A 52,650-nucleotide genomic window follows, 5' to 3' on the forward strand; every position below is an offset into this window, starting at 1 on the left:
TGAAAAATGACATTTAAAAATATATATTTTTAAGTCCAGTCATTTCCTAATACAATTTCAGGTATTCTGATGAGCTTCTTCAAAGTACGCTTCAACTAGAGTGAAATCTCATTTCACTGTGAAAATAAGATGTTTTGGTAGCAAAATCTATTACTTTAGTATGTTCTATGTTTTCACTGTATTAAATAATTACTCTGGAATTCCCTCCTTAGTGACACTGCCCTGTAACAAGTGAGTGCAAGGCACCCTGAATGCAGACACTACTCCCAACAGTGAATCAGCTGCAGTGAAAGCAATGGCAAAATAAGGTTTTATGTTTTCACTGTAAATGCTGAGGGATAAAGGTGTCCCACAGTGTACCTCTAAAGCATGCTGGATTACTGCACTAATTCTTAACTGGCATTAAACTCCTAACCTAATGAAGGCTGCAATATTTGGTCCAATATATGTACGTATTTATATCTACATGCACACATATATAGCACCAGAGTACATAAACAATCCTGTATGTAAAAATCTAAATAAATACAGTAAAATAAATAAAACTAAAATCCTCTAAGCAATATTATCAAAATATTACTAGAGGTTTGTTACAGTGGGGATACTGTAACACGCCTATATCAAACCAGGAGTCCCGTGGAAAAGAAATATATATGGACGGATTCTTGATAGATGTTTCAGAGAGATGTTTATTTCTCCAGCCGCATGGCCGGGGCTCTGCCGAGGAACTGCTACAGTCACGGGACCCAAGGGTCCTTTGCCCGCGCAGGAAACCACAAACCAACCAATGGGGAACGAGACTGACCAGGGGCAGGGAAACCCCGTGTCTCCCCCCCCAGGGCCCCTCTCCCAGGGCTCCATGGCAGGGGGAGGGACCCCAACATCTCACCCGTTATATTTTAATAAAAGGAGAATGAAGACAACTGGATAAACATAACAAGAACAGTTTCAAAACAAAACAAGCCACCCTCCTGAGTCTTCAAATGTCCAAACAGATTCTGTGGAACATTTTAGGGCTGACAGAAGGGAGACAGGACTCTCTGAGCATGCTTTGTGGGGAAACTGAGGCAGGAGAGGGTTTAATTTCTTCCCTCCCCCTTTTCATCCCCCACTCGGCATTGGAAAGGGATTTTTGGGGAAACAATTGGCAAAGGCATGGCTTTGTGAGGGAAACCATGGATGAAAAGGCGGATTGGGAATACACTGGGGGTAATAGGACATAGGGTAAAGGGGAAAGGTGGGATTAGGAAAGGGAGACTGTAGGGGGAGTTTACAATGGGGATACTGTCTAACATGACTACGATTTTTTGCATATATACTGCCTTTTACAGAAACACCATCAGGCCCAGTGGCCTGTGATGCTTGTAACCCTTTTCTACCTTGTATAATTTTGAATTCCACCACCTCTCCATCTCCCAGGCTTGGGATGCATTTTTCAGGGTTATTCTTTTTAATTGCAATTCTATGCACGAATATGTCTTGCTGGTCGTTACACCCTGTTATAAAACCATAATTTTGCTTAACATTATACCATTTTACTATCCCTAAGATCTTAGCTACTATGGTCTTTTCCTTTTTCGAGTGGCTGCTGTTTTCTGTCTCGCTGCGTCTTTGCTCTCTCTTTCGGTCGCTCCCGTGTTGGAATTGTCGGGGCTGCTGGTGCCTGCGTGCTCTTCCCAGGGTTGCGTTTGGGGCCGCGTGGGCCGGGCCGGGCTGCGCTGCTCAGTTCTCTGTGTGTCACCTCCTCTGGTTGCAGCTTCAGGCACTGCATCTCGGCCATGCCCATGAGCGATGACCCCCCCGTGCCCTGCTCCAGCGCACGTTCCGGCTGGGCGCAGCTCCGCTCCACCACTGCCAGCTGCTGCCCGTGCGCCGCCCCTCTCGGTCGGGCGTTCACGGGGCTCGCTCCAGCACGTGCTGCTCGGGGCTGGGCGGGCACCGCCAGGTCCCGCCACTCCCGCTGCGCCTTGCTCCGCCACCGACACTGCGGCTCGCGTGGCTCCGCCCGCGCGCGGGAACTGCCTCACTGCTGCTCACAGAGCACTCGGTGCACGTGGCCTGGGTCACACAGTCCCTGAGCCAGGCTTCCCTTTGCTAGGACACAGCTGACATTGCTCAACAGTCTCGGTAATTAAATAATATTCACGAAAATATTCTTCCATCGGCATATATTTTGACTCAAATATTAACAGTGTCCAAACGGTCTTCCAAAAGCCCTTGGTAAGAATTAAATCCCAAGAAACATAGAAAAAGTTCTTAAACAACCATGCCAGGAAGTGTTTCAGTTCTTTCTGAGCTTGAATCAAGCAAAAATTTACAAATCGTTGTTCAAGAATCATTTTAAGATAAATGTCCATATGCTGCTCCGAGAGCCAAGAGTCTTCCCACGGTTCCTCCATAGTTTAGATATGGAATAGCAAAACAAAACCAAGAAGAGGAATCCAAAGTTTCCAGGGTTTACTCACACAAATCAGTCGCTTAGGGATCGGGGATCGTTCTGCTCACAATTCTCCACCATTTGTTACAGCGGGGATACTGTAACACGCCTATATCAAACCAGGAGTCCCGTGGAAAAGAAATATATATGGACGGATTCTTGATAGATGTTTCAGAGATGTTTATTTCTCCAGCCACATGGCCGGGGCTCTGCCGAGGAACTGTCACAGTCACGGGACCGAGGGTCCTTTGCCCGCGCAGGGAAACACAAACCAACCAATGGGGAACGAGACTGACCAGGGGCAGGGAAACCCCGTGTCTCCCCCCCAGGGCCCCTCTCCCAGGGCTACATGGCAGGGGGAGGGACCCCAAGAGAGGTTGTTTTTTAAAAAAAACACTCTTCTGAAGTGTTTTAATGTAAAAAAATCAATTCCATCTCATTCTAAATGTGGCATTAAGAATACAACTCTATGTTAATGTAACCCATTCAACACAAATCCACACATTGCAGCTTATTTCCTGCTGTCAGGATGCAATGCCTGTGCAGGGGAATGAGGGTGCAGTCATGCTTCAAGTGCTAAGGAAGTGATACCAGAATTCTGCACATTAACAGGTAGATGTCCAGGGTGGATTGTCATTTCCCAAAAACTTTTCAAATGACACTAGTGTGGTTTACTTTTTATTTTCAAATTTATGTTGAATTTTGACTTATGACAAGGATTGAAATATCAGTACACACTAATTATCTACACATTATCTAATCATAGGATCCAAAATTTTATTTAAATAGATTTTCTTTCTACAAAAATATAGTTACACATAATGCCCTTATTTCCTGTTATTAATTCAATGCACAATTCACTGAGAAGTTTTACAATCTTCCAAACAATACCTGTTTAAGTTTCAAGTTATTCAAATGGTAATTTGTAGGCACTTCTCATTTAAAAAAATATTTAACATAACTTATGCTACATTAAGGCTGAAACACACTTATATTAAGTTTGAGATCAATTTTCATTACATTAAGTTGTTCCTATGAAGTACTTTAAATACTTGCAATGAATGTTGACAACTTTTCCTTCAGTTCTGATTTCCCTACAAAATCGACCAGAGTTTTTAACGGAGTTGAATGTCACATCCTTAATATTTTTCAAAAATGTCTGTATTTTTATTTCTGGTGAAGCTTTTTATACCTTTATGCTTTAGTCCCTGAGGCAGGCTGTAATGCCTTATCAATTGTTTATAATAATATCTATTTAATGTTGCCAAGCTAAGGTGAGATTTTTATATGACATATTACTCACGAACATTTTATAGAAACTACTAACATTCTTTTCATATACCTTTTCATATAAAGACCTAAGAGTTATCTCTACTCTTTCCTAATACAGAGTATTAATAATTAAATGAATTTGGAATTGATCCTTTGACCCAGTCCTTTTTTTTTCTGTTGCAGTCAGCCTTGTTTTCAAACAATACATAACAAGTAACAGATCAAAAATGTATTTCTTTCAGTTTTCAGATGTCTTGATAAGTACCTGGAAAAAACCAAAATCTGTTATTTTCTAAAATCTTGCAGGAGCTTTGCCTAAGACATTAGTTTTTTCCCATCTTCCAGCTATGGCTAGGGTTTAAGGCTGTAGTAATTCTCCTTAGTGACTTCTGCTAAGTATTTTCTATTTACGGACTTATAGACATTCAAACATTTGGGAAAAACTTGGAAGAATTAAAAAATCACAGGTTCATCTGAAAATGTTGACATAATGTAATTAATATCCAAGATGGTGACTGAAAAAAAGCTTTGTTTGTCAAAATCCAAGTCCTAGCAACTACAGTTACAGCACTGCAAAACTGGAGAATCATCCCATTTGAGCATTTCCAGCACTTCCAATGAAGAAAATTTAACTTATCTCCTGAAAATAATTAATATAATTCTTCACTTGTGTGAGTTTTTCCACACAAAATTCCATTCAAAAGTAAATAAAATTAATGATTAACAATACTATATGATTGGAAAAACCAAAACTCATTTCATAATGAATAATAAAAATGCTTTTATTGACATGCTTACCTCACTCAGTATTGCCCAGACTGGAGAATCAGAACTGACTGATAAACGAATAGCCTGTATTCTTCCTATTGACCGATTAATGCTGCCTTCTGCAATGCCATTTTCAAAAGCCCCTAAATAAAAAAAACCCACAAGACCCATACGAACATTTATTAGAATGAAATACACTTCCAAGCAAACTTGTGAAAAGCTTAAATTACGAACTATAAATTAGATCCAGGAATATATTAAGGAAAAAAAAGTCTTTTGGAAAAGACTTGTGGGTTGAAGAAAGGACAAGGAGAGATCAATCAGTCACAAATTACTGTCATGAGCAAGCCAGACTTGACTTGGGAAAAAAAAAAATTATTTATTTGTAAGAGTAGGGTAATGAGAAATAAAACCAAATGTAAGAACACCTTTCCCCAACCCTTCCTTCTTCTTGGGCTAAACTTTACTCTTGATTTTCTCTACCTCCTTACCCCCAGGGGTGCAGGGGGGCAAGGAATGGGGTCATGGTCGTGGTCAGTTCATCATATATTGTCTCTGTTGCTCCTTCCTCTTCAGGGGAGGAAGGAGCATGGCATCTTCCCCTTCCTTCTTCACTGACCTTGGTGTCTGCAGAATTTTTTCTCTCATGTATTCTCCCTCCTCTCTCCAGCTGCAATTGCTGTTACACAGAGGTTTTATGCCCCCTTTTTAAAATATTTTATCCTGCAAGGCACTACTCCCGTTGCTGATGGATTCAGTCTTGGGCAGATGTAGGTCCATCCTGGAGCTGGCTGCCACTGGCTCCACTGGACATAAGGGGAAGCTTCTGGCAGCTTCTCACACCTGTAGTTCCCCCACCACCCCCACCCCTCCACCCCAGCTACCAAAATCTTGCCAGGAAAACCCTTTACAGGGACTGTAATTAGTTTTCCTTCTAATTAGATGTCTTGGCTTTTGCCACTGGTCATATTTAAACCAAAATAGGAGAGTCATTGGCAAACACCATACACTACGCAGTAATGCAAAGGGTTTCTTTTCCTTACTAGTTCACCTTGGAATGTTGAATTTATCACAGAGTTAATGAAATCCTTAAGGGCAGAAACACTTTATATGTAGGAACAAAATTTCTGGTTTTGAAGTCACAATAAACAATTTACCTATTTTTAGATATCCGTCTTTGGTTGCTGGGTAGTTAAATTTACTTCCATTATCAACCAATTCTTTTATTAGCATTTCCTGTGAAAAATAAAGCAATAAAATTTCAAGAAGTATTTTCTAGGGTATGACATTTTATGCTGAATATCATTCTGAAAATGAAATACGCTTGGAAATGAAAGACTTACATCAGCTGGCAACACTTCCACAGTAGTGTTAAACAGTTTATCACCGGGGTGCTCCACGTTTCCACTTCTGAACAAGTACCTGATGATAAAGGTGTATTATTGCAGGTATTTTATACTTTAGAAGAGTTCTAGGGAAGTAATTCTTTCCAGTTTTGAAGGAAAGTTTCAGATACATTTTCTTTATATATTTTTGGACTATAGAGAACAGAAATAGGCCTTGAAACTATAAACCAAAGCATAATAGAGTCTTTTTATTTTAAACAGAACAAATATTTAAATCATCTTTCTCTGGAACCACAAATGCAAGTTCCCCTTTTTTAGTGCTCAAGTTCCAAATAAATTACCTTCCCATGTTTAAATAGCTAAGGAAGATCTGCCCTCTGATCTGTTCCTATAATTGTCAGACTGAAGTGGCTTCTGGAAGGTGAATGGCAGCAAAAATTTCTGTTTCTACTAAGCCATATACTACATGCCAGGAGAATTCCCCTTTTTTATCAATACTGGTCAACTCAGGTGCTTCTAAACAATTTCCTTTATAGCCAATAAGCAAGAGCATTGGCGAAACAAGAATCCAATCAAAACCATTTAAGAATAAAAATCCCTGTTTGATTTTAAATTTCTGGCATTAATAGTTCTTAGGGGTTTAGAGCCAAAAAGAACTAAGAGAATTTCAAGCATCAAACTCTCTCCTCTGATATCAAATATTCAAAACCCACCAAATATTATAGGATTAACCATACACTTTCACAGACTAGTAATGTGACACGGCTGGGACCAGCCATTAGACAATACCATATGTAAGTTAGCTTCATCCATAGCAGCTTCCCAGTAACAGGAACATGCAAAACTGCAGGCTACCCAAGTTTCATAAAGCATAAACTAGTTGATTAATACAGAAAACCAGTGTTTATTGTAACAACTGTCATTCACTGCAGCTCACTAGGTGGAGATAGAGACTTGACATCACGCAAACAGCCTTCCTGTTGGCAACTACACAAATAAAGCTTTCACTGACTCCATTCATGAAATTAATGAGTTAAAAACAAATTCCTTTGAGAATTATCATCAGAGAGTGTAAAATATTTACCTGAAGAAATGAAAGGAAAAAAATTAAGAAGCTCTCTGATTACCAAGGAAGAAATGTATTTCAGGAGGGGAGTTCAAAAGGAAGATAAGATAAATAGCAAATAATGGATTTTTTGTCAGTAAAAAGGTTTATGAAAACAGTTGAGCACTGATAATTTCGAACAGACTCAAGCATTTCCAAAGTGGATATATGTAGGCTTCCATGTTCCATATCATGTAATACTTACTTTTCAACTTCTAGTGGATTTAAAAATGTGAACCTGATGTAGTCACCTGCCACTGGAGCTGAAGCCCAAAAACAGTCTTGTCCTTTATAAACTTTTTCCAAGGTATATTGGTGGTATATTCTTAGGCTTGTATCCAGTTTTGCAGGTGGATTATTATGTGCTTTAAGTAGCAGATTTTTTCTAAAATCTTTATCCTGTTGATAAAAAGAAATATAATTTCACTCATACAATGGAAAAAAAGTGCATTGATATCTATAATTACTATAGGAAGCTATTGCACAAAATAATCACCTCAGTGTCAAAAAATATACAATCTATTTTTAATAGATATAGAATATTAATTCCAGTGTAAGCACTGGGACTCAATTTTACAATTTGTAGACAGAGCTGTACTGATTGTTTCTTAACTGCCAAGATGTAAAAATAAAAATCCTCACAGGAGGCTATTTCATAGTTGTCTAGGATGCCTTCTGCCAGAACGTGTGATTCCTGGGCTCTGCTAAAGGCTACGTGAATCTCTAGACTGATCCAATTGAGAAATCTTGTCACTAGTCTAGATGGCACCATCAGGAGATTCCTGAAGTCTGGTTCATCATTGCTCTTGTCCTTATCAGATATGTGGTTTGCCCTCCAAACTCTCCCTAAAAATCTGTGGCCATCACATTGGGCACAACTTTGTCCTACCAATATACCTTCTTTCCTAATTGTCCCTCATATTGGGAATGCGACCTGCTCAGCCAAAACAAACCATCATGGAGCAGAGCATCTGAAACCTTGTATTGTGAGGAGGGTTCCTATATGCCATGAAATGCTCCTGTTCAGATGAGAGATTCAAAGGTGTTTGTGCAGGAGCAGTGTGCCCCACCTGCAGCTTAGATGCCAGATCAATATTCTCTACCAAATCTGTAAAACAACATACTTGGATATGGAAGTGCCATCTAATGCCAAAGATGTGGTCCTTGAAACTCCTTTGAGAAAAGTCAGAACACAAGCATATAATTTAATACAGCATTAATTTCTTATTCTTACTTTCAAATTCTGTATCTTCCCAGCCAATGATGAATAAACTCCCATATGCTGAAAGAGAGATGGTTTAGCACGGATACGTAACTTTGACTTCTCCTTTTCACAGTGTGTCTGGAAAGAAAGTAAAAGGGAGTGAAGGATTATTTAAATCAAGGAGAGACAAACTATGTTCCATAAGGCAATTTCATTATGTAGTTGAGGGTATCGGTCCAGATTTTTTATCCATATTTAAATGAGTAATCCTTAAATTAACAGTCACCTTATGTCACATACACTTTCTAGACCAAAACTCGTAATTCCACTCATGCTGTTACATAGATTTGAAGGCTCAACCACCAGTAATTCAGGGATTTCTGCACAGTATGCAATGAATCTCATCTCAGAGTGACAAAAATGGACTCAAATCTGAAACTGATTGATTTCTTAGCTGTTTCTGGCAAACTTTATTTCAACTCTTAGCCTTTCCATATCATTCTAATTAAACTATTTTGACCAAAACTGACCATCTTAAGATAGATTCTGGTTACATTTCAATCATCATAATTCTGCCTCTTTCTGTTGTGTTTGCAAGGCTTTTAATGTACTATAAGTTATGGATCTTTTATCACATAATTAGATAAAGCCCTTAAATACTGTATTTCAACCACAATTTTCTAGTTTACTACACCTGGGACATAATATATACCAAGGAATTAAATAACTAATATAATTTTGGAGTTTCTTGATCTTTGAATGATAGCAAACACTTCTTTAAATATAATTATTTTCTTTGTCTCTATAGTGCATCGTAGTTTGATACAATGACACAAACATGCCACAGTAATTAATGCAGCAATGAAGCATAATGGCAAGGAACAAAGCAAAGAACTAAAATGAGACTCCCTGGGTTGTACTCTTGGTGCTGCCACAGAATTATTATATGAGTTTGGAAGAACATTTAACTTTTCTGTATCCCAGATCTCATACCTTAAAATTTGAGAGGATAATGTGCTTACCTCTTCCATCAAGTGCTTTCAGTTCTATAAAAGAAAAATGTTACATTAACTATATTAATGCCTTCTAAAGCTGATTAAGTCTTCACTCAGCTGGCTTAAAACCACCAAAACTCATGAGGGATTTATGGTTTCCACAGGAGTACTAATTAAAAGTTCAAAATGCCCTGGAAAGCTATAAAAAAACCTAAGTATTTTTATTTTTGTCACAGCAGATGTTCAGCAAAACAATGTAAAACCACAATATATTGTGTGCAAATGGATTTACTGGCAGCTGTTTCTCTGAAAGGCACACTATACTTCAGTAAAGAAGAAATCATTTTGAGAAAATAAATTTGTGATCTTTCTACTGACAGGGTTTGCAATTCATCCCTGTAATAATTACAGGCTCTAGAATCTCTTGTTTTATGCTATGGCAGTGCTACCAATAGTAGTGCTGGCAGCAGCTGAGAATAATCGGTGGCATGGGGCTGGCGTGGTCATTTCTGCAGAAGCTGAGATAAGGCTGCTTGTTGAGTCCAAGGCTTCCACCCTTGCAGCCTGTAGTTCCCACTGCACGGTGATAGACACAGGCCACTGCATATGATCACAGAAACACGAAATGGTTGGGTTCAAAGACACCTGTAAGGATCATCTCGTTCTGACCCCCCTGCCGTGGACAGGGACTCCTTCCACTATACCAGGTTGCTCAGAGCCCCATCCAGCCTGGTCAGGAACACTGGATGCAGCATCTACACCTTTCCTGGGCAACCTGTGCCGGTGACTCACCACCCTAACCATAAAGAATGTTCTCCTTATACCCCATCTAAACATACCCTCTTTCAGTTTAGGACTGTAGCCCCTTGTATTGTCACAACACATAAAAAGACTTTCTCCCTCTTTCCCATAAGCCCCCTTTAGGTACTGGAAGGTGCTATACAGTCTCCCCTGGAGCCTTCTCCACTCTTTCAGCCTGTCTCCAGCCCTCTGATCATTTCTGTGGCCTCTGCACTTGTTCTAACAAGTCCTTGACTTTTTTTTGTACTGGGGACCCCAGAAGTGGATGATGGTTCACAGGAGGTAAACATCACAAAGTTTCTGAACCATGCAGAGATCTGATGGCTCTGATCATCACAAACTGTCTTCTGCAACATCTTAGTGAGCAGATGTAGCTGAACCTTGGTATGTTAATAGTCAGTCCAGGCTGAAAACTTGGACAAGGTTGAGAAATGGGCCCTTGGGAATCTCATAAGGTTTAACAAGTCCAAGTGCAAGGTGCTGCACCTGGGTCAGAGCAACCTCCAGTATCAATCCAGGCTGGAAGATGAGCACATGGAGAGCAGTCCTACCCAAAAGGACTTGGGGGTGCTGGCGGAGGAGAGGCTGGACATGACCCAGCCGTGAGCACTCAGGCCAGAAAGCCAAACATGTCCTCATCCAAAAGCCCTGTGGGCAGCAGGGGAGGGAGGGGATTCTGCCCCTCTGCTCCTCTCTGGTGAGACCCCACCTGCAGTGCTGCATCCAGCTCTGGGGGTCCAGCACAGGAAGGTCATGGACCTGTCTCGCTGAATCCAGAGGAGGCCACCAAGGTGATCAGAGGGCTGGAGTACCTCTCCTGTGAGGAAAGGCTGAGAGAATTGAGATTGTTCAGACTGGAGAAGAGAAGGCTTTGGGAATCACAGCCTTCCAGTACCTGAAGGGATCCTGCAAGGAAGACAGAGAGAGGCTTTTTACAAGAGCCTGGATTAACAGGACAGGAAGCAATGGATTCCAGCTAAAAGAGAGTAGGTTTAGATTAGCTATTAGGAGGAAGTTCTTTCCTGTGAGGATGGTGAGGCATAAAAACAGGTTGCCCAGAGAAGCTCTGGATGCCCCACCCCTGGAGATGTTCAAGGCCAGGTTGGATGGGGCTCTGAATAACCTGGTCTAGTGGAAGGTGTCCCTGCCCATGGCAGGGGATAGGAACAAGATGATCTTTAAGACCTTTCCAAACCAAACAATTCTATGATTCTACATAAACGCATGCCAAACATCCATAACCACAGGATGGCACACAGAGACCACAAACAAGTGCCCTGCTGGCCCTCCTGTGAAGCACAGTGTGTGATCACTTTGTGACACTCTTAGCTGGTTAGAAAGGAGAAAGTGTGAGGAGTTGTCAGCTTGCCTTCTCTGGTCCCTATCGGAAAGTTCACTGGTTTAACCTGTCAAACAGAGAAGGTAGAGCAGCTGGGATCCCCAGCCTTCTTCCATTCTCCATTTTCTGCATTCTCATGAATAGTCCCAGCAGGTCATGTCACTGGTCATTCCCACCCAAGGGCCATGTGAGACTGACTTGTCCAAGTAGGTTTTCACTACCCACAGCAACTGAAATTGCAAATGCAGAAGTGAAACTCAGTTGAAACTTGTGGACACCACTCCGCTTTGGCTTGGTCAGAGCAGACTTCAATGAGCTGCCTGCCTGACTTTCAGGAACACAGCTTCATTTTAGGTAGGAATCAGGTCTTAGAAGCTGGAACAGCCATTTAAAAAATAAAAGTAAAATATTCATCTATCAGATGGAAGTTGGCACATGTTAGATCTGGAACGGGTGATGCCAACATAATAGCATCTCGTTTTTAATCTGTTTTCACAGGCAGGCAAAAATGTACATTAGTTCCTTGAGGCTCACTCTAACTCCTGTGAGCTGGCCTAACCCACACAGCAGGATTTAAAAGCTTGCTCCTATCTGTATGAAGTGGGTATAGAGACACTGCAGTGCATTACTAAGTCTAAAACCAGGGACCTTCTGCTATCCCCAGAAGTCACTTATGCTACAGGGTAAAACTTGAAGCTTGCTTGTTCTGCTCCCCTTAATCTCCTGCTCTGCACAACTCCTGTCTCTTCTTGCTCCTTTATCAACACAAAAGTAACACATGCAAATCCTGGAGCAGGAACTGGCTATGCTAGTTAAAACTCCTGAACCCTAAAACCCAAGAAGGAGCAGAAACTCTGGTCAGTCCAAAGTAAGTCCAGTTTGAGAGATTTATATTCCACTTTTTGAAAATAAATTTTGTCACTGAGAGTGTTTGAATATTACTTATGTTCATAAATTCACAGTTATACTTACTGAATCCTTTTCTGGATTGCACACTTTAACCCAGAGCAGGTGGTCTATAAGCCAGTCTATGGGCTTATCCTTATAGAACATGAGAAAAAATTCCACTATGAGTGGCAAGTCTTCTGATTTAAACAATTTTCCTGAAAGTAAGACAAGAAGTTATATTTTTATTGCAATGCAAAAATCATCAATTTTATGTTTAAATGTAATTTATTTAAATAAACGTTTAAGTATCATACCAGCCTTGCACACATAAATGTAATTATGATATTTAATGAAAAATTTCACATAGAATCTGTCTTTGAAGAGTTGCTGATCATCCAGCCCCATGATATGGGATGCATAGTCTCCTCCACAATGAAAAGGAAGCAATTATTTTTTTTTTTTTATAGATTGTTCAAATTCCATTCTTGAAAAGACAACTACACATTACAGGGGCACATAGTTCCCTGAGGTGGAACAATTTCCTCATTATGGGAACCCAACTCTAGATTCTATGCTGAAGAGAATCTGTATTAAAAAGACAGTTTTAAAGAGAACAAAAAGTAAAGTACTTTCAGTGGGATGTTCCCTGAAGAACCGAGGAAGTTTTGATATGCAAGTCCTTCCATGCTTTGAGATGTAATTCTGAATGAGACCTTGTTGGGGTTTTAGGAGCTCTCCTGGTTTTTTGGTTTTTTTCTGTTAAAGGAATTTTCCCCCATACATGTTGCTAGGGGAACAAATGGCTGGGTACTTAAGAAAAACAAAAGAGCTGGCTGCTCTTTTTGTTTCGCCTGGGTGTGCGGGCAGTCTGTCTCAGCGTTCGGACAGAGAGGGAGGCTGCTTTGGCAGCTTTTCCTTCTGCCGGAGAAACCCCAGGATCCCAAGGCCACCTTCCCTGCCCCGCCGGGAGCCGGGCTGTGGTCCCCCTGCCCCGCTGCTGCTTCGAGCCTTCGCTGCATTGTAGCCTTGCTCGCCCTGCTTGCCCAGAGCTCCGGGGGTTCCCCGTTTGGATACACCTCGTCTGCCACCTGGGATTTGTGCTCGTCCCTGCCATTCCAGCCTGCTGTTCCCAAGGGTCCGGCCGGACACCGGGATCAGCTCCCCAGCGGTTTGTGAAGCCTTTGTTCCATCCCTTCCCAGGATCCCAGGGCACCAGAGCAGCCGCGTGCTCCCCGAGCTCGCTCCAGAGCGCCCCCTGCAGCCACGGGGGAACCATCACACCTGCCCTGCTCACCGGGAGCTGCCAGCGCCCCTGCCGGCTGCTAGCGGAACTTCACCCAAGGGGAAAGGGCCAGACAGCCGAGATGGCTGGGACTGGGTTTGTGATTGCTGTTACTGCCATAGTTATTGTTGTTTGTTTATATATAGATTATAATAGTAAAGAACTGTTATTCCTATTTCCCACATCTTTGCCTAAAAGCCCCTTGATTTCAAAATTATAACTCAGAGGGAAAGGGGGTCACATCTGCCATTCCAAGGGAGGCTTCTGCCTTCCTTAGCAGACACCTGTCTTCCAAACCAAGACAGACCTTTTTGATCTACACAGCTCCAAATCCAGTTGATCCTGCTGAGGTCTTAATACTTACCAATAAATCCAAGCTGGGAGAACTCGAGAACCATCCAATCTTGGGACTGTTGAGCAGCAAAGCTTTTTATACTTTCAATATAATCAGGTGTGGCTATAATATCATCTTCCAGCTGCGGGGGAAGAAATGCAACAGAGAAAAAGAGAAGGCAAGCAGTGATTTTATTGCTTGCAGAGCGGGTTGTAACATTGCCACATGCGAGTGAAAACTGTGTTGTGCTTGACTGCTGTACTGCATGTACTGAAGCTGTGCCAAACTACAGTGGATTGCTCTCTAGCTTCTACATATATCTCTGGCTTAGTATCTATCACTCATTAAATAATTATCTACAGGAGTGACCATAATGCCATGGGTGCTTCTCCCTTTTTTGATGAAGGAGGACTCACTGCCTTAAAGAGATCTCACTTAGAAGAAAACATTAAACAAGAAGACAAGAGGTTAAGCAAGACAACAATAAACAGATTGTACTTAGGTTGTATAAGCATTGATAAGCAACAGGGGCAAACTGTCTGAAAGGAAAGGTGCCTAAAGCAGATGGTTAAAAGCTCTGGTAGCCTCGGCAGACTTTGTCATTCATACAAAGTGACTGAGATGGACTGTGGATGATCACTGAGATGCCAGTAGACAGCAAGTTGTCCCAGGGAATACTGGTAATGAAGGGGTGTGCTGTGTGAATCACACTGACAGACAGGAATACACAGAGCTTTCAAGGTGTCGTAAAGGCTGGCACAGAGTACAATAGTAGAGCCAGCTAAAGGGTACCTGGAAAAGGAGACTGACATCCATCAAGGAAATGGGAAAGGCCTTGGCTTCATTTTTGCCTGGCTCTCAGAGAAGAACTGGGCATCTGAAAAGCCAGAAGCTGTTCCTGCTACTAAAGCTGAGGATTATGAATCCAGACAAGGCGGTTCAAGGCAATGACACAAGAGAAATAATTAAGGAACAAATAATTCATGGTTTGAATTCAGTATGGGTGTGAAAACACAGGAAGAAGAGGCTAAGACTTCAGGAGAATACTGCTGGGGTGTAATGTAATTATACAGTAATTTATTCTAACTTCCCTGGCCCTGCTGCATGTTTGGTGGTGCTGGAACGAGCTTCAGAAAGCTAAATAGCTATAAAGTTAATCCTTTGAGGAAAAAACCAACCAAACAAAACATGATTTCCTGCTGGTTTTGTGTCTTCAACTGACTCAGCACAGAGTCATCATCAAGAGCTTGAGAGATCAGGCCCACAGGTTTTAGATGAATTCAGGCATCACTGCAAGTATAGGGCTGGCTGACAAGAAATATGTTGGCAACAGTGAACCCAGGAGTAAATAGAATGAAGTTAGAAAGATGAGATTAAGAGATCTGTTTTGACTCTGTCAGCTTTTGCTGATGGTAAGATAAAAAATAGACAGACATAGACAAACTGATCAAGATGAATGCTTCTTAACAGATTCTGAGATCTGGGGATTGAGCTGAGTTGACAATTATGCAGAAGAGAACAACAAACTACCCCCTTCGTCCCCCTTAATTTTATCTTGCATAAAATTAAATGATCTTAGAGGATTAGCCAGGAGCAAGATGTAAAGGGAGAAGAGCAAAGAATCAGAAGGTTTTAGAGAACCCTTAAAGAGAAATTGAGGGGCACCAAAAAAGGATGAAAAGCAGACTGGAGTATCTCAAAAACCTAGGGAGGCCACCATATCGAGAAACACCATAGAAAAGTATCCAAGACTAGTGAAGATTAAAAGCACAGAGGCTGTGATGCAAAGTGATTGTGAATGTGGTTATGAACAGAAAGTAATTTTGAATAGTGAAAAGTCTGAAATGGTCTTTCCTGAAGTTGACAGTGATTATGAGAGGATGTAGTTTGATATCTCATGTAGCACAAGCCATTAAAAGTTATTTATTTAACCCTGTAATTTGTGTTCAACTAAAGCACATCTTCTTGGAGAACATATCCCATTGCTTAGAGATTCCAGTATCAGGTTTTTTTCGGTACGTTATAAAAGATTTTATTATCCTGAATGTTTAATACTTTGCACCCAAATTCTAATTTGATTTTTTTTTCTGCCTTCAGCTTACAGCCACTTGTTTTCTCATATGCTCTTATCTAGCAAAGGAGGTTATGCAGTGGCTGCACACAGCTGGATCAGGAAGTTTAAGATATGAACTGTCTAGTCATCTTGCCCCATTGCCATGGGAAGACCAGCAAAACACATGATCACAGCTAACTTCCCTTCACTCATCAGTGCTTTTGAATGAAAAAAGAGACATCGGCAAGAGACTACAGCAAGACTATGAAAATTTCCTACATGGTAGGTTACAAATGGGTTTCCATTCATTTTTCTTATGCAGGTTATCTGTCTAAGAGAAGTAAAAATGAAGCAGTAACAAAAAAGTGGAAGAATACTGTGAAAGTTCAGGCATTAGACAGGAAAGTTCTTCCTTTCTGAATTTTATTAGAATATTTTTACATTTTGACTCACTGACAATGAATATGTGGAGACTGTGAAACTCCTTTTAGGAGCTCTACCAAAAAGCAGGCCTAACCTAGAGTCTAGTGAGGGGAAGAAAAAAAATCCATTTAAAGAGTCCTAGTGAACTCACTGAGATATTGCTCAGGCTTTAAATCCATTAGAGAAATGCTGCTGGCAATGTGTATTACTAGTATATATATATATATATATAATATCTATAAATACACAAAGCTTTCCCAGCATCCATATGAGGTGATAACAAAAGCATAGCAGTAGTTCAGTTAACTACTACACATTAAGTTAGAACTTGATAACAGATTTTAACTGAAGAAACTGAGATTTATTTAATGGTTTATTTTTGCTTCATCTCAGTGCTAATAGAAAACACTTAAAAACTGTGTTTCTTTCAGATTTGAAATGTTTGATTCCTTCAGTGAACAAAGTCTACATGGACAGAAATAACAAATGCACATCCTCACTATTAGGCTGGGATTGGATTGCTTGCTTTTATGGCTATGTTATGATCCCATAACTGTAAGTGCTTCAAGGGTCTCTGGTGGATGCTAGGCGGTTTAGTGGAAACAAGGACCTCAAAATTCTCTCAGCTTTTTATTGATGAAGAAAACTTCACACACACACACAAAAAAAAAAAAAGGAGAAGAGAAGAGAAGAGAAGAGAAGAGAAGAGAAGAGAAGAGAAGAGAAGAGAAGAGAAGAGAAGAGAAGAGAAGAGAAGAGAAGAGAAGAGAAGAGAAGAGAAGAGAAGAGAAGAGAAGAGAAGAGATGCTTTAAGTAGAAAAGTTGATCAGTGGGTAAGGTTCATCCCCAGTGTAAGCCTGTTAGCTTCAATGGACTTCACAAAACTACTTGCTTAAATCCTGGTTCAGCAGTATCCTAGAACAAGTGTTTAGTTTATTCAGCAAAGATATTGTGTGACTCATAACATCAACTATTCTGTAGACATCAAGACTAATTATGTATGCTTATCTTCTTTCAAGGTTTGAGAGTTAGTATCAGCCACCCAATCAATACTATTCCTGACTAAACTTAATAAAATCTAAGCTAGCTCAAGTTTTGCTTAAGATTACTGTAGTAAATCTTTGTACCAGGCTAAGGAAAAGTAGTTTTAAGTTATTTTCTTTCCTTTAATGCAAGAATTCTAAATAGAGGGAGGACATAACTAAGTTTATGGCAGCAAGTGTTCGTTCTTTTCACCTGCACTCTACAGAGTAGTTTTTGGGCAGACCAGAATCTGTGCTACAGGAGCAGATGCAGGCTGGACATAGAAATGAAGAATAGGATATAGTAGGAACAGTATGAGGAATGGTATGAGGAAAGTATAGTTTCTTTTTGAGGAAAGTCTGAAAACAAACATAACTCCCACCAGACCACCACAATCCAGGCTTTGTTCTTAATAACACAGTTCAGTCCTTATATAATGTCTCATTATATATCAAGATAAGAAAACACATGTTCTCAAATTCCTTTAGAAATACAAATACGTAAGTCATTGGGGTGCAAATATGAATGCTTGGAGAACTTTGTAACAGGAAGGGACATCAAGTGTCTGGCAGCATCTTAATGTTTCACTTCACTGGGTTTCCTATGCCTTAATGCTCTAGTGCACTCAGTAAACTTGGATAATGTTCTTAAAAATATACAAAAGCCACAGGAAAACACTTCATTTTCCATTAAACCATAACTGTTCAAAAGACAGCAGTTTTGTTTGTCCACCTGCCTCCAGAGCACCTATGCCACATTTGAGAACAGAGGATGGGGACTCTTAAGTAGCCCAGCTCAAATGTTTTTGTGTTGAATCCTGAGAAAAACTGTAGGAGATGCCAGGTCCTGCAGTCTTCTGCTTCCAGGAATCCTGTGATGTCCTTATGGAATACAGACTCTGAGGCAAAAATGCTCTTCTGAGCTTTTTAAAAAACTGTTCACGTTAATGAGCTATGTGAAATTTTATAGACCGGTTTCATGATTGAACAGGTCTTACAAATTTTGGAATCTCTGGTGGTGATTATGATCTTTATGGAGTGCAAATTAGCACAAATCTAGAATGATGGTTAAAGCTAACCTTAAACACATGGGGATCTTCTTCTCAAAATCATCTGGAGAATTAAGGATCTGTACCAACTTGTAGTTAACATTATCTCAAGTATCATTCTACTTGTGTTTCCCTGTCTGAAAGATTTCAGTTCATTATCATCTGGGCTATAATGTGGAGCTATCACCACTGTTTTTCCTGGCTGCGGTAAGTAAAAAGATATTAAACCCTGACTTTCTTAACCTAATCAAATAAGGGCTTCATGCTTCAATTGCCTTACTATTCAACCTCACAAATGAGAGGAAAGTAGAGATGGTTTTAATCAAATAGAACCTGGCTGCAAGATATATATAAATACAGAAATATGTGGATGCTTGTGAAGAGCACGAGCAAAATACACAGATGTCAAAGACTGCTGGTTTTATTGAGGCCTTCAAAACAAATTAAAATTGCCAAAGCTAATCATCAGTACAGAGGTATTGCTGCTACTTAATGATAATATGGACGTACCTGTAAATAAAATGTTCCCTTAGGTTGAGCATATAGCATTAAAAAGCTATAATCCAAATTCTGTTTAGTTCTCCATCTAAACATAAGCAGCAAATTCTGATAAGCTTTTTGAGGGGGTTGCAAGGGTTATTTCTATAATAAGAGAACTTCTAATGCTCTGCATTTTTTGTCTCTACAATAAAATTGTAAGGTTGAATATTCTAACCCATTGTTAAGTGCAAAAGCATTCCTCTACAATCAGCGTAAACATTTGTAAATAATTTGATTTTCCTATAAAAGTTAACATTAAATAAACAAAAAATTTTCATCTCTGTCAATGGAGCTTGAAACAAAATGTCTAACAAGTTGTTCATGTCAAATGACTTAAAAGATTCTACTCATTTTATGAAGAGTAGAGGCAAACACACATGGATTATTTAAAGATGAAAAAGTAAGTGGTTTTACATATGTACAGCACAAAACCAGGTTGATAAACTTAATTTTCGGGTTTAAATATAAACACATATTTTGGACATCTCTCATTTTACCAGAGGATGAAGTTGATGTTTGATAATCAACACTGAAAGACTAGAGAGTAATTTATCAGTATTTAATTAACATAAAAGTGTAACTGATCCAAATTATAAGTATGTAAACTTGTTTATGGTCTATGGTATAAACACATAAGGTTTATCTATAAAGCCAATATACATACACACATATTTATAAATATACTAGCTGATTTCCTCCGGCCTAAACTCTCAGTACTGCAACTCTCTTGCTGCATTGTTAGAGTGGCTTCTGATAAATTAGTTATTGTTGGTTGAAAGAAAATTACTTTCCTCCAATAAATAATTGTTTTTTAGCTTATAATCCCTGTCTTAGTGAATTTGGGGCACATGAGTGAATGAAATCAACATTTAGGATCTATCAACAGTAGATAAAAAGTCGATGATCACCAAAAGTTAGGTCATTAATTAAACCCACAGTAGCTGTCAGTAGCTAGAGGGCCACATGGGGTTTCCTCTGTGTGTTCACAGTGCCTCTCCCTTATGAGTCACATTAAAGATTTTTCTATTTTTTCCTTTATGACCAGATGAAATAGCTTATTGCCTGTTGGCATTATCCATGTGGTTTAAAACCTGTTGGATGCCTAGAGTCAAGACCCAAAGGAGATGCCTTGGCTCTCATCCTGAAGCTGATGTGCAGCATAGCTTTTCTCAAGATCCCCCTGTAAATTTTTTTTACAAATACAATTGAGGTCCTTTAGCTCTGAAATGCAAAAACATCATCAGCTCAAATAATGCTGACTTTTTCTGAATTTTCCATTTTACACTCTAAGTAAAAGTTCTTAGGTTTTATATAGCCATCTTACCTTACTCTGTCCTCAGAATCTCCAAGTGTTTTCTTCAGGTTGGAAAGATCTGGGTAATAAGAAGCAGGAGGAGAAATAACCTCTAGGACTCCAGACTGGACTTCTCTGGGGAAGCTGAGAAGAGAATCTTAGTGAGACCCTATCCCTCAAAAAGACTTTTGAGGGCAACCACAGACAGCAGCTCCCCGAAGTTAGGTCTGCTCCTCCAGAAGTGGAATTCACAACTCTAGCAAAGAAACTGACGGCCAATTTGGAACCAAGAAGGAGTCTTTAACAACCATTAGAACAAACAGGTCAAGAACTCATCCAAGTCTCAGAAAACACTGGAGAGAAGTGTGTCCCAGAAATCCTGCCCCTCCTGCATCTGTAGATGCTTACTAACAATCCTGAGATAGTTGCCAAAATGCAGCAGTAATTCACAACCAAATCTACTACCTAGAACAACACACAACTGTTCCCCCTTGCATGAAAGCTCCCAGTTTCCTTACCCTAGCTCCAACTCTAATTCTACTTTCTAAGCAAAATTATACTGTCACAGAGCAGGAGTTTAAAATGGGGAGTCTGGGTCTAGTGTCTGCTCCAAGGATTAAATTTTCCATTTAAAGAGACATTGAAAAAATGTGTAACCTACTTTGGGAGCTAAACCTTGAAGTCAAATCTCTTCCTTCCTCCAAAAAACCCACAAAACAACCAGCTAAAAAAACCAAACAAAAAACCACCAACCAACCAAACAAAAACCTCAACAAAGACAAACAAACAGACAAACAAAAATTTTAAAACCCTAACACAAAACAGGTAGAGTAGAGCTTTCAAAACTGAGTTTCCCATTTCCTATGATTAGTAAAAATACATAACACTAAAAGTTAAACACATCAGAGTACCAGCATTATGGAAAAAAAAAAAATCAATCTTACTGTGTGACCCTGACAAAGCAAATACTCTGCAGAACTTTTTCAAAAGCCAAAAAGAAATAAAATTATCTGAGTGCTTAAATTGCTGTAGGGATTGTACCTTGGCAGTGCCAAGCACTGCCTCTTCCCCTTGTCCTTGCCACAGTACTCCCAGCTGAGCTAAACCCTCTGGAGGCAGGAAATGATGAATATTACTTAGCTAACAGCCTCAGTGTGAGGAGTCTTCTGGGGGAAACCCACACACAAAATACAGAGGGAAACCCTTGAGTGAAGGAGGATGTGCAGAAACCCTCAAATGAGGAGGAAAAGGTCAACTCCCCCAGGGATCTTGTTCAAGAAAAATAAGAGCAAGCAGAACTGCAGGGCTGTGTAGTCAGTGGGGACCTAATACATGTAGTCTCAGGTGCATGAATTTCATCATTAATTATGTGGGGAAAAAACTTAGGCACAAGTAAATATTTATCAGAGATTTAAGCTGAGACCTTGACTGGTTAGTTAAAGCACATTTATCAAATAAGAAATGAAAAATAAATTGATATACATCCTTCTGTTCTGAATTTCATGGTGTGTTATGGCACACATACTGAGAGTGCACCTTTGCCTCATTACTGAGCAGTTCCATTTCAGTGTTGAAATGTTCTGATTCTTTCCACAAAAGCTCAAAATGTGTTCACACTGGTGGTTGAGTGTTACACTCTGTGGGACTTACCTGGTTTTAACACTTTCTGAAACCCTCTTAACATACTCTACATCCACCTAAAGAAAAGAAGGGAGAGTTTCATTAAAAGTCACCCATTCTTGTATTAAACAACACTTTATAGGGAATATTTATACGCAAACACTTAATTTTTATTCTCTAATTTTTTTCCTTCCAAACAAACGTGGTATGTTACAGCAGCATTTCTACTAAAGAACAGTATGGACTTTTCAAGCCAATGAAACTGTCAATGTAGTTCACTTTTGCTTCCAACTATCTCCAGCTGCCAATTCTGCACTTCGTTATTCACTGCTTTTGGAGAAGGCCAGGCTATTTTCTGGCTAAAAATCTGTTCGGCTATGCCAGTAAAGCACAAGCCATGTAACTGTCAGTAAAAAGAGCTGTTTCGGGTTAATCATCCAAAAATCACAAAAGAGGCCTAGGGCTGATGAGAAAAATCACCTAAGCAAAATATTCTAAAGCCAGTAATACTTAAAATTTTTATTTCATTTCTTCCTAATATAACAAACTTACAACTCTTTGTTTGGAAATTTTGAGTACATTCATTACTGCTGTTTCAAAAAAAGTAACAGTTTTAGTGTGCAAAACATATCTGTTAACTACATTAAGAGTGCAAAGTTTTATGGATGTGATTTCTAAAGCAACACAATAACTGTCTTAGGAGTTCAGATTTTTTCTTTAAATAAACAAATAATTGTTACCAATTACATATTTAATTTGCAGTAAGTAAAAAAAAAAAAAAAGTGAAGAACTGTGCTAAGAAAAATAATACCCAGAACTTAAAACTCAGTCTCAGTCAATAAGTTACTCAAGCTTAACCCATGGTGTAAACATTTACCTTGTTCTTTTAAAACTTTGTGGGAAAAAGGAAAGTGTGGATTCATGACCAGTGAACACACATGTCCTCCTCTCATAAAAAAATGTTCTTATCACCTCTCATAGCAGCATGGTTATCTGCTCCAATTTACTGCATGGCTGAAAAAATGGAAGCTGTGAGAACATGACTTTTGGGTTGGGTAAAAAGGGAGAGTAATTCTTACAATGGCAGTTTAATCCTTAATTGGCTGATATGGACTATTACTACAACCACAGCTCCTGTTTGTTCAAAGTGTCACATTAGGATTCTCCAGAGTGGGAAACTATTCACAAGTTAACCCTTAAAAACTCACAAAATTCTCTGAAGCCCTGTAATAAGAAGTTTACCTGAATGGCAGCCAGGGCCAGCTCATCACTGCCAGGGCTCTTCATTGGGAAATACCAACTGCCAAGTAAGTTCAGCTCCTAAAAACTATGCTGAAGAGGAACTACAGCCAATACAACTGGTCCTCTGTACTCGTGATCCAAACAGAAAAGTGGAAGTTATGGCCAAACTTATTAAAGTGAACTATACTCTGTTTGACACTTTTACACCTGCAAAAGTGATGACTAAACCATAAAAAAAGCAAACTGTAACTGTTAATGAATACATGTATAAATTTAACATTGTCTATGAAAGGAAAAAGAAACATGAAAAATAAATATGAAGTCTGAATAATTGCAGTCTTTTTACCTTCTAGAAGCTTGACTAGCTAATTCCCTTCTGTAGCTTTTTTTCTGATGTAATCAAGATATTTTTGAGTGAGAAAAAAATGTATTTATCCCTAATATCTTACCTTGAGTATTATTTACTTTCCCAAGCATGTTCAAGGCTCTGAACAGTTTTCTTTTGCATGGGAAATGCCAAAACACATGCAGAAGGCTCCAATATATCAAGATGCTTTGCAAGATACATGTTATCAAACCAGCAGATAAATAAATTGAACATTTGTTAGACTAAGTTTATGTTCTTCAGGTTCTATAGCACTTTTCTGTGGAGAACTTACATTTCATTCTGGAAGCAGAAAACCTTACATTCAGAGATAAATAATGAGTTCATATGGTTTTGTTGGAAAATCTGACCCAATGACTCTGTTGGTAAATGTAATATGACTTTTTACCCTCAATCATCTGCATTACAGTTTTTTTTTTTCCACAAACGAACATTGAGGCACTAACTGCTCACCATCTCCTCTAGCCCTGAAGAAATCCCTCCCAAAGGCCAAGTTAACAGTATTTTGCAGCCTCTCCTCCACTATTACACTTAGACATAAATCTCCATTTTGTCTATCAGCATTCTGCACCTTTCCACGCAAACTTACCTCTGCTATAAAGATGATTATTATGCAGTCCTTCTTTTGCTCTTCAGAAAGTTTGTACAGTAGGGAATGCAATGTATCAATCAGGTAATTTTGTTTTTCCCTTTTCACCGTAGGAATACCCATCACCAGGGAGACTGCAAAGAGAGAATGCCGCAAGCCACGTAATTTTAAGGGAAATTGAAATTACATTTTAATTTTTATTTGATGTGACCACAAAACTTGGCAACAGTCAATATTTCCTTAGCACTGTGACAGCATTTGCTCTACTACCTGGAAGGAGAGATACCTCCAGCTATGTTTAGTTTAGAGACACCTGTGTCTGTGTTATAAACACCAGGTCTACATTTGAGAACTTAGAGATGCCACTACCTCTGGCAAACACGTAGGTGTTTGCTGCTGAGATTCAAAAGTGAGTATTGCAAAATAAGTGCTTGCTCTTGCTTTGGAGATCTATGTAGGAAGGGTTAAACCAACATTGCTCTAGTGAGCAGGTTCTCACAGGAAGCGAATGCTGTGTATCTCAGAAAGAAATCCAATTCAAAAATCCTTCTGAGCAATTTAATTGATCAGTGATCAATGATTTTCATAGCATCAATAAGAAGAAAAGAACTAAGATGTTGTTGTTATTAAAAATAAAGGAACTGAAATTGTCCCTGGCAAAGACTTCACTAGTAGCAAATGACTCCACTGTGCTGTATTGTATCATTAGACCATAAGCAGGATGTCTCTTTTTTCATTAGTATGGGCATTACTTAAATCAGTGGCCAAACATAGCTCAGTAAACGTGTGGAATCTTAGTCCTTGCAGATGATTTCCATTCTCCAAAATCTCAGAAGGCTGGTGAGGAAGCAACAGTTTGAAATAAAACAGTAGGTGCAGTTAGTGACTTGCTTCTCACTTTAACTTCCATGCCGGTCTCAGCTCAGAAACACCAAAGTGCCAATGTTCCCTCCCAGGCCTGCTAAACCACTGGGGTTTGTTTCATTTTATACACTGAAGGCCATCCTGTACTTATTAAACTGCAATCTTGCTATTGTGATTTTCCTGTACAAATAAAAGAAGATTAAACATAGAGTATTTTTTCATTAGTGACACTGATCTATGGGCACTGCAGTGAGAACTACAACACTAGATCACATTGCTACAACTACACCTATTAATGAGAAGTCTGTAGAAAGTTATCCATTGTCATAAGCATGGTTCAGGGCTTGGGGGTTTTTTTTAGTTAAATCAAAAATCATTGCCAAAGTTTCTTCATATAAAATCATCCTAAAGAAAAGTAAAAATTTCAACAAAATACAAAACTCAGCAAAATGGTTGACTAGTTTCTTCTTTGCTTACTATTTTTGCATGTTTCTTTTACCTGTCACATGACAGTTCGAACAATGCATTTAAAATCTGTATTATAGTTCACTGGACTTCATTATGATTTCTACAGGTGTCAGCTGATTTCTCATGTGGATGAAAAAGCTATATTGAAGACATATTAATATCCTTTAAATGATCACATCACCTTTCCCTTTGCTTCTCACATTGGCAAACTGAATGCATTGTAAATTTGCCTTGGCTTCCTCATCCATAACAATTTTGTGTGGAAAAAAATGTTAGCTACTGCATCTTAGCCATATGAATATATGATTAAAACAAAAAAATAGTCTTGTTTTTCAATTAAGATTATTTTTTGTTGATATTTCAAAAGGTTTTCAGAATACTTTGAGATAAAGACTTGAAATAGGGGTGGGCATTTTTAAAGTACTTTTGCTATTGCTATTGAAATTCATTCAGCTTGACAACATTAGGAAGTTAAGGGAGAAAATACATTCCAAACCTTTGAGTATGCTTCATTGCTAGAAATTAATATAAATAAAAACATATAGAAAATCGAAGCCAAACTTTGTTTCCTACCTCCAGTTCTCTGTTGCCCAAAAATAACATTTGGGAAAATTGCATCTTCATATTCTCTAAGGTGAGGGAGATAGTAGTACACATTTGTAAGATGCATGGGGAGTTTGCTGGGGAAGTTTAATTCTTTCCACTTCATATCACCTTAAAGACACAACAAACACAGAGGTACACATGAAGTAAAAAGCCAGCAGAGCAGCCTATTGCTTCACCTGTTTTGCTCAACTGAACACTGGCAGGTTACCACACACAATTCAATCAGAAATATTCCTCAGAATTGTGATTATACATTATATATATTACATTATAAGCTTGAACATCCTGGGAGCACCATCTGTATTTCCCTGTGTCTACACACTTGCAGGATTGAGTCATCTTAAAACACAGTAAGAAGTTATTTTAAAGGCAGCAGTAAAAAACTGTTCAGTTTGGGGGTTTTTTTACATAGTTGGCAAACAATTTTTAAATGAAAAGAAGCACAGATTCTGATTAATAACCTTCTTAACTACTTAATAAACTTAAATGCTTTCCCCAAAAAGTAACACATGGTGGTTTTCACAGCTTGAGCAAAAGTTCTCAGTTTATAAAAAGTCCTATGGTAAAAAGAACGACCATATACAGGCCTTTAAAAACTGTTCAAGAAACAAAAGGCTATAGCAGTTAAGAGAAAAGTAGGGATTTTGTTTTCTTTACTACTTTAAAATAAAGATGAAAACAACAGAATGTTTACTGACTGGGATGGAAAGTTACTTTTTCCAAGAAATGCATCTAAGGTAACTCCCAAAATTTAGCACCCTTCAAAGTTACATACAAGTATCACAAAAACCATCATCAGCTTTATTCACTCAGCTTAGACCAAGGAAGGCAGAGGCTTACTGAATGGGCAGTATTTTAAGTTTTTAATCTTTCAAAAGATATTCCCACTGAAAATTAGGACTAAAAAGAGATTCCCTACCTTACAGAAAACAGTTTAAAAAACCCCCAAACAAACATACATGTATGTTATAAACGCATATCATAATACTGGCTTCTCACAAGTATTAAGGTGAATATTATATAATGTTAGAAATGCTGTGTGGATGTAGTTTTCTTTCTTTTTAGCAAGAATTTAGCAAGTGTGAGCGGGTAAGATAACCTCCAAGCAAACAGAGGATGAGGCCAAAGTGGCTATCACCCCTCTGCCCGGGGGGCAAAGAGGCCCAAAGCTGCTATCAACCCTGACTGTCTGGGGAAATTAAGAGGCCCACTCTACTATCAACTCTCACCTAGCGAGCCCAACCCCAAGAATCAAAAGAAATAAAACCACAAGGCAGAAGAATACGCATGCTCTAAAAAGGCGGAACCAAGCAGTGGCCATGCAGAACAGCTCTGGGAAAAGTTTGAATATGCATAGAGAACAGACAGTAAAAATGGTGTAAAAAAGGACTAACATCGAGCATCAGGTGTGCTCTTGGCAGAGCACCAAGGCACCCGGCCGTTACCTCTTTGCTTTATTTTATGTGTTTCTTATTGTCTTTTTATTAAACTTTTAAATTCTCAGAGGAGAATGAACCTCATTTTTCACATGTATATATATGCCCACACATTTGTGTATGAGAGAGAGACCCACAAGTCTTTCCATACTGTTAAGCCATTACATATACTGGGATTTTGCTGCATAGAAACCTTTTTTTTTAACCACCTTCACAACTTTGCAAGGACTTTCCTTCTTTATTTGGAAGTAGTACCTATCAAGTATTGGCAAGGGAGTTTAGTTCCATTGACTACAATAAACTTTTTTATTTTGGTTGCATAATGAAACATGGCTGAAATGGGAAGCAGAAGGGTAAGTAAAAATAAAAGGAAAACTATTCAATGATTAAAAAAAATTTCTGCCTTAAATCCTGTGAACTGACAGGTTTAATACTCTCTGAAATTTAGGTGGCTCCAGTAAGAATCAAAAGGAGGGGCAAGGGAAACTTGCACTCTCCTTTATTGCTGTTTTGTGCATTAGGCAGTAACTCTTTGCCCACGGTATGTGGGGCTACTGGGGGCTGACAACATGACTCTACTCTAAAGCTGCTAAGGCCACCACCCTGCCAATGCTCAGCCCTTTGTTTATACACGTCTGAACAGTCCCAATGAATTAATATTGGATAAACAGACAAAAACTGACAGGAAAGAACAGGAGAAGAAACAATTCTGACTATACTAAGAAGAAATGCACCTTGTTCCTTCTTCGCCTGTAATAGTCCTGGTTAATTCCCTGTTTTAATCGGATTATCAGCCTGCTGTGCTGAATGAAAATAAGTATTGTTAAATGGTAGTTTTCAGTCGCACCCAGACTCTTTCTGAAGTTGGGGTATACTGTGAAATGCCTCCAGCACAGATGCCACTTCTAGTTTTCCTTCTCTCCCCAGGGAAGTAGCTCTGCCAATCTCAACAGGAAGGAAGGCAGATCCAGCACAACCACATCATTTATCTTAGGTGACAAAATCAAACTGTCAATCTATGGCATGTAACTACAGTGTGCAGATAGATAGAGATGTACAACAGTCTGTAAGGCAAGGTAACTAGTAAGTTGAGTTAAACAATGGGAAGAAGCCAGGTCACTAAACTTCACATATTGGTGTCCTTAAAAAAAAAAAAGCAAAAAAAAAAAGCAGAGATTACCCCTACAAACCTGTGTGGTTTTTTGTCATGTTCATTCTTCTTGCAACTATATGTTTAATTTCATCTAGGGCACTGTTCAGTTCGTGTGATCTTTTTTTATTTTCCTTTTCAGCATACAATAGTCTCTGCTGAAGTTCCAGCAACTGGTGTTGGTACATATCTAAGTCATTTCCTGCAATAAGAACATAATTTCTTTTCTAAAAGGTGATTTGTATGATGGAATGAAGTTAAAGAATATGAGATTGCCCAGAAAATGACATCACCAAAGCACATAAAAAATAATGAAATTTATTTAGGAGAAGAAAAAGTCTGGAAGAGTATTAAAAAGGTAGAGATTAGAGAGCACAGCTGGGTAAAGGTAAATTGAGGACAAAACCAAGAATACGAAATTCATAATAAGGAAAAAGTCAGTGAAAGGCTGTGTGTTGCAGGGGAAGGTGCTACATTTTTCACCAAATAACAAATATCAATGACCCTTTTCACACTGAAAAGTATAATTATGTAATGGCTTGTCTTGTGTATCAAACACTATTAAGAATAAAACAGAGATGTTAAAAGCATCCAGTCTTCATCTATGAGTTACAAAGTGTCTGGAGTATGTTAAGAACTATTACTAAAGATGGCTGTTAATGTAAAGCAATACTTCAGTAACATCAACCCTTCGCAACAGAGAGTAAAGAAAGTAGATGGGGACTTCTGCTTCATTTTGGTCTTGCTGTGGTTTAGTTGGTTGGGTTTGGGTTGTTTTTTTTTTTAGTTAAATGCTGTTACTTAGAGACTTCTTCCATTCTATTTGTGGACTGTGCTGAGTCTTATCCGTGGCAGCTCTCGTTTTCTAGGACCCACCATTGTCTCTCTGGAAAAGTGAATTCCCAGGGATTCTAACCTGTAAAAGACACTACAAGCAAAATTCAGAGGTAACACAAATTTGTGAGGATTTGCAGAGGTGTTTCAAACTGGAATTAATTTGCATTTTGGATAAGCAGGTGGTTTTATTTGCATAAAACACAAGTCCTTAATTTAGTCGTGAACTGTGTGATTGGAAGACTGAAGTTTAAAACATCTAGGAAGAGGGTGGCTAGAAAAAAGAAGGAAACGTGGTCTGTATTATCATTATTTACCTCATTAAAATTTTAAAGTATATTTAGTAAAATGCCTATAAAACGAATGCTTCCTAAAATTTTTTGACACTCTTAAAAATGTTTTGACTTGCAAGAAAGGTGTTAGTATCTATGAGCATTTTACACTATGTAGCTATGAACATAAATTTAGCACTGCTGAAGGAAGGGGAAATCTGTGTTATTTCAGCTGCATGCAACAAGACATTTCTACTTGATTGAAATAGGCTTCCCTAAAAAAATTGGAGAATAAAATTAAAAGAAAACAAAAACAAATGGAAGGTCAAAACAGATGAAGAGTCTATCTTTAAACAATATAAAATAGATAAAATAGATTAAAATAGATTTCAAATTTTAAAAATCTGTCACAAGGCATCAGGCTAGAGCTAGAACCCCAAACAAGCTCAATTTTTGGGATACCTAAGGAAGATCCTTTTCATCAGCTACCATGTAGGAATACACTTTTTTGTTTATGCTTTTCTTTTGTAGCTGTGTTTCCAATGCCATAATCCAATCTTTAGGATTTTTTCCTTCAGAATGTATACGAATAAAATGAAAACAGAAGGTTTAAGCTGATTTAGGTGACTGACAGATAATCATCACACCATTTTCATAGCAAGAAAGTGATTCCAGATAGAACATCAATACATGTAAACATAGTGGAGATTTATCTTGCAATTCCAAGACAAATTCAGAAGTATAAGCTAAAGATACAGTCATGGGTGTGAGTTTTTTTTAAAATTCCAATTTATAGAAGGAATTAGTAAAGAAATTGCAAACAAATTACAACATCATAGTCCCTCTCTTCACAATCCTCTCAGCTATGTAGTGTCAGTGTGACTCAAAATTACCAATGCCACCACTGGGCTGACATTTTGGCAAGCACCAAGTAATGGCAGTTGTATTTGCTTACTTACAGGTGAGCCTACCAAAATATCACAGGTGCCTCTTGGAAATAAAATGTCAACACTCAACTATCACTGAGTGCACCCAAAGAAGCTGGCATTTGTAATCTGCTTTATCTATTTCTTCAGGCCAGAAAAGGGAAACTACATTTTTAAGTCTTTCAGAATTGAACCCTCTGTTCAGTCAGCAGAACAAGATTGATAGCTCAGGAAGCAAGGGTTTGACACAAGGAACATAATATTCACTCACCCTTAGTGAAGAATGAATTTGTTATAAAAATATATAGTTTGAAATAGAACATTAAATGTTCTAAATTTTACTAGAGCACATGTAAATAAGCAACATTAACTATTACTAAACCTTTGGCAAAAAAAGTGTGTTTAGAAAGCAATATGAAGCTAAACACACTAAATATTTCAACAGTCATTAAGTTTAAATGGATTGTGTGTGTGTATGTGTGAAATGTTCTTTCAGCTTCTAATGATCCACAGAGAACTAAAACAGCTGCTTGCAACAGATTGCTTAGAAAGATACAGGGCATTTTTACAAATACTGTGCTTTCTGATAAGGAGGGCCAGGGAGACGGAGCTTTGGGTACAGCATGAAACATTCTTTGTGCCCAGCAACAGCCTGACTTGGCAATGCCTTGTTTAACAATGGTTCCATCAGCAGTGAGGAGTGTCAGAATAAAACCAGAAAAGAGAGAGATGAGGACATACAGCAAAACTACAAAAAGCAAATGAAGGTAAAGGAGGCCCTGCAGAGAGGCCCCAACAAATCAGAGCTGAGCAATCACCTACCATAGGAAGTTCAGCAAGAGCAAGTGCCAGATTCTGTACCTGGGATGGGGCAACCCTGGATGTACAGACAGACTGGGGAATGAGAGGCTGGAGAGCAGCACTGTGCAAAGGGACCTGGGGGTCCTGGCTGATGGAAAGTTGAATGTGAGTCAGTGATGCCCTGGCAGCCAGGAGGGCCGGCTGTGTGCTGGGGGCATCAGGCACAGCATCGCCAGCTGGGCAAGAGAGGGGACTGTCCTGCTCTGCTCTGCACTGGGGCAGCCTCACCTCCAGTGCTGGGGGCAGTTTTGGGTGCCACAATATAAAGAAAACATTAAAGCCATTAGAGAGGGTCCAAAGGAGGGGTCTGGAGGGAAAGCCATATGAGGAGTGGCTGAGGTCACTTGGTCTGTTCAGCCTGAGAAGAGAAGACTGAGGAGAGACCTCATTGTGGTCTACAGCTTCCTCATGAGGGGAAGTGGAGGAGCAGTGGAGGGGCAGGCACTGATCTCTTCTCTGTGGTGACCAGTGACGGGACCCAAGGGAATTGCATGAAGTTGTGTCAGGGGAGATTTAGGTTGGATATCAGGAAAAGGTTCTTCACTCAGAGGGTGGTTGAGCAGGTTGAACAGGCTCCCCAGGGCAGTGGTCACATCACTAAACCTGGCAGAGTTCAAGAAGCTTTTGAACAACACTCTTGGGCACATGGTGTGACTCTGTGCAAGGCCAGGATTTGGACTCGATGATTCTTGTGGGTCCCTTCCAACTAAGCATATTCTGGGTTTCTATGTAAAGGCTGCTTCTCCCCTTGGTGAGCTGCAGATGAATCACTCTTCTGGGCTAAGAATGGTTTGCTGAATTTCCCTTCTAGGAAAGTCAGTGGGGCTACACTGGCTACAAGCTATGAGAGCAAAAAAAGACCCAGCCACCTCCCAGACACAGTGATAGCACTCAAAGCTTTTTCAGTGAATTTTCGGCTCTACTGTAGCTTTCCTCTGACTGTTAACTACACATTGGCATATATACCTATGGATACTATAATTCTAAGATAACAACATTTTAAATGGTTTTAAATGCGCTCTTGTGTTATCTCCTAATAGATACATTATATATATAACTTTCTGCACTGCATATTCAAACAGTTTAGAAACAATACTAATCTCTAAAGCAAATACTCATTCTAAAAGCCAACTGATTATTTCTCTTAGCTCCACACACATATACTTCCTCTATGATCATAAATGCTTCCAGTCTCACTAATGATTTCTGGCAATATCTAAGAGCTGTGGAACAATTCATCACTATCTTGTCCGAACACTCAAACAGAAAAGAAAATAAGAGGAGAATTTGGAGTGGCAGAAAGGAGGGAAGAAAATACTTCAAAGTCTAGCAGTGAATCTTGTTCCCATTTCTTGATTACAAGCTACCTTGTTTATCATACCTAAAGACTGTTTCTTTTAGAAACTGAAATTTCGTTAATGGCCTCCTTAAAAGAAAACTATATAAGCACACTAACTGCAAAAGATCTTGTCATACTCTGTGCCTGGAACCACTGCTCAAGTTAATGAGGCATATTAAACCACTGAGGCATGCATTGCACTAATAACTGGCAGTTTATTATCTCCCCGTAACTGATCTGAGAGACCTTTCTGAATCTTGTTACATGCTTTGCATGGTCAGGTTTTGTGCTCTCCAAGTAAGGAAGGAAAAAAAATTCCCCAAACAATGCCTCTGTCTCAGGTCAGAACAGCGAGTTCTTAGGCAAACACTTAAATTCAACAATGTGCATTACCTTTAACTATTTTGTTGAGAGTCTTACAGCACAGTATTATTTGTGTCTTCCAAAATGTTTGAGACATCTATTCGCCTTTGACAGTGTCTACATCAGGAGCTACAAGGCAGTGGAGGGACTTTGCATTAACCCAGTGACATCAAAGAAAACGCTGTGCCAGCAATTTGGGGCAGGGGAGATAGGGTTCCTCTATTACCATACAGGGCATACTGGGAAGAGAATCAGAATACTTCCAGTATTAAACCAAACACACACCTTACAGAATTAAAGGCAGATCGAAGTCAGTAACTGGATTTTAAAAACTCACACCATTGTCTAATGAACATGGACTCAGTCTTGGGTTTGGCATAGAATACTTTTTACTGAACGATTTACATACCGTATCTAACTGAAAATAAATAAGCAAACTTGCTTCAAAGAAAATACAATTTAACTCTAATAATATTTTCTTCAGTGTAGGCAAACAGTCCTCATTTTAGACTCAAGTCTTTCCCTATATTAGAATGTAGTTAAAAGTGATCTTAAAACAGTCAGAGCATCACCATATACGAAAGCAATATTATTAAAATAAGTGAAAAAATACAGAAATTGAATGGATATTGCATGGTGTTTGCCCATAATTGATATACTTCGGTTTTAAGGTAGTACTCATTCACTTCAAGCAATGGCTATTGCTTTGTTCTGGTTGGTATTTTAAATATTTTACTTCTCTTCCTGAGGTAGCAACAACTACTAAATTACACATACATTTAATTAAATGCCTAGCCACTAACTAGGGTATTTCTAGGCAAAACTCTGTTCCTCAAGACTCAGTGTATAACACTAGGAAAGCATGAAGGTCGTATGTTTACACTTAAGTACAGGTTATGACAAGACACTGTACAGCAAACAAAGAGAGGTCTGAAATGCTCCCTTATCCCTTTCTCTACAAAACGCAACAATAACTGGCCTCTTTTTTGTACCACAAGATATATGGCTAAGTTCCTCTACTCTTTAGGCACTCTCCTGCCTGAAGTAACAGTAAGAATCAGCACACTCTTCAGTTAGTAAATTACACACTTAGAATCCAGTAAAACTACACGGCTTTTCTGAGTCTTGGATACGAAATTTGATATAAAATTTTGCATCAGTAAATACCAAGCTTTAAGTGGACCATTCGAGGCTGTTGTATGTTGGCTTTGTTTTGTTTTGGTTTTTTTTTTAATGCCAAAATGCAGAACTACACAAAGAAACTGAGTAAGCTATTGATGGACTGGAAAAACTCTTTCCTTATCACTCAGTGCATTTCAGCCACATCCCAACTGCATGTTGGGGCAAAACCTGAATGTGCAATAACCTCTGTTTGCTCTCAGTGTCACTGGAAGGAAATGTACACATGAAGGGAAGACATAGCCTACCAGTCAGCTGGGACAGCTGGGAAAAATGGTGATTAAACACAGTCTAGCAGTCCAAGAGAAGACAGGAAGATTGGCTTCTGCATGTTCAGAAATCAGGATAAGCTGTATTGGCTGAAGTGAGAGCAGTGTAATTCAAGACTTCCTTATCAAATCTGTCAATTTGCCACTATTGAATTGAAGCTTTGAGCCAGAGTATGCCAGTTGGGACTGGACAGGAAACCTGCAAAGAACTCCATCACAAACAACAGAATCTCCTGGGGACCTGCACTTGGCTGCACAGCTGAAACAAAGAATCACACCATAGGCAGAAGATGACTGGAAATACAAGAAATGTATAATCATGCTGTCTGGGCTAGCATGTACATTACTGTATTTCAACTGGGAAAAAAAATACTTTCATCAGAAATACCTCTTTAACCCTTTGCAATGATGAAAATTCCCCCCCTCCCCCCAATTTGTGGGACAAATTAAAAATGTAGATACCAAAAAAATCGGTGATCCTTACATATACTTCTGTGAATGTAATCATATGAACAGTTTCTCTCTTGTTCATTCCACCTCAAAGGAATAACTAAAGAAATTCAGGTTTCACAATGATCCTTATGACAGCATATTTTCAGCATCAATTTCTCCTAACTTCCAAGCAAAGCTTACTTTTAATTTACTTGGACAAAGTATCCTATAAATTTAGGTGAAGAAGGCAGCAACATGTTACAAATCAATTCAAAGGGATTTAATCTTGTAACTCTTGAGAGCATCATGAAGAAGCACATAAGAGATGGTCTGATTTACCTCGTTGCTGTGAGTTACGAAAAATTCACTGTTATTCAGCAAAGACACCAAAATTTCTTTTTATTCAGGAATACTGTTTCCTCTGAAGAAACTTTATGTAAATTCATAACAAGTTCATAATGTGTTTTTGCCTTCTGTTTTTCAAGTGGGGGAAAAAATTGCTACCTCCTTAGATTTACTTTATTATTTTTATATCCTGTGATTTTTAAAATGGATTAGTATTTACATGGAAAACAATAGCTAAAACTGTGTGAGAAAATCACTACATATATTGTAAATTGTATACTATTCCTCAGAACTACAAATCTATATGAAGAGTGTCTTTATGAGAGCAAACAATTTTGGTCAGATGAATTAACGTGAATTGTAACTCAGTTTCACAAGTAGAAACATCTGCATCATCCTAACAACTTCCTTTCCTATGCTCAGACACAAACTTTTGCTTCAGATGGGTTTGGCTTGGGGCCTGGGGAGGGATTCACAGCAACACCATGCAGGATGTGGAACAGGAATTGCTGCAGCAGCCCAGCTGATTGCTCACTAACAGCAGCCTATGTTCACAAGCACTCCAGAAGATGCTGAAGGAATCACCACACAACTTTAAACACAGCATTAGCTTTTGCTGAAGATCTGATCATTACCAGTTGTCTTCACAATTACTTTTATCTCTTTTTTTTTTTTCCTGGCCGCAAAAATATCAGCATATTTAGTATGAAACCTTTGCTTATATTTATAAAGCAATGGAAAAAGTGACTATAAAAACATCTTCCTAACCATAGTTAAAATATACACAGTCTTATCCACAATAACTGAAATCTAGTGACTGTGGTAGATTCTGATCTTTTATTTTTAAGTGAATGAGTGAGGAGCGTCTTCCCTGCTATGCCAGTTTGAGTTACGTGTACTCAATTTTAGTCTCACAACTCCAAGTCAATACTCAGGCTACACATAATAGTCAGAAGCAGCACCAAAGAGCCAACTACTTACTGCTGTCATTGACAGCAAATACATTTCAACTCAAATCTCTCAAGCTACCTTTATTGTAAGGCATTGAAAGGTCACTGGCTTAAGCTATTGATTTTTATTTGCACAGAAATCAGGAGAGAGCCAATATCCGATTTAAACTTCGAATATTCAAAGGCTGAAAGGCTCTGAGACTGTGGACAAACAAAAGAGGGCTATTATGTACTTTTTATGTTATAGAAGTAGTTAAGACCACTAGTCTTGAGCTCGGGTGCCCTGTCCTACTTGTACAAAGATTATTTACTATCCCAAAATCACTGCTATCCAAGAAACAATTAACTAAACAGAAACCTGAGGTAATACTTCAGACTCCTGCTGCTTAGTGTGATAGACTGTAGCCAAAAATCAAGAGCAGTCTAAACATTTCAATGGGCAGAGCAGAGAAGTTAACAAAAGTAAGAGGAGATTTAACAAATGTGTGGAAGAAAATGAGCCAGAAAACATTTGATAAATGAGGGAAAGAGATGGGAGCTGACAAGCTGCAACAGTACTTGACCTTACAGTAACTGGTGGGCTAAGTGAAAAGGGCATTAGAAAAGAAAACACACATGGTAGTTTGAGATGCACCAAAAGTAGAAATTCCTGTAGTGCTCTAAGCATGGCAATGGAGAGTAAATTCAGCAGTGCAGAAAGAAAAAACAGAGGTTTAACAACATCTAAGCAGAGATACCTGCCTGTTTTCAGAACAGAAGATTAAGTTCAAACCACTTTCTTAAACAAATACCCTGTGACAACAACAGAGCATTAGTGGGTTTGTTCCCAATGAGTCTCTCTCTGTGGAAAAAGGTAACAACCTTTGTTGTTGTTACCTATGGCTGGCTATTCTTAAGGTTTTCGGGATGGGTAGAAGGCTTGTCTTCTAACACCCCTTGAGAGCAAAGACTATATTTTCAGTAAAATAAACATAATACAAAGTCATTCACCATGTACTGCTACTTTCTCCTTTAGTTAGTAATATTAACTATTTTATTTACACATTTGTGAGATTTACCAAGCTTCAGAGGGTCTCTGAAGAGTACATATTCACATATGCAATAATTAAAAGTTTGCTAAAAAAACAGGTGCTAATAATAATAGTAATTAGGAAAATTATACCATCTGAGAGGAATTAGTTACTCAGTTTGCTGTGGAGGAGGAGGAAACTGTGGAAAGAGAAGTTAAGACAACACATATATACCACAAAACACATTATTCCTCTTCCCCAAAACAAACAAACAAAACACAAACAAATAAAATCCCAAAGCAAAACAGCCCATCATGGAATGTCATCAGAGAAATGTCAAAAAGAAAGGGAAGTGAAAATGGAATGTCAGTAATGAGAAGTCCCAAAACATGAGCCACCAGACAACACGATGGTAACTGCAGATTGGATAAATGCTTTCATTCTGACATCTCTCGGACCTTAGTCTCCTAAGACACACCCTTCATTTTTCCTTCTCCACTCCTAACAGGAGTGCCACTGAAGAAAACATGAAGTGTGGTAAGGTAAACAACCATATAGCTGACCAAAAATGCTAAAAGGCAGGAGGATCAGCACACTATTCAATATGCCATTGTGGGGCCGAGATCTCTACCACCACTTCTATTTGTTACAGGAACAATTAATATAAACAAATTATCTGCTAGCTGGACTTGTGTTCACCCCAGAAATTATTAACTGGTTTATTCTCATTCTTCTGCACTTATAAAACCAAACCTATTGTAAAGGTGTATATAGGAAGCACTCGAAGATCCACTCTCTCTCCCTTACCCCAAACCAACTACTCCCTCACCTGTAACAAGCCAAGTCTCAGAGATACTGTTTGGAGACACCTTCTCATTTCCTTTTGGAAAATACCATCAGTTTTATCTTTCCCATATTGGCTCAGAGAATCTTAGACATGGCTTTATGTAGATCTATCTGGCATGTACCACCTACATAACCTATTAAAAAGACAGTGTGCCATTTTAAAGTTTAGAAATAAAATATAAAAATTCAGGTAGTTTTCTCTGCATTCTGGTCCTGAAAATACGCACAGGAAAAAGTGACTGTACATTAAGGAACAAATACAGTTGTAGGATGGATAACACTACTTTATCCTCCCTGACATTAAAATCAAAACCACTTTAGAAGTGACAGCCACAGCAAACACATTTAGATTTTTCTTTCCATCTTAATGCAAGATGCTTGTTAGAAAAAGAGTAAGAAGAAAAGGAGAAAAAAAGTTAGGAAAAAAAGTTTAAAAGAAACTTTTATTATTTCTTAAATGTAGGGTTGTATTCTTAATAGGACAAGTACGGCCCAAGGATCCAATCCTGTAAGCTGTTTCGCAAGATTGTGCTTGGGTGCAGTTAAGCCATGACCCCGGGGGAACAGGGGAGACCCGCAACCTCAGCCTTACACGCGGCCGAGCCTCGGGGCCACACAGGTTCGCCATTTGCCCAGCAAGCCCGGAGAGCCGACCGGGTCCGGAGCTCCGGGAGGGGATGGGGCGACCCGACGAGCTCCCCGCCGCAGCCCCGGCCGTGCCCTGCCCGGACTCGCCGCCGCACGGCGGGACGGAGCCGCACGACGGCCGGGACGGCCCCACTGCCCCGCTGCCTCCGGCGCGGCTGCAGGGGGGCAGACCCAGGCGGGCGCAGCGGGGCGGGAGCCAGCGCCTCGCTGCCCCGACGGCACGGCAAGAGGGGCACAGCAGGTGCCACCGCGCCACTCGCCCTTCGCGCCCCGGACGGACGGGACGGGGCGTCCCCGCCGCCCACTCTCACCTCGGCTCCCCGGCCACGCCGCGTACCACAGCAGGGGGAAGGCGGCGCAGAGGCACAGCGCCGGCAGGACCTGCACGAGCCGCAGCCGCATCTCTCGCGGGCGCTGCCCGCACGACCCCCACGCCACCGCCGCCACCGCTTTCGCCCCGGCAACGCGTGTTCGCGCCCTGCCGCCCTGCCCTGCCCACCCCCTACGCCGAGGGCCGGGGCACGTCCTACCGCGCTGCTCTCCGGGCGGGGCCGCCGAGCTCTCCCGCTGCACATCGGCGTTCCCCGAGGAGCGGGTGCCAGTCGGTAGGGACACGCAAAGTGCGGCGGGAGCATCCGCTCCTCCCTCCGCCCGTCTTTCTCCCCGGAGACACCGGCCTCGTGAACGAGTGCCCACGCCAATTGCCCGCCGTAAAGCCCCAGGCAGAGCCCTCCCCTGCCCTCAGCCTTCCCGACGCTCGGACCCACACTGAAAAACCTCTTGACTGCGGCAAGAGGCTATGTTTTCACGGCAAAAACGTCTCACGACGGACAGTTCGGCAGGTGCTGTTTAACCCAAGTCATAACACTGAAAGTAGTAAGATGAATGTGTCTTTACAAACACGTGCTGTGAATCTGCGTATAAATAGGGCCAGAGACTTGTAGATAAGGAAGTAACGGGAGAAACGATCAGTTTCAGAAAATGTTAGGGACTACTGCTCAGCCAAGGTCGTGCTAAATTCCCAAACTTTAGAAAGAAAAAGAATAAAAACTTAATAGAACTATCTTATGCAAGGCGGGGGTGAGGGGGGGGGGGGCGGATATGCATGTTGAGGGGGACATGTAGATGGAGAGTCTGGAAGTCTGTACCTTCCAAGTACCTCAACCAATGGGGATAGGAAGAGGGTGATGTGGCTGGGAAAATTAGGATAATAAGGGGGCCATGTCCTCCCAACAATTTGAGAGATCCCATGGGAAATGGCCTCTCCTTTTGTTTATTAATAAAGTTACAAGGACTCCTCTATCTCCTTTTTGGACATAAACCTCTGGTGATGTGAATTTTTTCTGCACAACATTGTAATGGTTAACATTATTTTGCTCATTTCAAACCAGTGGGGCATTTGTTTGCATATTGCTTATAAGATTGTATCAGGAAGCCAAGCTGTAGTGTACAATTAATACATGCGTTTAGCACAGTCATAGAACCAGGTAAATAAACTAAGCTTTTCAGTTTACCTTTAAAGAGGAAGGAGGGCAAGCAGCTGCAAAATCTAACCTGAGGGAAGTCTAATGGTACACTGGTACCTCTACACTGGTAGAGGTACTATACTTCAGCCACTGTACCTTGCTTCACACATGTGCCTTTCCATTTGGGCATGCACACCTGTTTGCCTTTTTAGGTCTTCAGCAATCCATAAGAAAACAAAAAATTAGCTGCAGTTTAGAATACATCTTCTACAACATAGTTTATAAAGGGAACGGATACCTTATTTACCAGGGCTCCTGGAACCACTTACAGCAACACAGTTCTAATAGAACCACCTACGTTTTATATGGAAAAATGTTCCTCCTTCTCATACCTGATTAGCATGTATTTAGTGGCTTTTGCTTTGACATGTCCTCTACCTGCTCACAAATCTACCTTTCATTCTACACCTATGATAAAGAACATATGGTTTCCTGTTCTGTGTTGCAAACACGCAAAAGACAGTTTCAGTAATCAGACTGGACTTGGGTAGCTCATAAAAGCAGTAAGTTGTTTGCTACCTAAACTGTTATCTACTTCCTTAATGTATTACTAGCATATATAATTCATTACCTTGTTAACCCAGAGGACATAGTATTTTAGATAATTTGTTTTCTAAAAATATGCTTTTGTTATTCATACAATATCTCTTCCTTCCTTTTCTCTATTTGCTTACTTATCTCATTTTGTATCAAACCCCCAAATCATTTGTGATGGTGTGGTACAAAGCAATCCCAAACCCTACAACAGTGGTGTCCAGACACAAGTGTGCTGGAGTCCTAATGTCAGTGCTGCCTTTATGTGTCACTCTTTATACTACCAACAGTACTACTATGTCCTTTTTTGGAAATCTTAGACCTCACAAATTGTATATTGCTTCTCTGGCAAGGTTAGTGTGACCTTTTTGTGTTTGAATTACGACGTGGATGGGTTTACATCTCTGTTTACTAACTACTTTGAATTAAAAATGTTATTATTCATTAAAAATGCAGGAGATTGACAGTAGCCTGTGTCAGTATACACATGAACTAAAAATCTCAGTGTGGCTCCATAAATCACTGTGAAGCCTTGAATTAGACCTCACAATTCCTGTCCTGTACTCATCTGTTATAAACTTCCCTCTACCTTCTGTTTCTCTGCCTTTGAAATTTTTTACTGAGAAATGTTTAAGCTACACTTTGAATATGCATTTATAATTGGCTAATAAGATGCAATGCAATCACTACTCAATCCTCTTCTCCTACTGCCTCTCCATCACCATTTCCCTCTCCCGATTAATAAACTAAAAGCTTAGGGCACTAATTTTGATGGAGGGTCAATGTAGACTTTGGCATATTTGCAATAAAATAGAGATTTAGAACTAAGAGGAACAAATGAGCATTAAATATGTCCCAAGTCAAGAATAAAATGTCTGTTGGTTGGTGTTCTATCTGTTACAAAGCCAAAGTGAACATGTAAATGATGTAGTCAAGCAGGAGGGCTGCTGAAGATAAGATTAACAGAAATCTAACACGTTTAATTTTAGCTTATGTTCCGAGCGAGTAAGAAGGAAAAGAAAGACAAGACCATCACATATTTCCAGAAACTAGTAACAAACTGACACAGTGTGCGGGGAACGTCTGTGGAGACGGCCACTGACTGCATCTGATGTTATTTATAAAGGCAGCAGATACAGTTACTCAACCAGGCTGAGTTGTGGTGACCATTTACTTAATGCTTACTTCATAGCTCATTAGCTTAGAATGAGGTAGTGCATTAAGTGTTCCTCAAAAAAAAAATTAAAAATCTCATGACACTGTCATGAGCTTCCATTGCACTTGGACCTACTTGCAAATAGGCTGCTTTATCTGCTTCATGCTTTCATGGTATCTCCCTCCCAGGGCTCTCTTCATATGTTATTTCACATGCTCAAGGGCTGTGTACAACTGGAATAAGTTGTGCTGGGTTTTTTGGGGAGTGTAAATTGTTTCAGAGCAGTTTTACCTCCCATCAGCAGACTTTCAGCATTTTTGGCAAACTGATCATCTTTAAAAAAACTAAAGAAGAACAAGTTGCTGAGTAACCTGTAATACTTAACACTAAGCAAGTTATTCAGTGGACTGGTTCTCCTTACCTGCAAGAGAGAGTTCCTAGGCTTGTCCTTGTGCTTTGTAACTGAATGTCTCCTTTTGCTCAGATGTTTGCTCCACATATTTTTACTGTTTTCACACATCTGTGTGTAAGCAAGGGTAGAGATAAGAAACATTAAAATAAATATTTGACAAAATGCAGGCTCCTGAGTGAGCCAAGCAGTGGATTATTTTGTATGTTCTTCATCTGCAAGGGTATATGAACAAAGAATAACTACCAATAATAATACGTAATAGCTGCTGCCATGTAAAGTTTTCTGATTACAGAGAGATCCAACTGCTACTGCTGGTTATTTACCCTGCTGTCACCCAAGAAATGGGATTTTAAAAGGTAAACAGGTCACCATCTTTACGTCAACCAAAGTCTCTGTGAAGGTAAGATTTGAAGGCAACTACTGAACCCAAAAAGAGGAAGGTAGAATTTTTTTTAAGCTACTGCATGGTATTTTTGGCTGTCTTAATATAATTTATAAATAACCTGAACATGATGATACAGAAGTATTTTGCATGATTCAAGTGATAACATTTGTATAAAATCAAACATGCTTGCTGTTTTGCAGTTTATAAAAAGCTGTGAAAAAACCTGTCAAAAAAAATGCTATAATATTTTGAAATAATTAAATTGGTTACAGATTTTACTTTAAAATACAGATTTAAAGTGAAGAAAACATCATACGAGCAAAAAAAAGTGTAAGACTAAAACTTGCATCTTTTAAACTCACATTGCAGAAGTGCTTAATTTAAAGCAAGACCTTGAAATCTGTCAAGCTTACCTCAACAAATCTAATTATATCACAGAGAAGTGTTGTGCAATGTAGTGTCAACACCAGATACTCTGCACTTCAGTCCTGGAGACTGGAAGCAAAGAGAACTGAGAAAACAATAATCCTGTACTGTGTGTATGTATTGTTATAGTAAACCACAATAGGAAGTGGAACAAATTCCAAAACATGTAGCAGAAGTTACTTTGGTTCTTGACATTCCACACAAAAAAGTAATTTCTGTTTCAGTGTTGCAGTGTGTGAAATTAATGTATGCTGTTCCTGTGTTTTAGATTGGCCTGTTGGCCTCCGCCCCTTTGTACCTTATCTGGTCCCCATCTAAAAAGTTCCCTATTCCTGGTTCTCCTAGTAGTTTCTGTTCTCCTGCCTGCCCCTCTCTCTTCCCCGTTGGTTGTTGCACCCTTCTCCCTCCCTTACCCCACCTCCTGGCCCTCGGCCCATTGGTTCTGGTTTCTCCCTGCCCCTAGGAACCCCGATAAAAAGTTGTACCCCTGCTCTCCATTTGGTCTTTTGTTGTTTGCGTGGGGGTTCTCCACACGTGGAATAAACCCTCATAGCTGGAACCTATACAAAAAACCCTTCTCATTTCTTTTCCACTGATCGCCGCATAGTGGATGTGTGAGTGAGTAGCTGCACCACCTCGAGTGTGTGTCTGTGCCTTCGTTTGGCCCCAGTGCCAAAGCGACTTCCCCCCCCGGCTGGGGATGCTTTTGGAAGGTCACGGCATTTCACCATTTCGCTCCGCCCGCGGCATTTGGCACCCAAAGCAGGGACCGTTGCAAAGGGGTCCCTAAAAGCGTCCCCAGTAGCTTTAGCTGCTGGGCTGTAAGTCGCTTTTAGTACTTCCAATACCCGAAGACAGTTTTGAATTTTATCAAGGCTGCTCCGAGGGTCGACCGACAACCTTCCTGCCGTGAAGACTGGTTGGATCAGCAGACCACCCCGAGAGCTTCTTTTGACGCCAGATTCGTAAGTTCCAGTGGGTCACCCTTATTCTCTTTATTATTTTAGTTTCCTCTTGGGTGTTGGGAAGTGTTTTGGGGAAAATGGGTGCTAAATTAACCCATTCCCAGCGAGAAGTTCAACTCCAAGTTGAGGGTGCCCTTACGGGAAAAATTTTACATTATTCGAAGGGGGATCTTATCCGTTTTGTTCACTGGATTTTTAAGTTTCTTCCTCAAGTTTACATTTCAGTTTGGAAATTTTTTCCGTTGGTTGTTTTAATTTACGCTGCAGTTAAAAAATTGAGGAATTGTTCACTTGGTGATGGGAATGTTTCTTCTCCTCCTGTTGCAAATTCTTCACCTCTTTCCTCTCCCCATGCTCCCCTACTCACTTCCCCTCCACAAGAGGGATTGAGAGGTGGATCCCATCAGTTGATGCAGAGTTGCCATCGTCTCTCTGCCCCCTCTCCGTCCCTTTTGCCCCCTTCTCGAGATGGGACTGATCACCCCGTCTCAGACTCTCCCTCAGCCCTTTTGCCTATGCCCCCAATGTCTGATTTTGTCTCCCCCAGTTGCCTCACAAGATGGCGCTGGCAATGTGGCCAGCCATGCCATATTGTCTCCCTCAAATCCCGGTTTTCCCATGCCCGCCAACACGCTTGGTCCCTCTCCTGCTCCGCCCCTTGCGTCATTGGGTGTGTCTTCATTGGGCCCTCCCTCATCGTCGTTGGGTGTGCCCATGTCGGTCCCCACCCATTCCATTGGGAACCCCGCCCCTGGGAAACTACACCCTTCTGGTTCCCACGCCATCGGGACTGGAAGTGGGTGTAGACATGACTGGAAGTCGTCCATCTTGGGTTCTGCTAAATGGCATCAGCTGCTCCGAACCCTAGTTGCCAATGCGTCCCCTTCTTCTGAAGAGGAAGAGAGGGATCTCTCAGATGTCGAGGATCGCTGGGCTGGGGCGAAGAGACAAGCCGTGAGAGATGGGGACTGGGAACTAGCTGCTAAAATCAGTGTCTTTCCAGTCACATACTGCAGAGGGAGGAACCCCAGATGGGAGCCTATCCCATATGCAAAACTCAAAGAATTGTGCAAAGCAGCCAAAGATCATGGGTGTGGGTCCTCTTACTTAAAAAATTTATTAGCAGCCACCTTCTCTGCGCTCGCTCTAGTCCCGCACGACCTTAAAAACATTATGTCATGCCTCCTTTCTTCAGCTGAGTATATGTTGTGGGAAAGGACATGGAAAAAGCAATTAAGGGACCTCTTCCACATATATCAGAGGGATGCTAATCAGGTACCTCTAACCTCCAACCATTTATGCGGAGAGGGGAATTATGAAAAGCCTCAAGACCAGGCTCAAGATATTCCAGAGCCAGTCTTGGAAGACATTAAAAGAGCGGCAGAGAAGGCACTGCTTCTTACCCCTACCGATTCCGCTCCATCTCAAAACTTCTCTAACATCAAGCAAGCTATTGATGAGTCTTTCATAAAATTCATTGATAGACTTAAAGAATTGGTAGAGAGACAAATTGAAAACAGAGAAGCACAAAAAGAACTCTTATGTGTGTTAGCTATGACATATGCCAATGAAAATTCTAAAAAGATTTTGAGAACTCTCCCTCTTGATCCTGCTCCCACTCTCGATGCCATGATTAACGTCTGTACGAAACAGACTTCTCCAGAAATTACCATCGCGCAGGCAGTTTCTAAGGGAGTGGCTGAAGTAATGGCAGCAACAGCCAATGAAAAAACGTGTTGTTTTAGTTGTGGGGAATTTGGTCATTTTATGAAAGACTGTCCAGAGTTCATAAATAAAATCCCATCTCAAAGACTTGGTAAAGTGTCTCTTACAGACTGTCCTACTTGCCAACATCACCACCAGAGGCATCCAAAAAACGGACATCTGAGCACAATGACATCAAATCAGAAGCCGTTCAACCCTGCCGCGCGTGTCACAGCCCAGACTCCGCAGATGACAGCTTAAATTGGTGCCACTGTGAATGGGACAGAGAGAGTCAAGTTTCCGAAGCCTTTCACCACCTTCAGGCAAGAACTCAGCTCCAGATGGTAAGCGGTCTGTCTATTGACTTTTCAGATTGTGACATGTACTCGGTTCCCACAGAACAATATGGGCCCTCAGACGGCCCTAGAGACTTTCCAATATTAGGAGACCCTATTCATGGCCCAGAACAAATATTTGTAACACCTGACTGTGGGCCCGTGTAAAGAACTCCTAGTGACTGTAACTTGCCTTGATCCACCATGGAGACTGACCAAGGGATCACCTATTGCACAAGCCTTCCCACTCCCACCCCATTGGAACAACAAAGAAAGAATTCCAGCTGTATATTGGACAGAGGAAGTGGGTCCCAATAAGCCCCTTTTAGAGTGCCGGCTCCGAAATAAAAACTCAGAGTTATAGCTTACAGGGGTGGTTGACACCGGAGCTGATGTAACTATCATTTCTCGCTCCGAGTGGCCCAAACTTTGGAAACTGAAACCGGTAAACGGGCGTATTTAAGGGATTGGGGGGTCTGCAGTTTCCATGCAGAGTGCAAATAATATCACAATAGAAGGCCCTGATGGCCATGTTGCCGCTATTCGGCCATTTGTGGTGCAGGCTGGCCTCACCTTATGGGGCAGAGACCTATTATCGCAATGGGAGACTTGTCTAGAAATCCCATCTCCATCGCAGGATTTTTAGTTGGGGCCACTGAAAAGCGCGCCACCCCACCTCTCACTTGGAAACCTAATCGTCCAGTGTGAGTTGATCAGTGGTCCCTTCCAGAAGAAAAATTATGTGCGCTCGAGTCCCTCGTAGAGGAGCAACTCGTCAAGGGTCATACAGTTCCAACAAGCAGCCCTTGGAACTCCCCTGTGTTTGTTTTAAAAAACCAGGCAAAGACAAGTGGAGGCTCCTCCGTGACCTCCGTAAAATCAACAGTGCCATTGAAGATACGGGTCACTTGCAGCCAGGCCTGCCCTCGCCCTCTATGCTGCCTCGCACATGGAAGCTAGCCGTGATTGATATTAAAGACTGTTTTTTCACCATCACATCCTCGTGATGCGCCCAGGTTTGCCTTTTCAGTACCATCCTTGAATCGGCAAGCTCCGCTTAAAAGGTACCATTGGCGAGTTCTCCCGCAAGGGATGAAAAATTCACCCACCATTTGTCAAGGGTACGTAGCCCACATCCTCTCCCCAGTGCGGAAGAGATTTCCGAAGGCTGTGATTTTCCATTACATGGATGATGTCCTAGTCTGTGCTCCAGAACAAAATTACCTAGACATAACATTGCAACAGACCATCCAATCTATTGAAAAGGCAGGGTTTGAGATCCAACAGGAGAAGATACAGCGCGTTTGCCCATGGACTTTCCTTGGACTCTGGATAGGTGAGCAGACTGTCTTACCCCAGCAGCTTACCATCAAAGATGACCCAAAGATCCTTCGAGATCTCCAGCAGCTTTGTGGCTCTATTAACTGGGTTCGACCTCTGCTGGGAGTGATGACAGAAGACCTCACGCCACTGTTCAACCTTGTCCGTGGCAGCGAAGAACTAGACTCGCCCAGGACCATCACCCCAGAGGCTCAAGATGCTATTACCAAAGTCCAGCAGGCGTTGTCATCCCGCCAGGTTCACCGGGCTGAACCGACCCTGCCCTTCAATTTCGTTGTTTTAGGTAAGTCACCCAGACTACATGGGCTGATTTTCCAATGGGACACTGCCCAAGAAGACCCTCTGCTCATTATTGAATGGGTCTTTTTGCCACACCAACCTGTAAAATGTATCACCACACCACAAGAACTCATGGCTCGGCTCATTATGAGAGCAAGAGCTTGCCTCCATACCCTAGCAGGGTGCGAATTCACATGCATACACCTTCCATTAACCACAGGAGCTTTGGAGCATTTGCTCCAAACAAATGAGCACCTCCAGTTTGCCCTAGAGAGTTACACCGGTAAAATTTCCATACACGAACCAAGTCACAAGCTGTTTAATTTGACTTTTAATTTGGCCCCAAATTCCTTGCAAAGTCAAAAAACTCTCAAAGCCCTGACAGTATTTACTGATGACTCCGGAGGGTTCCTTAGATCTGTCATAACTTGGAGGGATCCTGAGACTTGAAAGTGGGAGTCCAATGTCGCTGTGGTGGAAGGCTCCGCACAAATTGCAGAATTAGCAGCCGTCGTCAGAGCTTTTGAAAGGTTTGAAGAGCCAATCAATTCAGTTATTGATTCGGCTTATGTGGCTGGAGTAACTGCTTGGGCAGAACATGCTCTTTTAAAAGAGGTGTCCAACCCAAAATTGTATCAGCTGCTTTCAAAATTAGTTTACTTACTTTCCCACCAAAAGCAGCCTTTCCATGTTATGCATGTGAGGTTGCACACCGACCTTCTTGGACCCATCACCAAGGGAAACCGGAGAGCTGATGCTCTGGCCATGCCTGTGCAGGCTCCCGGTGTGCCAGACATCTTTGCACAGGCCAGGCTGAGCCATGCATTCTATCATCAGAATGTCCCAGCCCTAATCAGAATGTGGCAATTGCCCCGTGAACAAGCAAGAGCAATTGTAGTGACTTGCCCAAATTGCCACATCTATCAAGTACCATCACTAGGTTCTGGGGTTAATCCCAGAGGTTTAAACAGCTGCCAATTGTGGCAGACTGATGTCACCCATGTATCACAATTTGGCAGATTGAAACATGTTCACGTATCAATACATACATTCTCTGGAGCCACTTTTGCATCAGCCCATGCAGGAGAAAAAGCAAAAGATATCATAAAGCATTTTCTCCTTGCTTTTGCCACCCTAGGAATCCCATCTAAAATTAAGACTGATAATGGCCCTGCTTATGTTTCCCGCAGACTGCAAAATTTCTTTAGTCAGTGGAGCATAAAGCACAACACGGGTATCCCCTATTCCCCCACAGGACAATCTGTTGTAGAGTGGGCCCACCAAACTATTAAAAGAGTCATTGATCAACAACAGGGAGGGGCAGAGATAAATCCTCCAGCTGAGAGACTCTGCAAAGCTCTTTTTACAATCAATTTTTTAAACAGCTCATTCTTAGAGCCGACCCCCAGCATAGTCCGGCATTTTATAAATTCGAGCCAAGCCAAATTAAAAGATCACCCACCGGTGTTGATCAAAGACCATGAGAGTCACCAAGTACTAGGCCCTTTCCCACATATCACTTGGGGGAGGGGATACACTTGTGTTTCTATGCCATCAGGCCCAAAGTGGCTCCCAGGGAAAAATATTAAACCATACCTTGGGTCGATGACACCTGCCCCAGAAGACCCCAAAAAAGATGACAGCACACCACAATCAGACAAAGAAGCTCCCAGAGATGAGATCAGTGCCGCCTGGAGACAAAAGCAACGCAAATCGACTGGCCATGACAGTAACATCTAAGTGTCTTTCACCAGGCAGTTTTTTTACATATAAACCCCCTGTTACTTACCTGTATCTGTGTCCCATCCCTTGTTTTTCCTATTACCCTACCCTTAACCACATTCCCCGTCCCCCTTATTTTAACCCTCACCCTTCCCTCTCATTTCTCTTGGGGGGGGCAGAAAGGAACCAACAATTTTCTTTCGAATTTCATTAATAATTTTGCTTTAAAAAGCCCTAGAAGAGCCAATCCCAACCCCACATACCACAATGGTTGCCCACCTTCAGTTCCTGCTTGCACTATGAATCTCCATGGAGCTACCACCTGTCATTGCATAGTAAAAGCATCCATGTGATGATTCAAGAAATACAAGACCATGCTAAAAGCTGCAAGTAAAGAAGGAACCAAAGTGGTTTGAGGATCTCTTTAGACATTGGGGGTTGAAAGGGTGGCTGAACTTCTTGCCTCGTTTTGCTTTATGGAATATTTATTTTTATGTGTTTGTTTAATTCCTTTAAAAGGTTGCTTTTCAAATCTTTGAGACAGGCCCTTTCTTCAAAAATACAGAAGGGGGAAGTGTTGCAGTGTGTGAGATTAATGTATGCTGTTCCTGTGTTTTAGATTGGCCTGTTGGCCTCCGCCCCTTTGTACCTTATCTGGTCCCCATCTAAAAAGTTCCCTTCTCTGGTTCTCCTAGTAGTTTCTGTTCTCCTGCCTGCCCCTCTCTCTTCCCCGTTGGTTGTTGCACCCTTGTCCCTCCCTTACCCCACCTCCTGGCCCTCAGCCCATTGGTTCTGGTTTCTCCCTGCCCCTAGGAACCCCGATAAAAAGTTGTACCCCTGCTCTCCATTTGGTCTTTTGTTGTTTGCGTGGGGGTTCTCCACATGTGGAATAAACCCTCGTAGCTGGAACCTATACAAAAAACCCTTCTCATTTCTTTTCCACTGATCGCCGCATAGTGGATGTGTGAGTGAGTAGCTGCACTGATGCCATGAAGATTTTTGCCCTTTCCTTTATACTCCTGTTATACCTTTTTACAACTTCTGTATTCCTAGTGCTTTTTGCCTACATTCTTGGACTTGTTTGTTAAGCTAAGAGACAAAACATTTTAGAAGCTTCGTAGCCAGAGATCAGTGTGCCCCAGACCCCAAGGTCCTCTCCAGAACACATTCTGTAAACCAAGATAGAACCATCCAGGGGAAGGTTCCTTGGGGAGGGGGGCTCACTTGAGCCTCTCATTGGGGAATTTTTGATAGATATGCTAATTAGTAAAACCTATAATGTTATACCTAATGTTGGGGAGGGGGTCAGAGGTGGAGACAGAAGACAAAGGGAGAGATAGACTCGGTGGGGTACATCTCGATGCATATGACCTGGACGTGTACACCTAAGGATCCTTAAAATAAATACCAAGGTAAAATCCCTTTTCCCCTTCTTACCGTGTATGACTCTTGATTTTAAGACCAGGAAAAGGCATCAGCACCACCTCGAGTGTGTGTCTGTGCCTTCGTTTGGCCCCAGTGCCAAAGCGGCTTTTCCCCCCCAGCTGGGGATGCTTTTGGAAGGTCACGGCATTTCACCATTTCGCTCCACCCACGGCATTTAAGTATAAACATAATGAAAAAATATTCGTGTTGGTATGAAGGTATTTAATCCATTAAAAGTTGCCATGGAGCAGCAGAACAGTTTAATTTTGGTATAAAAAAAATCAACAAAAGTCTCATCAGCTAGAAATTTCCCTGTGTTATTTGTGCAGACCCATGCTTTAAGGATGCACCTGCTGGACTTCCTAAAATTCCAGTAGCTCATGCTTTTAATGAACTGTCTCAGCACAATCCATGTGTGGGCATAAAGACTGACAAGAAGGACCTGACCACCCTTACGGTTCTTCACATTGTTGAAATTCATCTGCCTTCCCAATATCAAACTAACACCCTTCTGCTGCTGGTGTAGCCAGGACTCCTCTGACAAGAAGCTTTCAGCCCAGCTGTGTTTAAGCACCACAGGAGCAGTGTGCTGCCAAATTGTCAGATGGAAGGTATAGCACCATCTTTTTTTCCAGGAGTATTTGCTCAGAGCTGTTTCATATACAAAGTGGGAGCTGTAGCTTACACCCAGGTCCTGCAATACAGACAAATTCTTTCCTCCAGTTTCTGTTACCAGTTTGTAGGCACAATATCTTTGATTTTTTTCAATATATTTTCTGGGGTTTGGCTATCTTAGAACAACTTATATGCAGGTAATGTGATAAAGCCATCCTATCATCTTGTCACCAAGTAAGAATACATTTAAATAGAGATAAATACTTTCAAGCTTATTTTCACACAATGCTCCACTGCTTTAAAAGTCAGATTGCTCCCATAAGCAGTTACATTGCCTCTTAACATGCAACATGCACCCCCTCTCCTCACTTTGAGTAAAAATAAGATATGCAAACAACTGAAGTTCACACATCAATGGTTTCCCCACATGAAACTCTTCACCCCTATGAGTGTAGAAATCCAGAGAGAGGATGCCAAACATGTTGGTCCATGCTCTGAAATCCTCTGTGGGACACAGGGCCACCAGGCCTGCTGCGTGACTTTTGATTTCGTGTAAAAGGTACTTCAATTTCCACACATCAAAAAATATATCAGAATGTGGTCAAGCAAGTCTGCCAGCTCCCTTTCAACACTCCAAGTTTTGCATACAATTCTGCGTTCAAGCCATGTTTACTGAAACAATCCTTAATTTTACAATGGAAGTAGTGACTGGAACTAAATGGAACACAGGCTGAACCTCCATTCAGCAAAGGCAAGGCAGGATCCATGGCAACACACTCCTTAAAATCATCTAGCCCAACTGCTGCAAGTTGTGGAATATGTAAAAATTTTCTTAAGAAAGAATGTCCTTTGGTGTTTTGATCTTTATCTAATTTCAAGTCTAACTAACAAAAAGGGAGATTTAACCCATGAAACAGAGCACCCAACAAGCTCTAGGTGATGTCCAGGTGCTAGGAAAACAAATTACTTTTTTTGTAGAATTGCCTTGTTAAGGCAATTCTTGTTTAGGGCTGGACATGCTTCAATGATCTCAGATCTT

The 52,650-nt window shown here is 40.7% G+C and overlaps 1 protein-coding gene across 2 annotated transcripts; it reads right to left on the reverse strand.

The window, feature by feature from the left end:
* Positions 1-2,919: 2,919 nt before the first annotated feature.
* MGAT4D (MGAT4 family member D) lies at positions 2,920-39,227 on the reverse strand. 2 transcript variants are annotated; one of them, XM_069012714.1, is made up of 15 exons: positions 39,098-39,227; positions 28,553-28,714; positions 25,894-26,034; positions 23,989-24,122; positions 21,803-21,849; positions 20,183-20,296; positions 18,829-18,904; positions 13,802-13,913; positions 12,240-12,370; positions 8,163-8,270; positions 7,134-7,327; positions 5,821-5,899; positions 5,635-5,713; positions 4,508-4,620; positions 2,920-3,974 (listed from the first exon to the last, which is right to left on the reverse strand). In XM_069012714.1, the coding sequence occupies exons 1-15, from the start codon at positions 39,186-39,188 to the stop codon at positions 3,948-3,950; spliced, it is 1,608 nt and encodes a 535-aa protein (XP_068868815.1). In that variant the 5' UTR covers positions 39,189-39,227; the 3' UTR covers positions 2,920-3,947. The 2 variants fall into 2 exon arrangements, with proteins under 2 accessions (XP_068868815.1, XP_068868816.1); XM_069012715.1 differs by lacking the exon at positions 28,553-28,714 and having other exon boundaries at positions 2,921-3,974.
* Between the last annotated feature and the right edge of the window lie 13,423 nt (positions 39,228-52,650).

This window comes from Aphelocoma coerulescens, chromosome 4 (genome assembly GCF_041296385.1).
Source record: "Aphelocoma coerulescens isolate FSJ_1873_10779 chromosome 4, UR_Acoe_1.0, whole genome shotgun sequence".
NCBI lineage: Eukaryota > Metazoa > Chordata > Aves > Passeriformes > Corvidae > Aphelocoma > Aphelocoma coerulescens.

Excerpts from the sequence above, each read along its gene's own strand:
- MGAT4D (XM_069012714.1), bottom strand. The coding sequence starts at position 39,188 with ATGCGGCTGCGGCTCGTGCAGGTCCTGCCGGCGCTGTGCCTCTGCGCC. Across the intron at positions 28,715-39,097 it reads GGCGTGGCCGGGGAGCCGAG|GAAATGACTTAGATATGTAC; the intron begins GTGAGAGTGGGC and ends TTCTTATTGCAG. Across the intron at positions 8,271-12,239 it reads GCAATCCAGAAAAGGATTCA|ACACACTGTGAAAAGGAGAA; the intron begins GTAAGTATAACT and ends CTTTCTTTCCAG.